The 72,089-nt window shown below is 44.4% G+C and overlaps 8 non-coding genes across 8 annotated transcripts; all 8 read right to left on the bottom strand.

Annotated features, from left to right (window-relative positions):
• Nucleotides 1–10,379: 10,379 nt before the first annotated feature.
• On the bottom strand, nucleotides 10,380–10,452 carry trnak-uuu (transfer RNA lysine (anticodon UUU)). Its single transcript has one exon. It is a non-coding gene; the product is annotated as a tRNA-Lys (tRNA).
• A 5,617-nt stretch (nucleotides 10,453–16,069) lies between these two features.
• On the bottom strand, nucleotides 16,070–16,142 carry trnak-uuu (transfer RNA lysine (anticodon UUU)). The gene has a single exon. It is a non-coding gene; the product is annotated as a tRNA-Lys (tRNA).
• Nucleotides 16,143–25,150: 9,008 nt separating this feature from the next.
• On the bottom strand, nucleotides 25,151–25,223 carry trnak-uuu (transfer RNA lysine (anticodon UUU)). Its single transcript has one exon. It is a non-coding gene; the product is annotated as a tRNA-Lys (tRNA).
• A 5,618-nt stretch (nucleotides 25,224–30,841) lies between these two features.
• On the bottom strand, nucleotides 30,842–30,914 carry trnak-uuu (transfer RNA lysine (anticodon UUU)). Its single transcript has one exon. It is a non-coding gene; the product is annotated as a tRNA-Lys (tRNA).
• A 9,014-nt stretch (nucleotides 30,915–39,928) lies between these two features.
• trnak-uuu (transfer RNA lysine (anticodon UUU)) lies at nucleotides 39,929–40,001 on the bottom strand. The gene has a single exon. It is a non-coding gene; the product is annotated as a tRNA-Lys (tRNA).
• A 3,876-nt stretch (nucleotides 40,002–43,877) lies between these two features.
• trnak-uuu (transfer RNA lysine (anticodon UUU)) lies at nucleotides 43,878–43,951 on the bottom strand. Its single transcript has one exon. It is a non-coding gene; the product is annotated as a tRNA-Lys (tRNA).
• Nucleotides 43,952–58,711: 14,760 nt separating this feature from the next.
• On the bottom strand, nucleotides 58,712–58,784 carry trnak-uuu (transfer RNA lysine (anticodon UUU)). The gene has a single exon. It is a non-coding gene; the product is annotated as a tRNA-Lys (tRNA).
• A 5,637-nt stretch (nucleotides 58,785–64,421) lies between these two features.
• Nucleotides 64,422–64,494, bottom strand: trnak-uuu (transfer RNA lysine (anticodon UUU)). Its single transcript has one exon. It is a non-coding gene; the product is annotated as a tRNA-Lys (tRNA).
• Nucleotides 64,495–72,089: the final 7,595 nt, after the last annotated feature.

Below are 72,089 nucleotides of genomic sequence, written 5' to 3'. Positions count from 1 at the left end.
CCCCCAGCTTTCATTAACTCTGACCTCTTGATTTTAATTTTTCCAACACTGATGGCCGTGCCGTCACACACCTGGGACCAAAGTCTCGAATTCCCTCCCAGAAACCCTTCGCATTTTTTCACTTATTCTGAACGCTCATTCAACCTATCCCTTTGTGCAAGAATTTCACCATTATCCTCAATGCTGTGTGAAAGACGAAAGAGAGGCTTGAACGTTCAAAAACCTTTCACCACATTAGGATATGACAAAGATCTATGCAGGAAACTAAATTATTTGAAGTGTTCTTACTGTAGTAATGTATTAATCACAGCAGCCAATTTACAAACAACAAGTTCACACAAGCAGCAATGTGATCATGATCTGGCGATCTACTTTTCTTCTGTTGATTAATCGATAAATCCAGGACGCCAGACAATCCACCCCTGCTCCCCTTCAACATGGTGCCGTGGCATCATTTGCAGAATTTTCATCAGAAAATGCAAAACCTACTCTTTAAGTGGTGTCAGCGGGTAGACAATCAGCTTGTTGATGGAATTAGGCTTTTCATCAAAAAAATGATTTCACAGGAAGCAGGCATCGGTTAGCTGATGCTGTATTTGATTCCCATCGCTCAATCCCCTTGTGAAGGTGGTGCTGAGTTGTCTTCTTGAACCGCTGAAGTCCCTGTGGTGCACGTGCACCCACAGTGCTGTTAGGGCGGGAGATCCAGCATTTTGACGCAGCGGCAGTGAAGGAAGCGTGTCATAGTAAAAAGTGAACATCCTCTGTGTGACTTGGAAGGGTCCTTGCAGGTGTTGATGGAGTTATCTCTTGCCACTGACAATTCAAAATTTGTCAATGAAAATAACTCACTTTTTACGCTTCAAAACAGAACCATTAGCGACCGTTTCAAACCGTCAAATTACCTGCAAAGTCTCTAAATATATTCGGCAAATATCATAAAATAGGTTATATTTGAAACCATTGAATGAGTTTGAACAGATTAATGAGCTCGACTTGGACGGCAGTTGGGGCTGTGTGTAAATAAAAATTGATAATTTCGAAAATCCCATTGAATTTCACTGAAAACACCGACATCAGAAAAAACCTTCCAATTCAAGTAGGATCAAATCATCGTAGATATATGACGGTTCTACAAGAGATAGGCATTAATTGCTCATGATTTCTGGATTTAGGTCAAAAAAAAAAGCACCCGAACAGGGACGTGAACCCTGGGCCCACAGATTAAAAGTCCGACACTCCAACCACTGAGCTATCCGGGCTTTGATTGCAAATCCCGCCCCACGATATTTACTGCATGACAGCGAACATTGCATCCTTCAGATTCTGTACTTTTTCTGTGGTCATCCAGTGTGTTCGGCGGATTCCCCCCACGTATCCAGTCTCAATAACATGGCTGATTTCAATCACAATGGCTCTTCACAAATCCTCACCGGTCCAGTTCACCCCAAAGTTTGCCCAGCACCCATTAAACGCCCTTCCATTCATTTTGGCATTTTGGCGTGCTACCTCATTCAGATAAGAAAACTAATAATATTCATTTAGGTAATTGCAAACATCTGCACAATATGCAAGGATCCGGCCGGACAGAAAACCCTCCTTAACGCATGGACAGGAAAGTGACTTTGCCGGACGAAACACAATCAAGAGTCCATTCAGCGCGGCTTGTCGATCAATTGGATGATTCACAGGAGAATTAAGAAGTGAACAATAAAAGCGACCGAACAGGGTCTAATTAAACCTGGACCCTCAGTTTACACAGCTGATGCTTTCCCGAGTGCGCGGTCCTGGGTAGCAACCGGAAAATTAAATACGCATTTTCGCTGCTGGCCGTCCAATCAGAACTTCCAAAAGGGTTGCAATAACAGTCGGATTGGAATTTTATCGCCCGACCTCGTGACGGGGGCAGGGTCAGAAAACCGCACCACAGAGCATTCCCCGGACATTCAGCAGCGGGCAAGTGAAGCCACGCCCCATTTTTGTACGGCACAAGGCTGCCGTAAAGAGGTCAGGCAAAGAGGAATTTGAGATCAAATTATCGCCCAATACCAACATCCTATGGGTTACCATTGACCAGAAACTGAACTGGACCAGCCATATAAATGCTGTGGCTACCAGGGCAGGTCAGAGGCTAAGATTCCTGCGAAGAGCAGCTCACCTCCTGACTCCCCAAAACCTGTCCACCATCTACGAATCACAGGCCAGGAGTGTGATGGAATGCTCTCCACTTGCCTGGAAGAGTTCAGCTCCAACAACACTCAAGATGCTTAACAACAACCAGGGCATAGAAGCCAGCTATTTTGGCACCACATCCACCAACATTTGCTCCCACAACCACCGCCGAAAAATGGCCGCAGTGTGTACGATCTACAAGATGCACTGCAGTAATTCAGCAAGGCCCCTTCGATAGCACCTTCCAAACCTGCGACCACTGCCCTCCAGAAGTACAAGGACAACAGACGAATTGGAACACCAACACGTATATGTTCCCCTCCAAGTTACTCTCCATAATGTCTTGGAAATATATCGCCCTTCCATCACTTCGCTGGGTCAAAACCCTGGAACCTTCTTCCAGACACCACATGGATCGCAGCGGTTCAAGAAGGCAGCTCACCACACCTTCTCAAACGCAACCTGGGACGGCCAATGAATGCAGGCCCAGCCAGCAAAGCCCACATCCCGTGAAAAAAAAACAAAATAATACATTAATATCCTTTACAGGCAAGTACTTAAAATGGAGGCAAAATTGGGAGTGGGATAGAAAGGATAATACCCCAAATAAGGAGAGACAGACAACAGGGATATTACGTATATAGTTCTGGATACCTATGTTATTAACCAGCGAGATAAAACAGGGATATGATCCGAGAGAATTAGCTGGGAGTCAGGGCGAGCCTGAGAGAGAACAGATGAATTGAAAGGGATTCTAGACAAGCACAGGAGGCAGAATGGGACAGGGCTATGGTGGGCACAATGTCCCCTTATGGAATGTTGCATTTTGAGAAAGTGATTTTTATTTAGAGCGTTGGATGTGAGGAACACATAAAAGACTGGTTCGTGATGGCCAGCTGCTTCATACAATCATCATCCTTCAATTTCACTAGCCAATTCTTTGGCCAGAAGACATCATTGGTCTTACTCGAATCCAGAAACTAAATTTCCACAAGTGAATAGGTTGGTCAGCGACCTTAAGCTGACACAATAAAAGGTAGAGTAGCAGTATGGACGCTAAGGTTTCTGAATGGCAGGAAACAAAGAGCAGTGGGGAGCTATTGTTTTACATACGAGAGGAATGTAAATAGAATGGGGGTGTGGTGGGCGGACTTGGTCTCATGGTAACATTATTAGAACCCTTGCTCTTCTTTACATGCAGTAACGACTGAGACGTGGATGTGCCAATCTCTAGTACAAAATTTGAGGACGGAAAAAATAGGGCAAATATTGTGAGGACTGCGAGCGGGATAGAGCAAGATTGCAGGAGCTCATAAGTAAATCAGACACAAGTACTTCCATAATACTATCAATGCATTACCCGGCAAGATATCTCCGCTCATCCAATTCTGGTGTTGTGAGGATCTCTGATGCTAATCATTCCAACACTGAACTTCGGCTATGAAGTGCCTAGTCCCATAGCTCTGGTATTCCCTCCCAAATACTCTCCATACCTCATCAGCCCTCTTCAACACCCATCAAAAGGTAACTCTTTGCACAATGTTTTCACAAGCAGCCCTAATTGTCCATTAAAGAAGGACACACGAGTTGGGAGCAGGAGTAGGCCATGCGGCCCCTCGAGCAGCATTTGTCCTTTGATTAAACTATGGCTGTTCTGAATGTGACCTCAAGTAGGAAAGTCGTCCATTCGTCTCACGACGTCAAGGACTCCCAGAGGGCTTTAGGGGCAATCAAGTTAATTCAGAGTTCACTTAACTATCGTAATATTGAAATCGCAGCAGCCAATTTTCACACAGCAAGCTCTCATAAAAAACGACGTGATCATGGCCTGAGGATCCGCTGCTGTTCAGTTGATAGAGGGAGAGACGCAGAGCATCAGGCACAAATCCTGAACTCATACTCAAAATTGTGCCTTGGGATATTTTATGGATATTTAATCAATGAAGACCACACCAAATATAGACATTAAGCTGATTTCATTACATAAAACATAAGCTCACCAGTGGCCATAACATGTAACTTACACTTTACGGAAACGGCCGCTTTAAATTGCCCTTTCAAAACAACGTGATTCCTAACAAAATTTTAATCTGCATTCAGAAAATTTTCGAACATGAATTATCTTTGAAGATATGGTGTCCTGGGTGGAATTGAAACATTTCTTTTATTCAGACGTCAGGAAATTCAGCTTCAAATTCTCGTGAAACACGGGACTGAATGAAAATATGGATTGAAAATCCCGGAACCTCTGCTCAATATATTTCAAAGCACCGACTTCAGAAAAAAAATCTGTTTAAAAAACACCAAAACGAGCCAAACCTTGCAACTTCCTACCATTAGAGCACTCCCTTGCTCAATTCCAAGCGTTAAGCAGTGACCGAACATGGACTTGTATCATAGGCTCCGAAATTAAGCATGTGATGCTCGAACGACTGAGCTTCCCGGGCTCGGGATTAGAACCTGACGCAGTCACCTTCACCGGCAAAAATGGGACATACAGGTTCTACATTCTCTTTGATTTTCAATCATCCACCCTCTTGAGTTTATTTCGCTCACACATCGATTCCCAGTGCCCCAACGGGCTTGCTGCACAAACCCTCTTTGAAAGCACTATCTGCTGCACCCTATTTCCTTGTTAAGGTCTTACTGGGGCTCCGTGAGTGGAAGTAAAAGAGGAAATGTTAATTTAGGGCTAACCGCTGCTTGAAGGTCAATGCAAACAATGCAAATCGAGCAGAAAGAGCTCAGTTTCGTTTAATGTAGTAGATTGAAATGAAAAGAGATGGCAGGAGGCTCGAGCGAAGCAAAAAAATAAAGTTGGTATGTACTGGCTGTGCCGTATGACCTCTTTCTGCGCCATATAGCCCATGGCATTATTTCTGAATCAGGAGAATTACAATTACGTGATTCTGGAGAACTGTATGAAAATGCGAGTCAGAATTGTAATTTAAAAGCAATTCGTAAGCAGGGACTTTAATTTCAAATGCTCAGGTGAAAAACATCTGATGCATTCCGCGCTCGGCTATATATGCTTCTCAATTCTGTTTCAGACCCACATTCACTGCCTGATGTCCTGCACATTCCCCAACTCATTTCCCAGTAGTGCAGCCTGTGCAGCGCATTTCTCTCACACAGCCGCACGTGCTGCCTACCTGAGGAGTCACTTCAGAGAAGGTCAACAGAAATCATTCCGCGACACCCCGGCCACACCCCGACCCCCATCACCCGCAGGGGCCAATGCCGACTGCCCCCATTCCGCCACTTGCAAGCTCTTTGATCATTTCAGTTACACTGGGTTCCGCTGAAAGAAAGTTAAAAAAAATGTTACTTGGGCCAAATTGGCGATTTCAGGTAAGTGAAAACATACGAACATACATGCGAACGAGGAGCAGGAGTAGGCCACTCGGCCCCTCAGGTCTGCTCCATCAATGAATAAGGTAATGGCTTATCTGATTGTAACCTCCCACCTACCCCCGAGACACATTCACACTCTTGTTAATCAAGAACCTATCTGCCTCCGCCTTAAAAATATTCAAGGACTCTGCTTCCACCGCCTTCTGAGGAAGAACGTTCCAAAGACTCACGACTCTTTCAGAGAGAAAAAACTCCTCTAATTTCTGTCTTAAATGAGCGGCCCCAATTACTACGGCCTCCCACAAGAGGAAACATCCTCTCCACGCCCACCCTGTCAAGACATCTCAGGGTTTTAAAAGTTTCAATCAAGTCACCAATGACACTTCGAAATTCCAGCGGATACAGGCCTATCCTGTCCAACCATTCCACATAAGGCATCCCGCCCATTCCATGTATTAGTCGAGCAAATCTTGTCTGAACTGAAACTAATGCATTTACATCTTTCCTTAAATAAGGAGATCATTAAAGTACTGTACACTCCAGAACTGGTCTTGCCAGTTTTGTATAACATGCTGCACAGATAGGCCATTCATTAATGGGACTTCCCCACTTATTCTTCATTCACGCCACGTGAATTTTATATTGTAGGCCAGCATTTATTGCCCATCACTAATTGCCCTTCAGGAGGCGGAGGTGAGCTGCCATCTTGAATCGCAGCAGTCCATGCGCTGTAGACACACCCACAGTGCTGTTAGTGAGGGAGTATCAGGATTGTGACCGACTGACGTCAAGGAACGGCGATATATTTCCAAGCCAGGATGGTGAGTGCCTTGTAGTGGAATTTCCAGGTGCTGGTGTTCCCATGTGTCCCATGTCCTTATCCTTGTAGATGGTAGCGGCCGTGGGTTTCAAATGTACTGTCTAAGGGGCCTTGGTGAATTGCTGCCATGCATCTTGTAGATGGTACAGTCTGCTCCTACTGTGCAGGGTCGTGGAAAGTATACCATCGCAATCAAGAATTGTGCATTGTAGATGGTGAGCAGATTTAGGGAAGTCAGGAGGTGACTTGCTCGTCGCAGGATTCCAAGCCTCTGATCTACTCTTGTAGCCACAGTAATTAAATCGCGAGTCCAGTTCCTTTTCTAGTCAATGGTAACCCACAGGATAATGGTAGCGGGGGATTCGGCAATGGTAAAGCCACTGGATCTCAAGTAAAGCTGCTTCAATTTTCTCCTGGTGAAGAAGATCATTGCCTGGCACTTGTGTGGTGTGAATGTTACTTGCCAGTTCTCAGCCCAACCCTGGACATTGCCCAGCTCTTGTTGCATTTGTGCATGGACTGCTTCAGTTTTCATAGACTCGGGGATAGTGTGAACATTGTGCAGTTGTCAGCGAACATTCTCACTTCTGACCCTTTGATGAAAGGAAGGTAACTGATGAAGCAGCTGAAGATTGTTGGGCCTAGGACACTACCTTGGGGAAGATCTGCAGTGATTCCCTGGAACTGAGATCAGTTCCCACCAACTACCACAACCATCTTCCTTTCTGCTGGGTATAGCTCCAACCGTTGTAGATGTTTCCCCCTGATTCCCATTGGCTCCAGTTTTGCTAAGGCTCATTGATGCTACCCTCGGTGAAAATGATGCCTTGATGTCAATGGCAGTCATTCGCACCTCACATGTGGAGTTTAGCTCATTATCCATGTTTGAGTTAAGGCTGTAATGAGGCCTGTAAAGAAAAGAGTGAGGCTGGGGTAACCCATACAGGGCGTCAGTAAGCAGGTTGTTAAGAAGCAAGTGTAGCTTGATAGCACTTTTGATCACACCTTGCATCATTCACCACCAACACCCCTAACACTCATTTAACTCTGATCTCTAGAGCACACCTGATTTTAATCTTCCCAACTCTGATGGCATTGCCATCACCCACCTCGGCCCAAAGCTCTGAAATTCCCTCCCAAAATCAACCCCCATCCCATCACTTCTTCTGAACGTACATTAAATCTATCATTTTGTGCAAGATTTTCAAAATCCTCTCTAATGCTGTGTGAAAGAAGCAGGAAAGTTTTAAATTTTATCGCACCTTTAACGACATTGGGATATTGCAAACATCTGTTCAGGTAATTAAATTATTTTGACGTGTTCTTACAATAGCAATATAGTAATCACAGCAGTCAATCTACAAACCACTAGCTCACATAAGCAGTCATGTGATCATGATCTGGGAACCTATCGTTCTTCTGTTGATTAATCGAGAACCCCAGGAAACCAGGCATTCCTCCCCTGCTCCTCTTTGACATGGTGCCTTGGGATCTTTTGAAGAATTTTCATCAAATAATGCAACACCCAGTTGCAAAAACTTCAAGTGGTGTAATTGGGTGGAAAATCAGCTTGTCGATGAAAATACGTCTTTTTTGAAATAAAGAGGGTTTCACAGGACTTTGGCATCCGCTAGATGGCCCCCATTTATTGCCAATCACTAATTGCCTTTGAGAAGATGGTGGGGAGTTGTCTTCCAGAACAGCTGCAGCACCTGTGGAGTTGGTGAACAAGTTAGTGTGTGTGGCTTCTGCGGGGAAGTGGTGATGGAGGCGTTGAGGGTTTTGCACATGTTGGTGGAGTTGTCTCTTACAACTGACAATACAAAATGTGTAAAAAATATAACAATCTATTTACAATTCAAAGCAAAATCATTAGCTACTGTTTCACAACATCAGGTTTCCTGAAAATTCTCAAGAGAAATTCAGAAAATATCATGAAATCGATTATATTTGAAATCTATCTGTCATGGAATAAATTGGAACAGATTAATGAGCGTTATTTGGGCGGCAAGGAAGAACACCTTTAATTCGTCGTGTGAGCTGGGGCTTGGTGATCATTTTGAAAAAAAGCCGTTCAATATAACTGAAAACACAGACATCAGAAAATACATTCCATTTCAAATTAGAATCAGCGAATCTGAAAGGGAAGTGTAGCAATTGCTCACAATTTCTCTTATTCAAATAAGAAACAATACTTACAGTTGAACACAGTTCCTGAACAGGGATTTGAACCCTGGACTTTCAGATGAATGCTATCATGCTATAACGACTGAGCTACCCGAGCGCCGTGGACGTTGAATCACAGCGACCTATACTGGCTCAAAGTGAGCATTGCATCCTTCAGGTTGAGTACAAATTTTACAAACCTCTTCAGAAACCAGTCCATTTCACCCCAAAGTCCGGAACGCGCCACAAAACGCTCTTCCACTACTTTTTGTAAATATTGGGGGCTGCCTGATCGAAAGAAAAAAAAATGATGTTCATTTAACAGCTATATTCAGGTAAATGCAAACATGTGCACAATATGCACGGAGCCGGCCGGATAGAAAACCCCCTGCCAGATGAAAAACAATCACAAAGTTCATTCAAACATATCTTGTTGATGTATCACTGAATTGGATGATTCACGTGAGAACTGAGAATTTAACCAAAAAAAACCGTCCGAAAAGGACATTAGGAACTGAACCCTCAGTTTAAACGGCTGATGCTCTGCCGAGTGCGCTCCCCGGGGTAGCAACCGGAATTTTATATTTTAATGTTCACTGGCTGCCATCCAGCCAGAACTCTGGAGGAACTGCAATCACAGTCGGATTAAACATTTTTCGCTCGATCACCGACGGGGGCAATGTGAGAAATCCGAACTGCATCGGGTTCCCCGTACCCTCTGCAGCGGGCAAGTGCATCCTCCGCCCCCGCTTCCACTTCCGCCTCCAACCCCACCCCCTCCTGCTTTTTTACAGCACGAGCTGTGGGAAGTGCAAAGGTGATCCCGTCTGGAGAGAAATTGTGAAGCAAGTCTGCGGGGTTGAGGAGTTGGGGGTGGGCGGAGTTTAGTGAGTTTGGACGTGAGGCCAAAATATTCTGAACAGACCTGGGAAACTGCAGAAGGAAATACACAATTTGGACGATGGGATGTTCGTTCTCAGTCAACAAAGGTGGCGGTGCCTAAGGTCAGTGGGGTCCTGTGTAGCTCAGTGGATAGACCATCGGAAGCTTTTAATATAAGAGAGTAGGGTTCAATTCTTTGCTCCTGCGATGCTTTCAAATCTGAATGATCGATTCTCTTGCAAATCATTCTATCCCCGTGTAATCACTCTCATCTCTTAAGATATTTTAAGGATTTGCGACATGCTGGTTCTATGTGAATGGGAGCGTATTTTCTAATGCGATATTTTGAGATATTTTGAATTGCGTTTTTTTCGAAATAATCAATCACTATTTTCATCCAGCCCAAAGTGACAAGGCTATGCGAAGCTGATCTTCCCTGCTCTCCAAATAAAACTCGTTAATCTCCTTTAATTCCGTCCCTGACATTTAATTTTCAAATGTGATTTACTTCATGAAATTTACTAACTTTATTTTGAAATTTTGCAGCCAACTTGATGTTTTGAAGCGGCCGTTTACAATGGATTTGCTTCAAAGTGAAAATTCAGTGTTATTTTCAGTGACAATATTTCAGTGACAACCAAGAGCTGGAGTAGGCCACTCGGCCCTTCAATTCTCGTCTGCCTTTCAAAAAGGTGATGGCCAATCTGAATACAACCTCCGGCCTACACACATACACTTTCACCCACCCCTTGTTAATCAAGAATATAGCAGCCTTAAAGATATTCAAAGTCTTTGCTTCCACTGCCTTCTGAGGAAGAGAGCGCCAAAGATAATTTCGAAATTACCATTCAATACAATTGAAAACACCGCCATCAGAAAATACTTTCCACGTCACATACAATCAGCATATCGCAAATCTTGGAATTATCTTAAAGGCATGTGCAGGAATTTACGTGAGAATCGATAACTCGCAGTAAAAAGTCAGCGCCCGAATAGGGACTTGAACCCTAGACCCTCAGATTAAAAGTCTGATGCTCTACCGACTGAGCTATCCGGGCCCGCGGCTATTGACCGCACTGCGACCTTTACTGGCTGATGGTGAGCATTGCATCCTGCAGATTCTGCACTTTTTCTGCCGTCACCCACTGTGTTCAGCCGATTTTTCTCACACCCGTTTCTCACTCACATCGCCAAATTCAAACACAATTGATTTTCACAAATACGAACCCGTCCACTTCACGCCAAAGCCGGGCCCGCACCCATTAAACACTCAACAATTTTTTTTTTTTGAAAGTTTGGGGTCTGCCTGATTGAAAGAAACAAAATTATAACATGCAGCCGTTGAATTGGCTTTGCCAATGAATGAACACTCTGTAAAATCAACACTTTACAGCAGCACCGGTGGGTAGAAAATACATTAAAACACAAGACATTTCCCATTAATGGCTTCAATAAATCAATGCCATTTTTGTTTCCTAAATAATGGACATTTGTTCAACTGGCTGTTCATTTTAGCCAAGGCCATCATCTCTTGTAAAGAACGTACACATTTATCTGTTGCTTTTATCCTTACACCCTTTCATGAAGTAGGTGCAACGCTTCAAATTCTCCATATCTCTGACATCATCCTTGAATCTCAGATCACCTGGGGGATTTTCACACACACCCTCACCCAAGTTCCTCCTGTATTTCCTGGGGCATCCTCGGATGCATTCCTCCCGGCTTATGAACTTGTATTACAGCCACTCTCTCAAACGTCCCTCTTTATCAAAATTTGATCCAGCCAGTGTCTGAAACACCTCCAGATTCACTGCTGATTTGCCAGTACCTTCCTCATTTCTAAACTCAGGTGGGAAATATTCATTAAATACCTCAACCATGACCTCGGCCTCCACCTTCAAAATAATGAAGACTCGGCTTCCACGGCTTTTCAGGAAGAGTTCCAAAGGCTCGTGACCCTGAGAGAAAAAAATTCTCCACATCTTTGTCTTATAAGAGCGACCCCTAGTTCAAGATTATCCCACAAGAGGAGACAGCTCCTTCACATCCACCAAGTCATGGACCCTCGGTTATATGTTTATATATATTATATGTTTCAATCAAGGTACCCATTACACTTCTAAACTGCGGTAGATGCAAGCCTAACTGTCCAAACATTCCTAATAAGAAAACACACCCATTCCAGGTACTAGTCCAGTAAACATTCTCTCAACTGCTTGCAGCGTATTTACACATTAAATAAGGAGATCAATGCTGTACACAGTGTTCCAGATGTGGTGTCCCAATTCCTGTACAACATGGTTTACAGGTAGGTCATACATTATTTGGGCTTCTCCACCTATCTTTTAATTTATTCACGGGATGTGGGATTCGCTGGCTAGGCTAGCATTTATGCCCATCACTAACTGCCCTTGAGAAGCTGGTGGCGAACTGCCTTCCTGAACCGCAGAATTCCATGCACTGTAGGCAAATCCACAATGCTGTTAGAGAGGGAGTTCCAGGGCTTTGACCCAGCGACAGTGAAGGAACGGCGATGTATTTCCAAGTCAGAATGGTGAGTGGCTTGGAGTGTAACTTGCAGTTGCTGGCGTTCCCATGTGTCTGCTGCACCTGTCCCTCTAAATGGTAGCGGTCGTGGAGTTGGAAGATACTGACAATGGAGCCTAGATGAGTTCCTGCCGCCATCATGTAGATGGTACATACTGCTGCTACTCTACGTCGGTCGTGGAGGGAGTGAATGTTTATGGATGGGGTGCCAATCAAGCGGGCTGATCTGGCTTGTGTGATGTCAACCTACTTGAGTGTTGTAGGAGCTGCACTCAGCCAGGGAAGTGGAGGACATTCCATCGAACTCATGACTTGTGCCTTGTTGATGTTGGGCAATATTTGGAAGTCAGGAGGTGATTTGCACGCCGCACGATTCCTAGCCTTTGACCTATTCTTCTAGCCACAGTGTTTATATGGTTAGTCCTGTTCAGTATCAATGATAACCGCCTGGTTTTTGATAATGGGGGATTCAGCGATGGCTTTGCCACTGAATGACGAGGAAAGTTGCTTAGATTCTCCCCTGTTCGTGATAGTCATTGCCTGGCACTTGTGTGGTGCGCATGTATTGCCACTTATCAGCCCAAGCCTGGATATTATCTGGGACTTGCTATATTTGTACGTGCATTGCTTCATTGCCTGAGGATGCGCGAATGGTGCTGAAAATTGTGCAATCATCAGCGAATATCCCCATTTTTGACACTATGATTGAATGAAGGTGATTGATAAAGCAACTGAAGATGTTTTAGCCGAGGACATTACCTAGACGACGTCCTGCAGTGATTCCCTGCAACTGAGTAGATTTCCAACCAGCTACCACAACCATCTTCCTTTGTGCTGGAAATGAATCCAAACAGTGGCGGGTTTCCCCCACATTCCCATTGACTCCAGTTTTGTTCGGAAACCATGATGCCACACAATCGGTCAAATGCTGACTTGATGTCAATTGCAGTCACTCTCACTTCACATTTGGAGTTTAGTTCTTTTTCCATGTTTGAATTAAGGCTGTAATGAGGTCTGAACCTGACTGACCCTGGCGGAACACAGACTGGGCGCTATTGAGCACGTTTTTGCGAAGCAAGTGTCGCTTGACAGCATTGTTGTTGGCCCCTACCATGACTTTACAAATGATCGAGAGGAGAAGAATGGGGCACTCATTGGTCGGTTTGGATTTGTACTGCTTTTTTTGGACGGGACACACATCGGCAAACATCCACATTTTCGTGTAGATTCCAGTATTGTAGCTGCAATGGAACAACGTGGATTGGGGTGTTGCAAGTTCTGGAGCCGAATTCTCTTGCCCCATGTTGTCAGCGCCATTAATTTTGCGCTATCCAGTGCCTTCAGCCTTATCATATGACGTGGATCCAATCGAATTGGCTGAAAACTGGCCTCTGCGAAGCGGAAGAGCTCTGGAGTTCATCATCCACTCGGCACTTCTGGCTCAAGGTGGTTGCTAATTCCGCAGCCTCGTCTTTTCAACTGATGCGCACGGCTCTTCCATCATTGGGGATGGGGATATTTGTGGAGCCTCGCCCTCCATTGAGTTGTTTAATTATCCACCACATTCACGGCTGAAAGTGACGGGGCTGCAGGCCTCAGATCTGATCTGCTGGTTGTGGGATCACTTAGCTTGTCCATCACTTGCTCCTTATTCTGGTTGACACGCAAGTAGACCTGAGTTGTAGCTTTACAAGGTTGACACCTCATCTTTAGGTATGCCTGCCTGATTCAGCACGAGGCATATTCTCCTGCACTCTTCGTTAAACTCTGGTTGATCCCCTGCCTTTGTGGAATTCGTAAACTGGGGAATGTGCCGGACCCTGAGGATACAGATTGTGGTTGCAAACATTTCAGCTGCAGATGATGGCCCACAGCGCCTAATGGTTCCCCACTCTTTGAGCTGCTAGGTATAAAAGCATTCCTCCGCGGAATTTGAAATATGCTGGGCATGAACCAGCACAGGGATTGCTATTCATATTTAATAATTTGCGAGAAAATACTACGTTAAAGAAGAGGTTTGGCGGATAAATAATGTAATTCCTATAATTGAAAAAGTGAACCAGGACATGCCCAGACAATTATAGACCAGTCAGGTTAAATTCACTGGTGCGAGAAATAATGGAATGCTTACTAAAGATAAAGATAGAAAAATATCTAAATATGAGGAATGAAATATTGGGTAGAGAGCATGCTTCCCCACTTACCAACCTAAACATATCCAGAGCATAACAAGCAATGATTTTTCATCCCATTCCCGCACAGTGCCTCAGGGTTCCCTGAGGGACGTCTCCATGACCCATTCCAATTTCTCATTCAGATGCTGACCCTCAGTGGCATCATACATTCTATCACATGTACGGTGGTCATCAGCTCCCCCTCAGCATCTCGCTCCGCCTCACAACCATTGACACTTAATCAAACTGCTTATCCATTACTGAATGAGATTAAATGTCCACCTTATTTTGGCCTCTGCTGCAAGCTCCCCGATCCCAGCTTCTAATATCACCCTTCTTGCTGGGAAAACTGTGTGAGCTTGAACCAGGCTGTTCACATACTTGATTTCGTATTTGGCCTTCAGGGAAGATTTGGTCTATGTATCTCTGTCACCACTAAAATCTCCTATTTCCACCACTACCAATTTCCAATGCCCAACACCCCACCTCCTGCAACTCAACTGCTCCTACAGCTCTGAACAATGATATTAATTCATCAAGAATTGACCATCCCAATTCACTACTCATTTACCATTCATTTTCTTGCCTCCGTAAATTTGAAATGATCCAAAGCTCTATTGCCCGTGTCCAACAAAATCACCACTGGTGTCATCAAAACTTGCATTCGCTCACCTTAAAGAAATGCCTTAAAGAAAATGTTTTTATTTTCAAAGAAAGGAAAGAACTTTCAATCCACTATAACTCCCCATGTCAGTAATTTCCAAAAATTAACAACACCCCCAACTTTCATTAACTCTGACCTCTTGATTTTAATTTTTCCAACACTGATAGCCGCGCCGTCACCCACCTGGGACCAAAGTCTGGAATTCCCTCCCAGAAATCCTCCGCATCACTTCACTTATTCTGAACGCTCATTCAACCTATCCCTATGTGCAAGAATTTCACCATTATCCTCAAAGCTGTGCCAAAGACGAAAGAGAGGCTTGAAAGTTCAAAACACCTTTCACCACATTAGATATGACAAAGCTCTATGCAGGAAACTAAATTATTTTGAAGTGTTCCTACTGTAGTAATGTAGTAATCACAGCAGCCAATTTACAAACAACAAGTTCACACAAGCGGCAATGTGATCATGATCTGGGGATCAACTTTTCTTAATCAATAAATCCAGGACGCCAGACAATCCGGCCCTGCTCCCCTTCAACATGGTGCCGTGGCATATCTTGCAGAATTTTCATCAAAAAATGCAACACCCACTCTTTAAGTGGTGTCAGTGGGTGGACAATCAGCTTGTCGATGAAAATAGGCTTTTCAGAAAAAAAATGATTTCACAGGAAGCAGGCATCGGTTAGTTGAACCTGCATTTGATTCCCATCCCTCATTCCCATTGTGAAGGTGGTGCTGAGTTGTCATCTTGAAACGCTGCAGTCCCTGTGGTGCACGTGTACCCACTGTGCTGATAGGGAGGGAGATACAGCATTGTGACGCAGCGTCAGTGAAGGAATGTGTCATAGTAAATAGTGAACATCCTCTGTGTGACTTGGAGGCGGCCTTGCAGGTGTTGATGGAGTTATCTCTTGCCACTGACAATTCAAAATTTGTCAATGAAAATAACTCACTTTTTACGCTTCAAAACAGAACCATTAGCGACCGTTTCAAACCGTCAAATTACCTGCAAAGTCTCTAAATATATTCGGAAAATATCATAAAATAGGTTATATTTGAAATCATTGAATGAGTTGGAACAGATTAATGAGCTCGACTTGGACGGCAGTTGGGGCGGTGTGCAAATAAAAATTGATAATTTCGAAAATGCCATTGAATTTCACTGAAAACACCGACATCAGAATAAAACTTCCAATTCAAACAGGATCAAATCATCGTAGATATATGACGTTTCTACAAGAGATAGGCATTAATTGCTCATGATTTCTGGATTTAGGTCAACAAAAAGCACCCGAACAGTGACTTGAACCCTGGACCCTCAGATTAAAAGTCTGATGCTCTACCGACTGAGCTATCCGGGATCTGACTCTAAACCCCGACCACGATGTTTACTGCATGACAGCGAACATTGCATCCTTCAGATTCTGTACTTTTTCTGTGGTCATCCAGTGTGTTCGGCGGATTCCCCCCACGTGCCCAGTCTCAATACCATGGCTGATTTCAATCACAATGGCTCTTCACAAATCCTCATCGGTCCAGTTCACCCCAAAGTTTGCCCAGCACCCATTAAACGCCCTTCCATTCATTTTGGCATTTTGGTGTGCTACCTCATTCAGATAAGAAAACTGATAATATTCATTGAGGTAATTGCAAACAGATGCACAATATGCAAGGATCCGGCCGGACAGAAAACCCTCCTTAATGCATGGACAGGAAAGTGACTTCGCCGGACGAAACACAATCAAGAGTCCATTCAGCGCGGCTTGTCGATCAATTGGATGATTCACATGAGAATTGAGAAGTGAACAATAAAAGCGACCTAACAGGGTCTAATTAAACGTGGACCCTCAGTTTAAACAGCTGATGCTTTCCCGAGTGCGCGGTCCTGGGTAGCAACCGGAAATTTAAAAACGCATTTTCGCTGCTGGCCGTCCAATCAGCAAGTCCAAGGGGTTGCAATAACAGTCGGATTGGACTTTTATCGCCCGACCTCGTGACGGGGGCAGGATTGGAAAACAGCACCACAGAGCGTTTCCCAGACATGCAGCAGCGGACAAGCGAAGCCACGCCCCACTTTTGTATGGCACAAGGCTGCCGTAAAGACGTCAGACAAAGAGGAATTCGAGATCAAATTATCGCCCACTATCAACATCCTATGGGTTACCATTGAACAGAAACTGAACTGGACCAGCCATATAAATACTGTGGCTACCAGGGCAGGTCAGAGGCTAAGAATCCTGCGAAGAGAAGCTCACCTCCTGACTCCCCAAAGCATGTCCACCATCTACGAATCACAGCTCAGGAGTGTGATCGAATGCTCTCCAATTGCCCGGTTGAGTTCAGCTCCAACAACACTCAAGATGCTTAATAACAACCAGGGCATAGAAGCCAGCTATTTTGGCACCACATCCACCAACATTTGCTCCCACCACCACCGACGAACAATGGCAGCAGTGTGTACGATCTAAAAGATGCACTGCAGTAATTCAGCAAGGCCTCTTCGATAGCACCTTCCAAACCAGCGACCACCGCCCACCAGAAGTACAAGGACAACAGTTGAATTGGAACACCAACAGGTAGAAGTTCCCCTCCAAGTTACTCTCCAAAATGTCTTGGAAATATATCGCCCTTCCATCACTTCGCTGGGTCAAAACCCTGGAACCTTCTTCCAGACAGCACATGGACCGCAGCGGTTCAAGAAGGCAGCTCACCACACCTTCTCAAACGCAACCTGGGATGGCCAATGAATGCAGGCCCAGCCAGCAAAGCCCACATCCCGTGAAAAAAGACAAAATAATACATTAATATCTTTTACAGGCAAGTACTTAAAATGGATGCAAAATTGGGAGTGGGATAGAAAGGATAATACCCCAAATAAAGAGAGATAGACAGCAGGGATGTTACGTATATAGTTCTGGATACCTATGTTATTAACCAGCGAGATAAAAAAGGGATATGATCCGAGAGAATTAGAGGGGAGTCAGGGCAAGCATCAGAGAGAAAACATGAATTGAAAGGGATTCTAGACAAGCACAGGAGGCAGAATGGGACAGGGCTATGGTGGGCATAATGTACCCTTATGGAATGTTGCATTTTGAGAAAGTGATTTTTATTTATAGCGTTGGATATGAGGAACACATAAAAGACTTGTTAGTGATGGCCAGCTGCTTCATACAATCATCATCCTTGAATTTCACTAGCCAATTCTTTGGCCAGAAGACAACATTGGTCTTACTCGAATCCAGAAACTAAATTTCCTCAAATGAATAGGTTGGTCAGCGACGTTAAACCGATACAATAGAACGGACACTTCCAGCATGGAAGCTAAGGTTTCTGAATGGCAGGAAACAAAGAGCACTGGTGAGCTTTTGTTTTACATACTGGAGGAATGTAAATAGAATGGGGGTGTGGTGGGCGGACTTGGTCTCATGGTAACATTATTAGAACCCTTGCTCTTCATTACGTGCAGTAGCGACTTAGACGTGGATGTGTCAATCTCTAATACAAAATTTGAGGACGGAAAAAATAGGGCAAATATTGTGAGGACTGCGAGGGGGATAGAGCAAGATTGCAGGAGCTCATAAGTAAATCAGACATAAGTACTTCCATAACACCATCAATGCATTACACGGCAAGTTATCTCTGCTCATCCGATTCTGGTGTTGTGAGGATCTCTGATGCTAATCATTCCAACACTGACCTTCGGCTATGACGCGCCAAGACCCATAGCTCTGGTGTTCCCTCCCAAAACATCTCCATACCTCATCAGCCCTCTTCAACACCCATCAAAAGGAAACTCTTTGCACAATGTTTTCACAAGCAGCCCTAATTGTCCATTAAAGAAGGACACACGAGTTGGAAGCAGGACTAGGCCATGCGGCCCCTCGAGCTGCATCTGTACCTTGATTAAACTATGGCTGTTCTGAATGTGACCTCAAGTAGGAAAGTCTTGCATTCACAAGAAACGACGTGATCATGGCCTGAGGATCCGCTGCTGTTCAGTTGATAGAGGGAGAGACCCAGAGCATCAGGCACAAATCCTGAACTCATACTCAAAATTGTGCCTTGGGATATTTTATGGATCTTTAATCAATGAAGACCACACCAAATATAGACATTAAGTTGGTTTCATTACATAAAACATAAGCTCACCAGTGGCCATAACACGTAACTTACACTTTACGTCAATGTCCGCTTTAAATTGCCCGTTCAAAACAACATGATTCCTAACAAAATTTTAATCTGCATTCAGAAAATTTTCGAACATGAATTATCTTTGAAGATATGGTGTCCTGGGTGGAATTGAAACATTTCTTTTATTCAGACGTCAGAAAATTTCAGCTTCAAATTCTCGTGAAACACGGGACTGAATGAAAATATGGATTGAAAATCCCGGAACCTCTGCTCAATATATTTCAAAGCACCGACTTCAGAAAAACAATCTGTTTAAAAAGCACCAACACGAGCCAAACCTTGCAACTTCCTACCATTAGAGTACTCCCTTGCTCAATTCCAAGCGTTAAGCAGTGACCGAACATGGACTTGAATCCTAGGCTCCGAAATTAAGCATGTGATACTCGAATGACTGAACTTTCCGGGCTCGGTAGAACCTGACACAGCGACCTTCACCGGCAAAAATGGGACATACAGGGTCCACATTCTCTTTGCCTGTCAATCATCCACTCTCCTGAGTTTATTTCGCACACTCATCGATTTTCAGTGCCCCAACGGGCTTGCTGCACAAACCCTCTTTGAAAGCACTATCTGCTGCACCCTATTTCCATGTTAAGGTCTTACTGGGGCTCCGTGAGTGGAAGTAAAAGAGGAAATGTTAATTTAGGGCTAACCGCTGCTTGAAGGTCAATGCAAACAATGCAAATCGAGCAGAAAGAGTTCAGTTTCGTTTAATGTAGTAGATTGAAATGAAAAGAGATGGCAGGAGGCTCGAGCGAAGCAAAAAAATAAAGTTGGTATGTACTGGCTGTGCCGTATGACCTCTTTCTGCGCCATATAGCCCATGGCATTATTTCTGAATCAGGAGAATTACAATTACGTGATTCTGGAGAACTGTATGAAAATGCGAGTGAGAATTGTAATTTAAAAGCAATTCGTAAGCAGGGACTTTAATTTCAAATGCTCAGGTGAAAAACATCTGATGCATTCCGCGCTCGGCTATATATGCTTCTCAATTCTGTTTCACACCCACATTCACTGCCTGATGTCCTGCACATTCCCCAACTCATTTCCCAGTAGTGCAGCCTGTGCAGCGCATTTCTCTCACACAGCCGCACGTGCTGCCTCCCTGAGGAGTCACTTCAGACAAGGTCAACAGAAATCATTCCACGACACCCCGGCCACACCCCGACCCCCATCACCCGCAGGGGCCAATGCCGACTGCCCCCATTCCGCCACTTGAAAGCTCTTTGATCATTTCAGTTACACTGGGTTCCGCTGAAAGAAAGTTAAAAAAAATGTTACTTGGGCCAAATTGGCGATTTCAGGTAAGTGAAAACATACGAACATACATGCGAACGAGGAGCAGGAGTAGGCCACTCGGCCCCTCAGGTCTGCTCCATCAATGAATAAGGTAATGGCTTATCTGATTGTAACCTCCCACCTACCCCCGAGACACATTCACACTCTTGTTAATCAAGAACCTATCTGCCTCCGCCTTAAAAATATTCAAGGACTCTGCTTCCACCGCCTTCTGAGGAAGAACGTTCCAAAGACTCACGACTCTTTCAGAGAGAAAAAACTCCTCTAATTTCTGTCTTAAATGAGCGGCCCCAATTACTACGGCCTCCCACAAGAGGAAACATCCTCTCCACGCCCACCCTGTCAAGACATCTCAGGGTTTTAAAAGTTTCAATCAAGTCACCAATGACACTTCGAAATTCCAGCGGATACAGGCCTATCCTGTCCAACCATTCCACATAAGGCATCCCGCCCATTCCATGTATTAGTCGAGCAAATCTTGTCTGAACTGAAACTAATGCATTTACATCTTTCCTTAAATAAGGAGATCATTAAAGTACTGTACACTCCAGAACTGGTCTTGCCAGTTTTGTATAACATGCTGCACAGATAGGCCATTCATTAATGGGACTTCCCCACTTATTCTTCATTCACGCCACGTGAATTTTATATTGTAGGCCAGCATTTATTGCCCATCACTAATTGCCCTTCAGGAAGCGGAGGTGAGCTGCCATCTTGAATCGCAGCAGTCCATGCGCTGTAGACACACCCACAGTGCTGTTAGTGAGGGAGTATCAGGATTGTGACCGACTGACGTCAAGGAACGGCGATATATTTCCAATCCAGGATGGTGAGTGCCTTGTAGTGGAATTTCCAGGTGCTGGTGTTCCCATGTGTCCCATGTCCTTATCCTTGTAGATGATAGCGGCCGTGGGTTTCAAATGTACTGTCTAAGGGGCCTTGGTGAATTGCTGCCATGCATCTTGTAGATGGTACAGTCTGCTCCTACTGTGCAGGGTCGTGGAAAGTATACCATCGCAATCAAGAATTGTGCATTGTAGATGGTGAGCAGATTTAGGGAAGTCAGGAGGTGACTTGCTCGTCGCAGGATTCCAAGCCTCTGATCTACTCTTGTAGCCACAGTAATTAAATCGCGAGTCCAGTTCCTTTTCTAGTCAATGGTAACCCACAGGATAATGGTAGCGGGGGATTCGGCAATGGTAAAGCCACTGGATCTCAAGTAAAGCTGCTTCAATTTTCTCCTGGTGAAGAAGATCATTGCCTGGCACTTGTGTGGTGTGAATGTTACTTGCCAGTTCTCAGCCCAACCCTGGACATTGCCCAGCTCTTGTTGCATTTGTGCATGGACTGCTTCAGTTTTCGTAGACTCGGGGATAGTGTGAACATTGTGCAGTTGTCAGCGAACATTCTCACTTCTGACCCTTTGATGAAAGGAAGGTAACTGATGAAGCAGCTGAAGATTGTTGGGCCTAGGACACTACCTTGGGGAAGATCTGCAGTGATTCCCTGGAACTGAGATCAGTTCCCACCAACTACCACAACCATCTTCCTTTCTGCTGGGTATAGCTCCAACCGTTGTAGATGTTTCCCCCTGATTCCCATTGGCTCCAGTTTTGCTAAGGCTCATTGATGCTACCCTCGGTGAAAATGATGCCTTGATGTCAATGGCAGTCATTCGCACCTCACATGTGGAGTTTAGCTCATTATCCATGTTTGAGTTAAGGCTGTAATGAGGCCTGTAAAGAAAAGAGTGAGGCTGGGGTAACCCATACAGGGCGTCAGTAAGCAGGTTGTTAAGAAGCAAGTGTAGCTTGATAGCACTTTTGATCACACCTTGCATCATTCACCACCAACACCCCTAACACTCATTTAACTCTGATCTCTAGAGCACACCTGATTTTAATCTTCCCAACTCTGATGGCATTGCCATCACCCACCTCGGCCCAAAGCTCTGAAATTCCCTCCCAAAATCAACCCCCATCCCATCACTTCTTCTGAACGTACATTAAATCTATCATTTTGTGCAAGATTTTCAAAATCCTCTCTAATGCTGTGTGAAAGAAGCAGGAAAGTTTTAAATTTTATCGCACCTTTAACGACATTGGGATATTGCAAACATCTGTTCAGGTAATTAAATTATTTTGACGTGTTCTTACAATAGCAATATAGTAATCACAGCAGTCAATCTACAAACCACTAGCTCACATAAGCAGTCATGTGATCATGATCTGGGAACCTATCGTTCTTCTGTTGATTAATCGAGAACCCCAGGAAACCAGGCATTCCTCCCCTGCTCCTCTTTGACATGGTGCCTTGGGATCTTTTGAAGAATTTTCATCAAATAATGCAACACCCAGTTGCAAAAACTTCAAGTGGTGTAATTGGGTGGAAAATCAGCTTGTCGATGAAAATACGTCTTTTTTGAAATAAAGAGGGTTTCACAGGACTTTGGCATCCGCTAGATGGCCCCCATTTATTGCCAATCACTAATTGCCCTTGAGAAGATGGTGGGGAGTTGTCTTCCAGAACAGCTGCAGCACCTGTGGAGTTGGTGAACAAGTTAGTGTGTGTGGCTTCTGCGGGGAAGTGGTGATGGAGGCGTTGAGGGTTTTGCACATGTTGGTGGAGTTGTCTCTTACAACTGACAATACAAAATGTGTAAAAAATATAACAATCTATTTACAATTCAAAGCAAAATCATTAGCTACTGTTTCACAACATCAGGTTTCCTGAAAATTCTCAAGAGAAATTCAGAAAATATCATGAAATCGATTATATTTGAAATCTATCTGTCATGGAATAAATTGGAACAGATTAATGAGCGTTATTTGGGCGGCAAGGAAGAACACCTTTAATTCGTCGTGTGAGCTGGGGCTTGGTGAAAATAGAAATTGATCATTTTGAAAAAAAGCCGTTCAATATAACTGAAAACACAGACATCAGAAAATACATTCCATTTCAAATTAGAATCAGCGAATCTGAAAGGGAAGTGTAGCAATTGCTCACAATTTCTCTTATTCAAATAAGAAACAATACTTACAGTTGAACACAGTTCCTGAACAGGGATTTGAACCCTGGACTTTCAGATGAATGCTATCATGCTATAACGACTGAGCTACCCGAGCGCCGTGGACGTTGAATCACAGCGACCTATACTGGCTCAAAGTGAGCATTGCATCCTTCAGGTTGAGTACAAATTTTACAAACCTCTTCAGAAACCAGTCCATTTCACCCCAAAGTCCGGAACGCGCCACAAAACGCTCTTCCACTACTTTTTGTAAATATTGGGGGCTGCCTGATCGAAAGAAAAAAAATGATGTTCATTTAACAGCTATATTCAGGTAAATGCAAACATGTGCACAATATGCAAGGAGCCGGCCGGATAGAAAACCCCCTGCCAGATGAAAAACAATCACAAAGTTCATTCAAACATGCCTTGTTGATGTATCACTGAATTGGATGATTCACGTGACAACTGAGAATTTAACCAAAAAAAACCGTCCGAAAAGGACATTAGGAACTGAACCCTCAGTTTAAACGGCTGATGCTCTGCCGAGTGCGCTCCCCGGGGTAGCAACCGGAATTTTATATTTTAATGTTCACTGGCTGCCATCCAGCCAGAACTCTGGAGGAACTGCAATCACAGTCGGATTAAACATTTTTCGCTCGATCACCGACGGGGGCAATGTGAGAAATCCGAACTGCATCGGGTTCCCCGTACCCTCTGCAGCGGGCAAGTGAATCCTCCGCCCCCGCTTCCACTTCCGCCTCCAACCCCACCCCCTCCTGCTTTTTTACAGCACGAGCTGTGGGAAGTGCAAAGGTGATCCCGTCTGGAGAGAAATTGTGAAGCAAGTCTGCGGGGTTGAGGAGTTGGGGGTGGGCGGAGTTTAGTGAGTTTGGACGTGAGGCCAAAATATTCTGAACAGACCTGGGAAACTGCAGAAGGAAATACACAATTTGGACGATGGGATGTTCGTTCTCAGTCAACAAAGGTGGCGGTGCCTAAGGTCAGTGGGGTCCTGTGTAGCTCAGTGGATAGACCATCGGAAGCTTTTAATATAAGAGAGTAGGGTTCAATTCTTTGCTCCTGCGATGCTTTCAAATCTGAATGATCGATTCTCTTGCAAATCATTCTATCCCCGTGTAATCACTCTCATCTCTTAAGATATTTTAAGGATTTGCGACATGCTGGTTCTATGTGAAAGGGAGCGTATTTTCTAATGCGATATTTTGAGATATTTTGAATTGCGTTTTTTTCGAAATAATCAATCACTATTTTCATCCAGCCCAAAGTGACAAGGCTATGCGAAGCTGATCTTCCCTGCTCTCCAAATAAAACTCGTTAATCTCCTTTAATTCCGTCCCTGACATTTAATTTTCAAATGTGATTTACTTCATGAAATTTACTAAATTTATTTTGAAATTTTGCAGCCAACTTGATGTTTTGAAGCGGCCGTTTACAATGGATTTGCTTCAAAGTGAAAATTCAGTGTTATTTTCAGTGACAATATTTCAGTGACAACCAAGAGCTGGAGTAGGCCACTCGGCCCTTCAATTCTCGTCTGCCTTTCAAAAAGGTGATGGCCAATCTGAATACAACCTCCGGCCTACACACATACACTTTCACCCACCCCTTGTTAATCAAGAATCTATCAGCCTTAAAGATATTCAAAGTCTTTGCTTCCACTGCCTTCTGAGGAAGAGAGCGCCAAAGATAATTTCGAAATCACCATTCAATACAATTGAAAACACCGCCATCAGAAAATACTTTGCACGTCACATACAATCAGCATATCGCAAATCTTGGAATTATCTTAAAGGCATGTGCAGGAATTTACGTGAGAATCGATAACTCGCAGTAAAAAGTCAGCGCCCGAATAGGGACTTGAACCCTTGACCCTCAGATTAAAAGTCTGATGCTCTACCGACTGAGCTATCCGGGCCCGCGGCTATTGACCGCACTGCGACCTTTACTGGCTGATGGTGAGCATTGCATCCTGCAGATTCTGCACTTTTTCTGCCGTCACCCACTGTGTTCAGCCGATTTTTCTCACACCCGTTTCTCACTCACATCGCCAAATTCAAACACAATTGATTTTCACAAATACGAACCCGTCCACTTCACGCCAAAGCCGGGCCCGCACCCATTAAACACTCAACAATTTTTTTTTTTTTGAAAGTTTGGGGTCTGCCTGATTGAAAGAAACAAAATTATAACATGCAGCCGTTGAATTGGCTTTGCCAATGAATGAACACTCTGTAAAATCAACACTTTACAGCAGCACCGGTGGGTAGAAAATACATTAAAACACAAGACATTTCCCATTAATGGCTTCAATAAATCAATGCCATTTTTGTTTCCTAAATAATGGACATTTGTTCAACTGGCTGTTCATTTTAGCCCAGGCCATCATCTCTTGTAAAGAACGTACACATTTATCTGTTGCTTTTATCCTTACACCCTTTCATGAAGTAGGTGCAACGCTTCAAATTCTCCATATCTCTGACATCATCCTTGAATCTCAGATCACCTGGGGGATTTTCACACACACGCTCACCCAAGTTCCTCCTGTATTTCCTGGGGCATCCTCGGATGCATTCCTCCCGGCTTATGAACTTGTATCACAGCCACTCTCTCAAACGTCCCTCTTTATCAAAATTTGATCCAGCCAGTGTCTGAAACACCTCCAGATTCACTGCTGATTTGCCAGTACCTTCCTCATTTCTAAACTCAGGTGGGAAATATTCATTAAATACCTCAACCATGACCTCGGCCTCCACCTTCAAAATAATGAAGACTCGGCTTCCACGGCTTTTCAGGAAGAGTTCCAAAGGCTCGTGACCCTGAGAGAAAAAAATTCTCCACATCTTTGTCTTATAAGAGCGACCCCTAGTTCAAGATTATCCCACAAGAGGAGACAGCTCCTTCACATCCACCAAGTCATGGACCCTCGGTTATATGTTTATATATATTATATGTTTCAATCAAGGTACCCATTACACTTCTAAACTGCGGTAGATGCAAGCCTAACTGTCCAAACATTCCTAATAAGAAAACACACCCATTCCAGGTACTAGTCCAGTAAACATTCTCTCAACTGCTTGCAGCGTATTTACACATTAAATAAGGAGATCAATGCTGTACACAGTTTTCCAGATGTGGTGTCCCCATTCCTGTACAACATGGTTTACAGGTAGGTCATACATTATTTGGGCTTCTCCACCTATCTTTTAATTTATTCACGGGATGTGGGATTCGCTGGCTAGGCTAGCATTTATGCCCATCACTAACTGCCCTTGAGAAGCTGGTGGCGAACTGCCTTCCTGAACCGCAGAATTCCATGCACTGTAGGCAAATCCACAATGCTGTTAGAGAGGGAGTTCCAGGGCTTTGACCCAGCGACAGTGAAGGAACGGCGATGTATTTCCAAGTCAGAATGGTGAGTGGCTTGGAGTGTAACTTGCAGTTGCTGGCGTTCCCATGTGTCTGCTGCACCTGTCCCTCTAAATGGTAGCGGTCGTGGAGTTGGAAGGTACTGACAATGGAGCCTAGATGAGTTCCTGCCGCCATCATGTAGATGGTACATACTGCTGCTACTCTACGTCGGTCGTGGAGGGAGTGAATGTTTATGGATGGGGTGCCAATCAAGCGGGCTGATCTGGCTTGTGTGATGTCAACCTACTTGAGTGTTGTAGGAGCTGCACTCAGCCAGGGAAGTGGAGGACATTCCATCGAACTCATGACTTGTGCCTTGTTGATGTTGGGCAATATTTGGAAGTCAGGAGGTGATTTGCACGCCGCACGATTCCTAGCCTTTGACCTATTCTTCTAGCCACAGTGTTTATATGGTTAGTCCTGTTCAGTATCAATGATAACCGCCTGGTTTTTGATAATGGGGGATTCAGCGATGGCTTTGCCACTGAATGACGAGGAAAGTTGCTTAGATTCTCCCCTGTTCGTGATAGTCATTGCCTGGCACTTGTGTGGTGCGCATGTATTGCCACTTATCAGCCCAAGCCTGGATATTATCTGGGACTTGCTATATTTGTACGTGCATTGCTTCATTGCCTGAGGATGCGCGAATGGTGCTGAAAATTGTGCAATCATCAGCGAATATCCCCATTTTTGACACTATGATTGAATGAAGGTGATTGATAAAGCAACTGAAGATGTTTTAGCCGAGGACATTACCCAGACGACGTCCTGCAGTGATTCCCTGCAACTGAGTAGATTTCCAACCAGCTACCACAACCATCTTCCTTTGTGCTGGAAATGAATCCAAACAGTGGCGGGTTTCCCCCACATTCCCATTGACTCCAGTTTTGTTCGGAAACCATGATGCCACACAATCGGTCAAATGCTGACTTGATGTCAATTGCAGTCACTCTCACTTCACATTTGGAGTTTAGTTCTTTTTCCATGTTTGAATTAAGGCTGTAATGAGGTCTGAACCTGACTGACCCTGGCGGAACACAGACTGGGCGCTATTGAGCACGTTTTTGCGAAGCAAGTGTCGCTTGACAGCATTGTTGTTGGCCCCTACCATGACTTTACAAATGATCGAGAGGAGAAGAATGGGGCACTCATTGGTCGGTTTGGATTTGTACTGCTTTTTTTGGACGGGACACACATCGGCAAACATCCACATTTTCGTGTAGATTCCAGTATTGTAGCTGCAATGGAACAACGTGGATTGGGGTGTTGCAAGTTCTGGAGCCGAATTCTCTTGCCCCATGTTGTCAGCGCCATTAATTTTGCGCTATCCAGTGCCTTCAGCCTTATCATATGACGTGGATCCAATCGAATTGGCTGAAAACTGGCCTCTGCGAAGCGGAAGAGCTCTGGAGTTCATCATCCACTCGGCACTTCTGGCTCAAGGTGGTTGCTAATTCCGCAGCCTCGTCTTTTCAACTGATGCGCACGGCTCTTCCATCATTGGGGATGGGGATATTTGTGGAGCCTCGCCCTCCATTGAGTTGTTTAATTATCCACCACATTCACGGCTGAAAGTGACGGGGCTGCAGGCCTCAGATCTGATCTGCTGGTTGTGGGATCACTTAGCTTGTCCATCACTTGCTCCTTATTCTGGTTGACACGCAAGTAGACCTGAGTTGTAGCTTTACAAGGTTGACACCTCATCTTTAGGTATGCCTGCATGATTCAGCACGAGGCATATTCTCCTGCACTCTTCGTTAAACTCTGGTTGATCCCCTGCCTTTGTGGAATTCGTAAACTGGGGAATGTGCCGGACCCTGAGGATACAGATTGTGGTTGCAAACATTTCAGCTGCAGATGATGGCCCACAGCGCCTAATGGTTCCCCACTCTTTGAGCTGCTAGGTATAAAAGCATTCCTCCGCGGAATTTGAAATATGCTGGGCATGAACCAGCACAGGGATTGCTATTCATATTTAATAATTTGCGAGAAAATACTACGTTAAAGAAGAGGTTTGGCGGATAAATAATGTAATTCCTATAATTGAAAAAGTGAACCAGGACATGCCCAGACAATTATAGACCAGTCAGGTTAAATTCACTGGTGCGAGAAATAATGGAATGCTTACTAAAGATAAAGATAGAAAAATATCTAAATATGAGGAATGAAATATTGGGTAGAGAGCATGCTTCCCCACTTACCAACCTAAACATATCCAGAGCATAACAAGCAATGATTTTTCATCCCATTCCCGCACAGTGCCTCAGGGTTCCCTGAGGGACGTCTCCATGACCCATTCCAATTTCTCATTCAGATGCTGACCCTCAGTGGCATCATACATTCTATCACATGTACGGTGGTCATCAGCTCCCCCTCAGCATCTCGCTCCGCCTCACAACCATTGACACTTAATCAAACTGCTTATCCATTACTGAATGAGATTAAATGTCCACCTTATTTTGGCCTCTGCTGCAAGCTCCCCGATCCCAGCTTCTAATATCACCCTTCTTGCTGGGAAAACTGTGTGAGCTTGAACCAGGCTGTTCACATACTTGATTTCGTATTTGGCCTTCAGGGAAGATTTGGTCTATGTATCTCTGTCACCACTAAAATCTCCTATTTCCACCACTACCAATTTCCAATGCCCAACACCCCACCTCCTGCAACTCAACTGCTCCTGCAGCTCTGAACAATGATATTAATTCATCAAGAATTGACCATCCCAATTCACTACTCATCTACCATTCATTTTCTTGCCTCCGTAAATTTGAAATGATCCAAAGCTCTATTGCCCGTGTCCAACAAAATCACCACTGGTGTCATCAAAACTTGCATTCGCTCACCTTAAAGAAATGCCTTAAAGAAAATGTTTTTATTTTCAAAGAAAGGAAAGAACTTTCAATCCACTATAACTCCGCATGTCAGTAATTTCCAAAAATTAACAACACCCCCAACTTTCATTAACTCTGACCTCTTGATTTTAATTTTTCCAACACTGATAGCCGCGCCGTCACCCACCTGGGACCAAAGTCTGGAATTCCCTCCCAGAAATCCTCCGCATCACTTCACTTATTCTGAACGCTCATTCAACCTATCCCTATGTGCAAGAATTTCACCATTATCCTCAAAGCTGTGCCAAAGACGAAAGAGAGGCTTGAAAGTTCAAAACACCTTTCACCACATTAGATATGACAAAGCTCTATGCAGGAAACTAAATTATTTTGAAGTGTTCCTACTGTAGTAATGTAGTAATCACAGCAGCCAATTTACAAACAACAAGTTCACACAAGCGGCAATGTGATCATGATCTGGGGATCAACTTTTCTTAATCAATAAATCCAGGACGCCAGACAATCCGGCCCTGCTCCCCTTCAACATGGTGCCGTGGCATATCTTGCAGAATTTTCATCAAAAAATGCAACACCCACTCTTTAAGTGGTGTCAGTGGGTGGACAATCAGCTTGTCGATGAAATTAGGCTTTTCAGAAAAAAAATGATTTCACAGGAAGCAGGCATCGGTTAGTTGAACCTGCATTTGATTCCCATCCCTCATTCCCATTGTGAAGGTGGTGCTGAGTTGTCATCTTGAAACGCTGCAGTCCCTGTGGTGCACGTGTACCCACTGTGCTGATAGGGAGGGAGATACAGCATTGTGACGCAGCGTCAGTGAAGGAATGTGTCATAGTAAATAGTGAACATCCTCTGTGTGACTTGGAGGCGGCCTTGCAGGTGTTGATGGAGTTATCTCTTGCCACTGACAATTCAAAATTTGTCAATGAAAATAACTCACTTTTTACGCTTCAAAACAGAACCATTAGCGACCGTTTCAAACCGTCAAATTACCTGCAAAGTCTCTAAATATATTCGGAAAATATCATAAAATAGGTTATATTTGAAATCATTGAATGAGTTGGAACAGATTAATGAGCTCGACTTGGACGGCAGTTGGGGCGGTGTGCAAATAAAAATTGATAATTTCGAAAATGCCATTGAATTTCACTGAAAACACCGACATCAGAATAAAACTTCCAATTCAAACAGGATCAAATCATCGTAGATATATGACGTTTCTACAAGAGATAGGCATTAATTGCTCATGATTTCTGGATTTAGGTCAACAAAAAGCACCCGAACAGTGACTTGAACCCTGGACCCTCAGATTAAAAGTCTGATGCTCTACCGACTGAGCTATCCGGGATCTGACTCTAAACCCCGACCACGATGTTTACTGCATGACAGCGAACATTGCATCCTTCAGATTCTGTACTTTTTCTGTGGTCATCCAGTGTGTTCGGCGGATTCCCCCCACGTACCCAGTCTCAATACCATGGCTGATTTCAATCACAATGGCTCTTCACAAATCCTCATCGGTCCAGTTCACCCCAAAGTTTGCCCAGCACCCATTAAACGCCCTTCCATTCATTTTGGCATTTTGGTGTGCTACCTCATTCAGATAAGAAAACTGATAATATTCATTGAGGTAATTGCAAACAGATGCACAATATGCAAGGATCCGGCCGGACAGAAAACCCTCCTTAATGCATGGACAGGAAAGTGACTTCGCCGGACGAAACACAATCAAGAGTCCATTCAGCGCGGCTTGTCGATCAATTGGATGATTCACATGAGAATTGAGAAGTGAACAATAAAAGCGACCTAACAGGGTCTAATTAAACGTGGACCCTCAGTTTAAACAGCTGATGCTTTCCCGAGTGCGCGGTCCTGGGTAGCAACCGGAAATTTAAAAACGCATTTTCGCTGCTGGCCGTCCAATCAGCAAGTCCAAGGGGTTGCAATAACAGTCGGATTGGACTTTTATCGCCCGACCTCGTGACGGGGGCAGGATTGGAAAACAGCACCACAGAGCGTTTCCCAGACATGCAGCAGCGGACAAGCGAAGCCACGCCCCACTTTTGTATGGCACAAGGCTGCCGTAAAGACGTCAGACAAAGAGGAATTCGAGATCAAATTATCGCCCACTATCAACATCCTATGGGTTACCATTGAACAGAAACTGAACTGGACCAGCCATATAAATACTGTGGCTACCAGGGCAGGTCAGAGGCTAAGAATCCTGCGAAGAGAAGCTCACCTCCTGACTCCCCAAAGCATGTCCACCATCTACGAATCACAGCTCAGGAGTGTGATCGAATGCTCTCCAATTGCCCGGTTGAGTTCAGCTCCAACAACACTCAAGATGCTTAATAACAACCAGGGCATAGAAGCCAGCTATTTTGGCACCACATCCACCAACATTTGCTCCCACCACCACCGACGAACAATGGCAGCAGTGTGTACGATCTAAAAGATGCACTGCAGTAATTCAGCAAGGCCTCTTCGATAGCACCTTCCAAACCAGCGACCACCGCCCACCAGAAGTACAAGGACAACAGATGAATTGGAACACCAACAGGTAGAAGTTCCCCTCCAAGTTACTCTCCAAAATGTCTTGGAAATATATCGCCCTTCCATCACTTCGCTGGGTCAAAACCCTGGAACCTTCTTCCAGACAGCACATGGACCGCAGCGGTTCAAGAAGGCAGCTCACCACACCTTCTCAAACGCAACCTGGGATGGCCAATGAATGCAGGCCCAGCCAGCAAAGCCCACATCCCGTGAAAAAAGACAAAATAATACATTAATATCTTTTACAGGCAAGTACTTAAAATGGATGCAAAATTGGGAGTGGGATAGAAAGGATAATACCCCAAATAAAGAGAGATAGACAGCAGGGATGTTACGCATATAGTTCTGGATACCTATGTTATTAACCAGCGAGATAAAAAAGGGATATGATCCGAGAGAATTAGAGGGGAGTCAGGGCAAGCATCAGAGAGAAAACATGAATTGAAAGGGATTCTAGACAAGCACAGGAGGCAGAATGGGACAGGGCTATGGTGGGCATAATGTACCCTTATGGAATGTTGCATTTTGAGAAAGTGATTTTTATTTATAGCGTTGGATATGAGGAACACATAAAAGACTTGTTAGTGATGGCCAGCTGCTTCATACAATCATCATCCTTGAATTTCACTAGCCAATTCTTTGGCCAGAAGACAACATTGGTCTTACTCGAATCCAGAAACTAAATTTCCTCAAATGAATAGGTTGGTCAGCGACGTTAAACCGATACAATAGAACGGACACTTCCAGCATGGAAGCTAAGGTTTCTGAATGGCAGGAAACAAAGAGCACTGGTGAGCTTTTGTTTTACATACTGGAGGAATGTAAATAGAATGGGGGTGTGGTGGGCGGACTTGGTCTCATGGTAACATTATTAGAACCCTTGCTCTTCATTACGTGCAGTAGCGACTTAGACGTGGATGTGTCAATCTCTAATACAAAATTTGAGGACGGAAAAAATAGGGCAAATATTGTGAGGACTGCGAGGAGGATAGAGCAAGATTGCAGGAGCTCATAAGTAAATCAGACATAAGTACTTCCATAACACCATCAATGCATTACACGGCAAGATATCTCTGCTCATCCGATTCTGGTGTTGTGAGGATCTCTGATGCTAATCATTCCAACACTGACCTTCGGCTATGACGCGCCAAGACCCATAGCTCTGGTGTTCCCTCCCAAAACATCTCCATACCTCATCAGCCCTCTTCAACACCCATCAAAAGGAAACTCTTTGCACAATGTTTTCACAAGCAGCCCTAATTGTCCATTAAAGAAGGACACACGAGTTGGAAGCAGGACTAGGCCATGCGGCCCCTCGAGCTGCATCTGTACCTTGATTAAACTATGGCTGTTCTGAATGTGACCTCAAGTAGGAAAGTCTTGCATTCACAAGAAACGACGTGATCATGGCCTGAGGATCCGCTGCTGTTCAGTTGATAGAGGGAGAGACCCAGAGCATCAGGCACAAATCCTGAACTCATACTCAAAATTGTGCCTTGGGATATTTTATGGATCTTTAATCAATGAAGACCACACCAAATATAGACATTAAGTTGGTTTCATTACATAAAACATAAGCTCACCAGTGGCCATAACACGTAACTTACACTTTACGTCAATGTCCGCTTTAAATTGCCCGTTCAAAACAACATGATTCCTAACAAAATTTTAATCTGCATTCAGAAAATTTTCGAACATGAATTATCTTTGAAGATATGGTGTCCTGGGTGGAATTGAAACATTTCTTTTATTCAGACGTCAGAAAATTTCAGCTTCAAATTCTCGTGAAACACGGGACTGAATGAAAATATGGATTGAAAATCCCGGAACCTCTGCTCAATATATTTCAAAGCACCGACTTCAGAAAAACAATCTGTTTAAAAAGCACCAACACGAGCCAAACCTTGCAACTTCCTACCATTAGAGTACTCCCTTGCTCAATTCCAAGCGTTAAGCAGTGACCGAACATGGACTTGAATCCTAGGCTCCGAAATTAAGCATGTGATACTCGAATGACTGAACTTTCCGGGCTCGGTAGAACCTGACACAGCGACCTTCACCGGCAAAAATGGGACATACAGGGTCCACATTCTCTTTGCCTGTCAATCATCCACCCTCCTGAGTTTATTTCGCACACTCATCGATTTTCAGTGCCCCAACGGGCTTGCTGCACAAACCCTCTTTGAAAGCACTATCTGCTGCACCCTATTTCCATGTTAAGGTCTTACTGGGGCTCCGTGAGTGGAAGTAAAAGAGGAAATGTTAATTTAGGGCTAACCGCTGCTTGAAGGTCAATGCAAACAATGCAAATCGAGCAGAAAGAGTTCAGTTTCGTTTAATGTAGTAGATTGAAATGAAAAGAGATGGCAGGAGGCTCGAGCGAAGCAAAAAAATAAAGTTGGTATGTACTGGCTGTGCCGTATGACCTCTTTCTGCGCCATATAGCCCATGGCATTATTTCTGAATCAGGAGAATTACAATTACGTGATTCTGGAGAACTGTATGAAAATGCGAGTCAGAATTGTAATTTAAAAGCAATTCGTAAGCAGGGACTTTAATTTTAAACGCTCAGGTGAAAAACATCTGATGCGTTCCCCGCTCGGCTATATATGCTTCTCAATTCTGTTTTACACACACATTCGCTGCCTGATATCCTGCACATTCCCCAACTCACATCCCAACAGTGCAGCCTGTGCAGCGCATTTCTCTTACACAGGCCACACGTGCTGCTTCCCTGAGGCGTCACTTCAGAGAAATCAACAGAAATCATTCCGCGACACCCCGGTCACACCCCCACCCCCATCACCCACAGCGGCAAATGCCGACTGCCCCCACCCCGCCACTTGCAAGCTCTTTGAACATTTCTGTTACACTGGGTTCCGCTGAAAGAAAGTCAAAAAAAAATGTTACTTGGGCCTAATTGTCGATTTCAGGTAAGTGAAAACATACGAACATACATGCAAACGAGGAGCAGCAGTAGGCCACTCGGCCCCTCAGGTCTGCTCCACCAATGATTAAGGTAATGGCTTATCTGATTGTAACCTCCCGCCTACCCCCGAGACACATTCACACTCTTGTTAATCAAGAACCTATCTGCCACCACCTTAAAAATATGCAAGGACCCTGCTTCCACCTCCTTCTGAGGAAGAACGTTCCAAAGACTCATGACTCTTTCAGAGAAAAACTCCTCTAATTTCTATCTTAAATGAGCAGCCCCAATTTCTACATCCTCCCACAGGAGGAAACACGCACTCCACGCCCACCCTGTCAAGACATCTCAGGATTTTAAAAGTTTCAATCAAGTCACCTCTCACTCTCCGAAATTCCAGCGGATACATGCATAACCTATCCAACCATTCCACATAAGGCATCCCATCCCATTCCATGTATTAGTCGAACAAATCTTGTCTGAACTGAAACTAATGCATTTACATCTTTCCTTAAATAAGGAGACCATTAAAGTACTGTACACTCCAGATCTGGTCTTGCTAGTTTTGTATAACATGCTGCACAGATAGGTCATTCATTAATTGGACTTCCCCACTTATTCTTCATTCATGCGATGTGAATTTTATGCTGTAGGCCAGCATTTATTTCCCAGCACTAATTGCCCTTCAGGAGGCGATGGTGAGCTGCCATCTTGAGTCGCAGCAGTCCATGCGCTGTAGACACACTCACAGTGCTGTTAGTGAGGGAGTACCAGGATTGTGACCGACTGAAGTCAAGGACCGGCGATATATTTCCAAGCCAGGATGGTGAGTGCCTTGTAGTGGAATTTCCAGGTGCTAGTGTTCCCATGTGTCCCATGTCCTTATCCTTGTAGATGGTAGCGGCCGTGGGTTTCAAATGTACTGTCTAAGGAGCCTTGGTGAATTGCTGACGTGCATCTTGTAGATGGTACAGTCTGCTCCTACTGTGCAGGGTCATGCAGAGTATACCATCGCACTCAGGAATTGTGCATTGTAGATGGTGAGCAGTTTAGGGAAGTCAGGAGGTGACTTGCTCACCACAGGATTCCAAGCCTCTGATCTACTCTTGTAGCCACAGTAATTATATCGCGAGCCCAGTTCAGTTTCTAGTCAATGGTAACACCCAGGATGTTGGTAGCGGGGGAATAGGCAATGGTAAAGCCACTGGATCTCAAGTAAAGTTGCTTCAATTCTCTCCTGGTGAAGAAGATCATTGCCTGGCACTTGTGTGGCGCAAATGTTTCTTGCCACTTCTCAGCCCAACCCTGGGCATTGCCCAGGTCGTGCTGCATTTGTGCACGGACTGCTTCAGTATTCGTAGAATCGGGGATAGTGTGAACATTGTGCAGTTGTCAGCGAACATCTGCACTTCTGTCCCTTTGATGAAAGGAAGGTAGCTGATGAAGCAGCTGAAGATTGTTGGGCCGAGGACGCTACCCTGAGGAAGACCTGCAGTGATTCCCTGCAACTGAGATCAGTTCCCGCCAACTACCACAACCATCTTCCTTTGTGCTGGGTATAGCTCCAACCAGTGTAGAGTTCCCCCTGATTCCCATTGACTCCAGTTTTGCTAGGGCTCATTGATGTTACCCTCAGTGAAAATAATGCCTTGATGTCAATGGCATTCATTTGCACCTCAAATGTGGTGTTTAGCTCTTTGTCCATGTTTCAGTTAAGGCTGTAATGAGGCCTGTAAGGAGATGAGTGAACCTGGGGTAACCCATACAGGGCGTCAGTGAGCAGGTTAGTGATAAGCAAGTGTAGCTTGATAGCACTTTTTATCACCCCTTGCATCATTCTCCACCAACACCCCTAACACTCATTTAACTCTGATCTCTTGAGCACCCCTGATTTAAATCTTCCCAACTCTGATGGCATTCCCATCACCCACCTCGGCCCAAAGCTATGGAATTCCCTCCCAATACCAACCCCCATCCCTTCACTTCTTCCGAACGTTTATTAAATCTATCATTTTGTGCAAGATTTTCAACATGCTCTCTAATGCTCTGTGAATGAAGCAGGAAAGTTTTGAATTTTATCGCACCTTTAACGACATTGGGATATTCCAAGGATCTATTCAGTGTAATTAAATGATTTTGACGTGTTCTTACCGTAGCAATATAGTATTCACAACAGTCAATTTACAAAGCACTAGCTCACAAAAGCAGTCATGTGATCATGATCTGGGAACCTACCGTTGTTCTGTTGATTAATCGAGAAACCCAGGAAACCAGGCATTCCTCCCCTGCTCCTCTTTGACATGGTGCCTTGGGATCTTTTGAAGAATTTTCATCAAATAATGCAACACCCAGTTGCATAAAATTCAAGTAGTGTAATTGGGTGGAAAATCAGCTTGTCGATGAAAATACGTCTTTTTTGAAATATAGAGGGTTTCACAGGAATTTGGCATCAGCTAGATGGCCCCCATTTATTGCCCATCACTAATTGCCCTTGAGAAGATGGTAGAGAGTTGTCTTCCAGAACAGCTGCAGCACCTGTGGAGTTGGTGAACACGTTAGTGTGTGTGGCTTCTGCGGGGAAGTGGCGATGGAGGCTTTGAGAGTTTTGCACCTGTTGGTGGAGTTGTTTCTTACCCCTGACCATCCAAATGTGTCAATAAATATAACAATCCAATTTCAATTCAAAGCAAAATCATTAGCTACTGTTTCACAACATCAGATTGCCTGCAAATTCTCAAGATAAATTCAGAAAATATCATTAAATCGATTATATTTGAAATCTATCTGTCATGGAATAAATTGGAACAGATTAATGACCGTTATTTGGGCGGCAAGGAATTCGTCGTGTGAGCTGGGGCTGGGTGTAAATAGAAATTGATCATTTTGAAAAAAACCAGTTCAATACAACTGAAAACACAGACATCAGAAAAAACATTCCATTTCAAATTAGAATCAGCGAACCTGAAAGGGAAGTATAGCAATTGCTCACAATTTCTCTGATTCAAATAAGGAACAATACTTACCGTTGAAACCAGTTCCCGAACAGGGATTTGAACCCTGGACCTTCAGATTAATGCTATAATGCTGTACCGACTGAGCTACCCGAGCGCTGTGGACATTGAATCACAGCGACCTATACTGGCTCAAAGCGAGCATTGCATCCTTCAGATTGTGTACAAATTTTACAAACCTCTTCAGAAACCTGTCCACTTCACCCCAAAGTCCGGAACGCGCCACAAAACGCTCTTCCACTACTTTTTGTAAATATTGGGGGCTGCCTGAACGAAAGAAAAAAAAATGATGATGTTCATTTAACAGCTTTATTCAGGTAAATGCAAACAAGTGCACAATATGCACGGAGCCCGCCGGATAGAAAACCCCCTGCCAGATGAAAAACAATCACAAAGTTCATTCAAACATGTCTTGTCGATGTATCACTGAACTGGATGATTCACGTGAGAACTGAGAATTTAACCAAAAAAAAGCGTCCGAAAAGGAAATTAGACACTGGACCCTCAGCTTAAACGGTTGATGCTCTGCCGAGTGCGCTCCCCGGGGTAGCAACCGGAATTTTATATTTTAATGTTCACTGGTTGCCATCCAGCAAGAACTCCGGAGGAACTGCAATCACAGTCGGATTGAACCTTTCTCGCTCGACCACCGACGGGGGCAGGGTGAGAAATCCGCGCTGCATCGGGTTCCCCGTGCCCTCAGCAGCGGGCAAGTGAATCCTCTGCCCCGCTTCCACTTCCGCCCCCACCCCCACACCCTTCTGTTTTTTTTACGGCACGAGCTGTGGGAAGTGCAAAGGTGAGGCCGTCTGGAGAGAAATTGTGAAGCAAGTCTGCGGAGTTGAGGAGTTGGGGGTGGGCGGAGTTTAGTGAGTTTGGACGTGAGGCCAAAATATTCTGAACAGACCTGGGAAACTGCAGAAGGAAATACACAATTTGGACGACGGAATGTTAGTTCTCAGTCAACAAAGGTGGCGGTGCCTAAGGTCAGTGGGGTCCTGTGTAGCTCAGTGGATAGACCGTCGGAAGCTTTTAATATAGAGCGTAGGGTTCAAGTCTTTGTTCCTGCGATGCTTTTAAATCTGAATGATCGTTTCTCTTGCAAATCATTATATCCCCGCGTATTCAATCTCATCTCTTAAGATATTTTAAAGATTTGCGACATGCTGGCTCTATGTGAAAGGAAGCGTATTTTCTAATGCGATATTTTGAGATATTTTGAATTGCGTTTTTTTGAAATAATCAATCACTATTTTCATCCAGCCCAAAATGACAAGGCAATGCGAAGCTGATCTTCCCTGCTCTCCAAATAAAACTCGTTAATCTCCTTTAATTCCATCCATGACATTTAATTTACAAATGTGATTTACTTTATGAAATTTACTAAATTTATTTTGAAACTTTGCAGGCAACCTGATGTTTTGACGCGGCCGTTTACAATGGATTTGCTTTAAAGTGTAAATTCAGTGTTATTTTCAGTGACAATATTTCAGTGACAACCAAAAGCTGTAGTAGGCCACTCGGCCCTTCAATTCTCGTCTGTCTTTCAAAAAGGTGATAGCCTATCTGAATACAACCTCCGGCCTACACACATACACTTTCACCCACCCCTTGTTAATCAAGAATCTATCAGCCTTAAAAATATTCAAAGTCTTTGCTTCCACTGCCTTCTGAGGAAGAGAGCGCCAAAGATAATTTCGAAATTACCATTCAATACAATTGAAAACACCGCCATCAGTAAATACTTTGCACGTCACATAGAATCTGCATATCGCAAATCTTGGAATTATCTTAAAGGCATGTGCAGGAAATGCTCATGGTTTCTGGAATTTACGTGAGAATCGATAATTCGCAGTAAAAAGTCAGCGCCCGAATAGGGACTTGAACCCTAGACCCTCAGATTAAAAGTCTGATGCTCTACCGACTGAGCTATCCGGGCTCTAGTCACCTGACCGCACTGCGACCTTTACTGGCTGATGGTGAACATTGCATCCTGCAGATTCTGCACTTTTTCTGCCGTCACCCACTGTGTTCAGTGGATTCTTCTCACACACCCGTATCTCACTCCCATCGCCAAATTCAAACACAATTGATCTTCACAAATACTAACCCGTCCGCTTCACGCCAAAGCAGGGCCCGCACCCATTAAATACTCACCCTTTTTTCATGTAAATTTGTGGTCTGCCTGATTGAAAGAAACAAAATGATAAAATGCAGCCGTTGAATTTGCTTTGTCAATGAATGAACACCCCGTAAAATCAACACTTTACAGCAGCACCGGTGGGTAGAAAATTAATTTATTAATGAAAACACGAGAATTTCCCCATTAACGGCTTCAATAAATCTTATGAGAAACTTTTGTTACCTAACTAATCTACATTTGTTCAACTGGCTGTTTATTTTAGCCCAGGTCATCATATCTTGTAAAGAACGTACCCATTACCAAGATTCAGCACAGTGACACATTTACCTGTTGCTTTTATCCTTACACCATTTCATGAACTAGGTGCAACCCTTCAAATTCTCCATATCTCTGACACCATCCTTGTACCTCAGGTTACCTGGGGGATTTTCACACACACCCTCACCCCAAGTTCCTCCTGTATTTCCTGAGGCATTTTCAGACGCATGCCTCCCGGCTTAAGAATTTGAATCACAGTCACTCTCTCAAACATCCCTCCTTTATAAAAATTTGATCCAGCCAGTGTCTCAAACACCTCCAGATTCACTGCTGATTTGCCAGTACCTTACTCCTTTCTAAACTCAGGTGGGAAAGATTCATTAAATGCCTCAGCAATGACCTCTGCCTTCACCTTAAAAATAATGAAGGCTCGGCTTCCACCGGCTTTTCAGGAATAGTTCCAAAGGCTCATGACCCTCTGAGAGAAAAAACTTCTCCACATCTGTGTCTTAAAAGAGCGACCCCTAGTTCAAGATTCTCCCACAAGAGGAGACAGTTCATCCATATCCACCAAGTCAAGGCCCCTCGGGATCTTATATGTTTCAATAAAGGCACCCATTACCCTTCTAAACTCCAGTTGATGCAAGCCTAACCTGTCCAAACATTTCTCATAAGACAACACGCCCATTCCAGGTACTAGTCGAGTAAACATTCACTGAACTGCTTGCAGCGTATTTACAAGTTAAATAAGGGGATCAATGCTTTACACATTGTTCCAGATGACGTGTCCCCAGTCCTGTGCAAAATGCTTTACAGGTAGGTCATACGTTATTTGGGCTTCTCCACCTATCTTTTAATTTATTCATGGGATGTGGGATTCGCTGGCTAGACCAGCATTTATGCCCATAACTCACTGCCCTTGAGAAGATGGGGCGAGCTGCCTTCCTGAATCGCAGAATTCGATGCACTGTAGGCACATCCACATTGCTGTTAAAGAGGGAGTTCCAGGGCTTTGACCCAGCGACAGTGAATGAACGGCGATGTATTTCCAAGTCAAAATGGTGAGTGGCTTGGAGGGTAACTTGCAGTTTGCTGACGTTCGCATGTGTCTGCTGCACGTGTCCCTCTAAGCGGTTGTGGTCGTGCAGGTGCTGACAATGGAGCTTTGATGAGTTCCTTGCCGCCATCATGTAGACGGTGCACATTGCTGCTACTATACTTCGGTGGTGGAGGGAGTGAATGTTTACGGATGGGGTGCCAATCAAGCGGGCTGATCTGGCCTGAGTGATGTCTAGCTACATGAGTGTTGTGGGAGCTACACTCAGCCAGGGAACTGGAGGATATTCCATCGCACTCATAACTTGTGCGTTGTTGATGGTGGGCAATATTTGTAAGTTAGGAGGTGAATTGCACGCCGCAGGATTCCTAGCCTTTGACCTACTCTTCTAGTCACTGTGTTTATATGGTTAGTCCAGTTCAGTATCTGATCAATGGTAACCGCCTGGATGTTGATAATGGGGAATTCAGCGATGGCTTTGCCACTGAATGGCAAGAAAAGTTGCTTAGATTCTCCCCTATTGGAGATGGTCATTGCCTGGCATTTGTGTGGTGCGTATGTATTGCCACTTATCAGCCCAAGCCTGGATATTATCTGGGTCTTGTTATATTTGTAGTTAGACTGCTTCAGTGCCTAAGGATGCCCGAATGGTGCTGAAAATTATGCAATCATCAGCGAACATCCCCACTTCTGACATTATGTTTGAATGCAGGTGATTGATGAAGCAACTGAAGATGTTTTAGCCGAGGATACTATCCAGACGAAGTCCTGCAGCGATGCCCTGCACCTGAGTCTATTTCCTGCCAACTACAACAACCATCTTCCTTTGGGCTGGAAATTACTCTACACAGTGCACGGATTCCCCCTTATTCCCATTGACTCCAGTTTTGTTCGGACTCCATGATGCCACACAATCGGTCAAATGCTGACTTGATTTCAATTGCAGTCACTCTCACTTCACATTTGGAGTTTAGTTCTTTTTCCATGTTTGAATTAAGGCTGTAATGAGGTCTGAATCTGAGTGACGATGGCGGAACACAGACTGGACGCTAGTGAGTACATTATTGCTAAGCAAGTGTCGCTTGATAGCACTGTTGATGGCCCCTTCCATCACTTTACAAATGATCGAGAGGAGAAGAATGGGCACTCATTGGTCGGTTTGGATTTGTCCTGCTTTTTGTGGACGGAACACACTGCGGCAAACATCCACAGTTTCGTGTAGATGCCAGTATTGTAGCTCCAATGGAACAACGTGGATTGGGGTGTTGCAAGTTCTGGAGCCGAATTCTCTTGCCCCATGTTGTCAGCGCCATTAATTTGGCACTATCCATTGCCTTCAGCCGTATCACATCACGTGGATTGAATCGAATTGGCTGAAAACTGGCCTCTGCGAAGCGGAAGAGCTCTGGAGTTCATCATTCACTCGGCTCAAGGTAGTTGCTAATCCCGCAGCCTTATCTTTTCCACTGATGCGCACAGCTCTTCCATCATTGGGGATAGGGATATTTGTGGAGCCTCGCCCTCCATTGAGCTGTTTAATTGCGCACTAAATTCACGGCTGAATGTGACGGGGCTGCTGGTCTGTCAATCCACCCCTGCTCCCTTCCAACATGACACCGTGGGATCTTTTGCAGATTTTTCATCAGAAAATGCAACACCCACTCTTTAAGTGGTGTCAGTGGGTAGACAATCAGCTTGTCGATGAAAATAGGTTTTTCAGCAAAATTGATTTCACAGGAAGCAGGCATCGGTTAGCTGATCCTGCATTTGATTCCCATCGCTCATTCCCCTTGTGAAGGTGGCGCTGAGTTGTCTTCTTGAACCGCTGCAGTCCCTGTGGTGCACGTGTACGCACAGTGCTGTTAGGGCGGGAGATCCAGCATTGTGACGCAGCGGCAGTGAAAGAAGTGTGTCATAATAAAAAGTGAACATCCTCTGTGTGACTTGGAGGCGGCCTTGCAGGTGTTGATGGAGTTATCTCTGCCACTTACAATTCAAAATTTGTCAGTGAAAATAACTCTCTTTTTACGCTTCAAAACAGAAACATTAGCGACCGTTTCAAACCGTCAAATTACCTGAAAAGTCTCTAAATATATTCGGAAAATATCATAAAATAGGTTATATTTGAAATCATTGAATGAGTTGGAACAGATTAATGAGCTCGACTTGGACGGCAGTTGGGGCTGTGTGTAAATAAAAATTGATAATTTCGAAAATGCCATTGAATTTCACTGAAAACACCGACATCAGAAAAAACCTTCCAATTCAAATAGGATCAAATCATTGTAGATATATGACGTTTCTACAAGAGATAGGCATTAATTGCTCATGATTTCTGGATTTAGGTGAACAAAAAGCACCCGAACAGTGACTTGAACCCTGGACCCTCAGATTAAAAGTCTGATGCTCTACCGACTGAGTTATCCGGGGTCCGGCTCAAAAACCCCACCACGATATTTACTGCATGACAGCGAACATTGCATCCTTCAGATTCTGTACTTTTTCTGTGGTCATCCGCTGTGTTCGGCGGATACCGCTCACGTATCCATTCTCAATACCATGGCTGATTTCAATCACAATTGCTATTCACACAGGTCCAGTTCACCACAAAGTTTGCCCAGCATCCACTAAATGCCCTTCCATTCATTTTGGCATTTTGGCGTGCTACCTCATTCAGATAAGAAAACTGATGATATTCATTTAGGTAATTGCAAACATCTGCACAATATGCAAGGATCCGGCCGTATAGAAAACCCTCCTTAACACATGTACAGGAAACTGACTGTGCCGGACAAAACACAATCAAGAGTCCATTGAGCGCGGCTTGTCGATCAATTGGATGATTCACGTGGAAATTGAGAAGTTAGCAAAAAAAGCGGCCGAACAGGTTCTAATTGACGCTGGATCCTCAGTTTAAATGGCTGATGCTTTCCCGAGTGCGCGCTCCGGGGTAGCAACCGGAATTTTACATAAGCTTTTTCGCTGGTTGCCATCGAACCAGAACTTCAAAGGGGTTGCAATCACTTTCGGATTGCACTTTTATCGCCAGACCTCCTGACGGGGGCAGGGTGAGAAATCCGCACCGCAGAGCGTTCCCCAGACATTCAGCAGTGGGCAAGCGAAGCCACGCCCCACTGTTGTACGGCACGAGGCTGCTGTAAAACGCTCAGGCAAAGAGGAATTTGAGTTCAAATTATCGCCCACTATCAACATCCAATGGGTTACCATTGACCAGAAACTGAACTGGACCAGCCATATAAATACTGTGGCTACCAGGGCTGGTCAGAGGCTAAGAATCCTGCGAAGAGTAGCTCACCTCCTGACTCCCCAAAGCCTGTCCACCATCTACAAATCACAGGTCAGGAGTTTGATGGAATGCACTCCACTTGCCTGGATGGGTTCAGCTCCAACAACACTCAAGAAGCTTAATAACACCCAGGGCATAGAATCCAGATATTTTTGCACCACATCCACCAACATTTGTTACCGCCACTGACGCACAATAGCAGCAGTATGTAAGATCTACAACTTGCCCTGCAGTAATTCAGCAAGGCCCCTTCGGTAGCACCTTCCAAGCCCGCGACCACCGCCCTCCAGAAGTACAAGGACAACAGATGAATGGCAACACCACCACCTAGAGGTTCCCCTCGAAATAACTCTCCATACTGTCTTGGAAATATATCGCCCTTCCATCACTGTCGCAGGGTCAAAAACCTGGATCCGTATTCCAAACACCACATGGACCACAGTGGCTCAAGAAAGCAGCTCACCTCCCCTACTCAACAGCAACCTGGGATGGGCAATGAATGCTGACCCAGCCAGCGAAGCCCACATCCCATGAAAAAATTCAAAATAATACATTAAAACCTTTTACAGGGAAGTACTTAAAATGGAGGCAGCATTGGGTTTGGGATGGAGAGGATATTACCCCAAATAAAGAGAGACAGACGGCAGGGATATTACGTATAGAGTTCTGGAATAGCACTGTTATTAACCAGCGAGATAAAACAGGGATATGATCCAAGAGAATTAGCCTTGTTGAACCCTTATTGAATGTTGCATTTTGGGAAAGTGATTTTTATTTAGCACGTTGGATGTGAGGATCACATACAACACTGGTTAGTGATGGCCAGCTGCTTCTCACAATCATCATCCTTGAATTTCACTAGCCAATTCTTTGGCCAGAAGACAACATTGGTTTTACTCGAATCCAGAAACTGCATTTCCTAACGTGAATAGGCTGGTCAGCGACGTTAAGCTGATGCAATAAAAGGGACAGTTGCAGCATCGAAGAGAAGGTGTCTGAACGACAGGAAACAAAGAGCAGTGGTGAGCTATTGTTTTACATACTGGAGGAATGTGAATATATTGGGGGGGTGGGGCGGGCTTGGTCTAATCGGAACAGTATTAGAACCATTGCTCTTCATTACATACATTAACGAGTTAAACTTGGGTGTGCCCGTCTCAATTACAAAACTTGAGGACAGAAAAAAACGGGCGAATATTGCGAGGACTGCGAGGGTGATAAGGCCAGACTGCAGGAGCTCATAAGTAAATCAGACACAAGTAATACCCTAATACCATCATTGCATTAGATGGCAAGATAGCTCCGCTCATCCAATTCTGGTGTTGTGAGAAACTCTGATGCTAATCATTCCAACACTGAACTCTGGGCTATGACGCGCCAAGACCCATAGCTCGGGTATTCCCTCCCAAAATCTTTCCATACCTCATCAGTCCACTTCAACAGCCAACAAACGGTAACTCTTTGCACATGTTTTCACCAGCTGCCCTAATTGTCCATTAAAGAAGGACACACGGGTTGGGAGCAAGTGTAGGGCATGCGGCCCCTCGAGCTGTCTCCATCCATTGATTAAACCATGGCTCTTCTGAATTTGAAATCAAGTCGGAAAGTCATGCATTGTTCTCACGACGTCAAGGAGTCCCAGAGAGCTTTATGGGCAATCGCTTACTTCAGAGTTCACTTAACTATCGTAATATTGAAATCGCAGTAGCCAATCTGCACACAGCAAGCTCTCACAAGAAGCGACGTGATCATGGCCTGAGGATCCACTGCAGTTCAGTTGATATAGGGAGAAATCCAGAGCATCAGGCACAAATACTTAACTCATAATCAAAGTTGTGCCTTGGGATATTTTACGGATCTTTAATCAACGAAGACCACACCAAATATAGATATTAATGTTGTTTCATTACATACAAAATAACTCACCAGTGACCATAACACGTAACTTACACTTTATAGCAATGTCCGCTTTAAATTGCCCTTTCAAAACATCATGATTCCTAGCAGAATTTTAAACTGCATTCAGAAAATGTTCGAACATGAATTATCTTTGAAGATTTGGTACCCTGGATGGAATTGAAACATTTTTTTTATTCCGCCGTCAAAAATTTCAGCTTAAAACTCTCGTGAAACACGGGACAGAATGAAAATAGGAATCGAAAATCCCGGAACCTCTGCTCAATATATTTCAAAGCACCGACTTCAGAAAAAAAAATCTGTTTATAAAACCACAACATGTGCCATACCTTGCAACTTCCTACGATGAGACCACTAGCTTGGTGAATTCCAAGCGTGAAGCAGTGACCGAACATGGACGTGAAATCTAGGTTCCGAAATTAAACGTGTGATGCTCCAACAACTGAGCTTCCCGGGCTCGGGAGTAGAAGCTGACACAGCGACCTTCACCGGCAAAAATGGGACATTACAGCGTCCACATTCTCTGTCCTTTTCAATCAACCACCCTCTTGAGCTTATTTCTCTCACACATCCATTCCAAGTGCCCCTACGGGCTTGGTGCACAAACCCTCTTTTAAAACGCTATCGGCTGCACCCTGTTTCCTTGCTAAGGTCTTACTGGGGCTCCGTGAGTGGAAGTAAAGGAGCAAATATTTATAATGGGCTAACCGCTGCTTGAAGGTCAATGCAAACAGTGCAAATCGAGCAGAAAGAGCTCAGTTTCGCTTAATGTAGTAGATTGAAATGAAAAGAGATGGCAAGAGGCTCGAGCGAAACAAAAAAGAAAGCTGGTGTGTACTGGCTGTGCAGTGTGACCTCTTTCTGTGCCATATAGCCCATGGAATTATTTCTGAATCAGGAGAATTAAAATTACGTGATTCTGGGGAACTGTATGAAAATGCGAGTGAGAATTGTAATTTAAAAGCAATTCGGAAGCAGGGACTTTAATTTTAAATGCTCAGGTGAAAAACATCTGATGCATTCCGCGCTCGGCTATATATGCTTCTCAATTCTGTTTCACACCCACATTCACTGCCTGATATCCTGCACATTCCGCAACTCATTTCCCAACAGTGCAGCCTGTGCAGCGCATTTCTCTCACACAGCCGCACGTGCTGCCTCCCTGAGGCGTCACTTCAGAGAAGGTCAACAGAAATCATTCCGCGACACCCCGGTCACACTCCGACCCCCATCACCCACAGCGGCAAATGCCGACTGCCCCCACCCCGCCACTTGCAAGCTCTTGGATCATTTCTGTTACACTGGGTTCCGCTGAAAGAAAGTTTAAAAAAAAATGATACTTGGGCCTAATTGTCGATTTCAGGTAAGTGAAAACATATGAACATACATGCGAACGAGGAGCAGGAGTAGGCCACTCGGCCCCTCAGGTCTGCTCCACCAATGAATAAGGTAATGGCTTATCTGATTGTAACCTCCCGCCTACCCCCGAGACACATTCACACTCTTGTTAATCAAGAACCTATCTGCCTCCGCCTTAAAAATATGCAAGGACTCTGCTTCCACCGCCTTCTGAGGAAGAACGTTCCGAAGACTCACGACTCTTTCAGAGAGAAAAAAACTCCTCTAATTTCTGTCTTATATGAGCGGCCCCAATTTCTACATCCTCCCACAGGAGGAAACACCCACTCCACGCCCACCCTGTCAAGACATCTCAGGATTTTAAAAGTTTCAATCAAGTCTCCTCTGACTCTTCGAAATTCCAGCGGATACGGGCCTAACCTGTCCAATATTTCCACATAAGGCATCCCGCCCATTCCATGTATTAGTCGAGCAAATCTTGTCTGAACTGAAACTAATGCATTTACATCCTTCCTTAAACAAGGAGATCATTAAAGTACTGTACACTCCAGATCGGGTCTTGCCAGTTTTGTATAACATGGTGCACAGATAGGCCATTCATTAATTGGACTTCCCCACTTATTCTTCATTCGTGGGATGTGAATTTTATACTGTAGTCCAGCATTTATTACCCATCACTAATTGCCCTTGAGGAGGCGGTGGTGAGCTGCCATCTTGAATCGCAGCAGTCCATGCGCTGTAGACACACCCACAATGCTGTTAGTGAGGGAGTACCAGGATTGTGACCGACTGACGTCAAGGAACGGCGATATATTTCCAAGCCAGGATGGTGAGTGCCTTGTAGTGGAATTTCCAGGTGCTGGTGTTCCCATGTGTCCCATGTCCTTATCCTTCTAGATGGTAGCGACCGTGGAATTCGAATGTACTGTCTAAGGAGCCTTGGTGAATTGCTGCCGTGCATCTTGTAGATGGTACAGTCTGCTCCGACTGTCCAGGGTTGTGGAGAGAAGACCATCGCACTCAAGAATTGTGCATTGTAGATGATGAGCAGATTTAGGGAAGTCAGGAGGTGACGTGCTCGCCACAGGATTCCAAGCCTCTGATCGTTTCAAACCGTCAGATTACCTGCAAAGTCTCTAAATAAATTCTGGAAATATCATAAAAAAGCTGATACTTGAATCCTAACTGTCACTGGATGAGTTGGAACAGATTAATGAGCTCTACTTGGACGGCAGTTGGGTTTGTGTGTAAATAAAAATTGATATTTCGAAAATGCCATTCAATTGGACTGAAAACACGGACATCAGAAAAAACCTTCCAATTCAAATAGGATCAGATCATCATAAATATTTGAAGTGTGTTCACGAAATTCGAATTAATTGCTCATGATTTCTGGATTTAGGTGAAAACAAGAACGCAAACCGGGACTTGAACCCTGGACCCTCAGACTAAAAGTCTGATGTTTTACCGACTGAGCTATCTGGGCTCACGTACTGGGCTCACACCACAACGTTTACTGGATGACAGCAAACATTGCATCCGTCAGATTCTGTACTTTTTCTGTGGTCATCCAGTGTGTTTGGCGAATTCCTCTCACGCATCCATTCTCAATACCATGGCTGAATTAAATCACAATTGCGCTTCACAAATCCTCACCGGTCCACTTCACCTCAAGGTCTGCCCAGCACCCATTAAACGCCCTTCCATTCATTCTGGCAATTTGGTGTGCTCCCTCATTCAGATAAGAAAACTGATGATATTCATTTAGGTAAATGTAAACATCTGTACAATATGCAAGGATCTGGCCTGATAGAATAGCCTCCATAACGCATGGACAGGAAAGTGAATGTGCCGGACGAAAAACAATCAAGAGTCCATTCATTGCGGCTTGTCGATCAATTGGATCATTCACATGAGAATTGAGAAGTTAACAAAACAAGCGGCCTAACAGGGTCTAATTGACACTGGACCCTCAGTTTAAATAGCTGATGTATTCCCGAGTGCGTGTTCCGGGGTAGCAACCGGAATTTTACATAAGCATTTTGCTTGTTGCCATCCAGCCGGAACTTCCAACGGGTTGCAATCACAGTCGGATTGTACTTTTATCGCCCGACCTACTGACGGGGGCAGGGTGAGAATTCCAAACCGCAGAGCATTCCCGGACATTCAGCAGCTGGCAAGTGAAGCCAGGCCACAATTTTGTACGGCACGAGGCTGCTGTAAAGCGCTCAGGCAAAGAGGAATTAGAGATCAAATTATCGCCCACTATCAACTTCCTGTGGGTTACCATTGACCAGAAACTGAACTGGACCAGCCACATAAATACTGTGGCTACTAGGGTCGGTCAGAGGCTAAGAATCCTGCGAGGGGTAGCTACACTCCTGACTCCCCAAAGCCTGTCCACCATCTACAAATCACAGGTCAGGAGTGTGACGGAATGCCTTGATGAGTTCAGCTCCAACAACACTCAAGAAGCTTAATAACACCCAGGGCATAGAAGCTAGGTTTGTTGGTACCACATCCACCAACATTTGCTCCCACCACCACCGACGCACAATGGCAGCAGTGTGTACGATCTACAAGATGCACTGCAGTAATTCAGCAAGGCCCTTTCGATAGCATCTCCCAAACCAGGGACCAGAGCCTTCCAGAAGTACAAGGAAAGCAGATGAAAGGGAACACCGCCACATAGAAGTTCCCCTCCAAGTTACTCTCCATACTGTCTTGGAAATATATCGCCCTTCCATCACTTTCGCTGGGTCAGAGCCCTGGAACCTTCTTCTTAACACCACATGGACCGCAGCGTTTCAAGAAGGCAGCTCACCACACCTTCTCAAAGGCAGCCTGGGATGGGCAATGAATGCAGGCCCAGCCATCGAAGCCCACAAGCCATGAATAAAAATAAAAGAATACGTTAAAATATTTTACACGCAAGTAATTAAAATGGAGGCAGCATTGGGAATGGGATAGAAAGGATAATACCCCAAATAACGAGAGACAGGCGGCAGGGATATTACCCATATAGTTCTGGAATACCTCTGATATTAACCAGCGAGATAAAACAGGGATATGATCCTAGAGATTTATCGGGGAGTCAGGGCGAGCCTAAGGTACAACAGATGAATTTAAAGGGATTCCGGACAAGCACACGAGGCAGAATGGGACAGGACTATGGTGGGCATAATTAACCATTATTGAATGTTGCATTTTGGGAGAGCGATTTTTATTTAACACGTTGGATGTGAGGAACATATACAAGACTGCCTAGTGATGGCCAGCTGCTCCTCACAATCATCATCCTGGAATTTCACTAGCCAATTCTTTGGCCAGAAGACAACATTGGTTTTACTCGAATCCAGAAACTGCATTTCCTAACGCGAATAGGTTGGTCAGCGATGTTAAGCTGATAGAATAGAAGGGACAGTTGCTATATGGAAGCGAATGTGTCTGAATGGCAGGAAACAAAGAGCAGCGGTGAGCTATTGTTTTACATAGTGATGGAATGTATACAGAATGGGAGTGGGGGGGGAGGTGGTGTGAGGGCTTGTTCTAATGGAAACATTATTAGAACCATTGCTCTTCTTTACGTACATTAACGACTTAGACTTGGATGTGCCAGTCTCAAATACAAAATTTGAGGACGGAAAAATCGGGCAAATATTGTGAGCACTGCGAGGTGGATAGAGCCAGACTGCAGGAGCTCATAAGAAATCAGACATAAGTAATTCCCTAATACCATCAATTCATTACACGGCAAGATATCTCCGCTTATCCAATTCTGGCGTTGTGAGAAACTCTGATGCTAATCATGCCAACACTGTAGTCCGGGCCATGACGTGCCTAGAACCATAGCTCTGGTATCCCCTCCCAAAACATCTCCATTCCTCATCAGCCCTCTTCAACAACCATCAAAAGGTAACTGTTTACCTAATGTTTTCACCAGCTGCCCTAATTGTCCATTAAAGAAGGACACACGAGCTGGGAGCAGGAGTAGGCCATGCGGCCCCTCGAGTTGTCTCCATCCCATGATTAAACCTTGGCTGTTCTGAATGTGACCTCAAGTAGGAAAGTCTTGCATTCGTCTCCCGACGTCAAGGCATCCCAGAGGGCTTTACGGATATTCGAGTTACTCCAGAGTTCACTTAACTATCGTAATATTGAAATCACAGCAGCCAATTTGCACACAGCAAGCTCTCACAAGAAACGACGTGATCATCGCCTGAGGATCCGCTGCTGTTCAGTTGATATAGGGAGAAATCCAGAGCATCAGGCACAAATTCTTAACTCATGCTCAAAATTGTGCTTGGGATATTTTACGCATCTTTATTCAAAGAAGACCACACCAAATACAGATTTTAATGTGGTTTCATTACAAACAATATAACCTCACCAGTGACCTTAAAATGTAATTTACAGTTTACGGCAATGTCCGTTTTAAATTGCTCTTATAAAACATCATGATTCCTAGCAAAATTTTAAACTGCATAAAGAAAATGTTCGAACATGAATTATCTTTGAAGATTTGGTGCCGTGGATGCAATTGAAACATTTCTTTCATTCAGACGTCAGAAAATTCAGGTTAAGATTCTGATGAAACACGGGACTGAATGAAAATAGAAATTGAAAATCCCGGAACCTCTGCTCAATATATTTCAAAGCACCGACTTCAGAAAAAAAACCTGTTTAAAAAACACCAACACGTGCCAAACCTTGCAACTTCCTACCATTAGAGCACTAGCTTGCTGAATACCAAGCGTGAAACAGTGACTGAACATGGACTTGTATCCTAGGCTCCGAAATTAAACGTGTGATGCTCTAGCAACTGAGCTTCCCGGGCTCGGGAGTAGAACTTGACACAGCAACCTTCACAGGCAAAAACGGGACATTACAGCGTCCACATTCTCTTTGCTTTTCAATCCTCCACCTTCTTCAGCTTATTTCTCTCACACATCCATTCCCAGTGCGCCTACGGGCTTGGTGCACAATCCCTATTTTAAAACACTATCAGCTGCACCGTATTTCCTTGTTACGGTCTTACTGGGGCTCCGAGAGTGGAAGTAAAAGAGGAAATGTTAATTTTGGGCTAACCGCTGCTTGAATGTCAATGCAAACAATGCAGGGCGAACAGAAAGAGCTCAGTTTCGTTTAATACAGGAGATTGAAATAAAAAGAGATGGCAGGAGGCTCGAGTGAAGCAAAAAAAAAGCTGGCATAGACTGGCTGTGCAGTATGACCTCTTTCTGTGCCTTATAGCCCATGGAATTATTTCTGAATCAGGAGAATTACAGTTACGTTATTCTGGAGAACTGTATGAAAATGCGAGTGAGAATTTTGATTTAAAAGCAATTCCGAAGCAGGGACTTTAATTTTAAATGCTCAGGTGAAAAACATCTGATGCGTTCCACGCTCAGGTACATATGCTTCTGAATTCTGTTTTACACCCACATTCACTGCCTGATATCCTGCACTTTCTGCAACTCATTTCCCAGTAGTAAAGAATGTGCAGCGCATTTCTCTCACACAGCCGCACGTGTTCCCTCCCTGAGGCGTCACTTCAGACAAGGTCAACATAAACCATTCCGCGAACCCCCCAGCCACACCCCGATCCCCATCACCCCACAGTGGCCAATGCCGACCGCCCCCACCCTGCCACTTGCAAGCTCATTGATCATTTCTGTTACACTGGGTTCCGCTGAAAGAAAGTTTTTTTAAAAATGTCACTCGGGCCTAATTGCCGATTTCAGGTAAGTGAAAACATACGAACATACATGCGAACTAGGAGCAGGAGTATGCCACTCGACCGCTCAATACTGCTCCTCCAATGAATAAGGTAATGGCTTATCAGATTGTAACCTCCCCCTACCCCCGAGACATATTCACCCTCTTGTTATTCAAGAGGCTATCTGCCTCCGCCTTAAAAATATTCAAGGACTCTGCTTCCACCGCCTTCTGAGGAAGAACGTTCCAAAGACTCACGGCTCTCTGAGAGAGAAAAAACTCCTCTACTTTTTGTCTTAAATGAACGGCCCCAATTTCTACTTCCTCCCACAAGAGGAAACATCCTCTCCACGCCCACCCTGTCAAGACATCTCAGGATTTTAAAAGTTTCAATCAAGTCACCTCTGGCTCTTCGAAATTCCAGCGGATAAAGGCCTAACCTGTCCAACCATTCCACATAAGGCATCCCGCCCATTCCATGTATTAGTCGAGCAAATCTTGTCTGAACTGAAACTAATGCATTTACATCTTTCCTTAAAGAAGGAGATCATTAAAGTACTGTACACTCCAGCTCTGGTATTGCCAGTTTTGTATAACATGGTGCACAGAGAGGCCATTCATTAATTGGACTTCTCCACTTATTCTTCATTCGTGGGATGTGAATTTTATCCTGTAGGCCGGTATTTATTGCCCTTCACTAATTGCCCTTGAGGAGGCGGTGGTGAGCTGCCATCTTGAATCGCAGCAGTCCATGCGCTGTAGACACACCCACAGTGCTGTTAGTGAGGGAGTAACAAGATTGTGACCGACTGACGTCAAGGAACAGCGATATATTTCCACGTCAGGATGGTGAGTGCCTTGTAGTGGAATTTCCAGGTGCTGCTGTTCCCATGTGTCTCATGTACTTATCCTTCTAGATGGTAGCGTCCGCGGGTTTCGAATGTCCTGTCTAAGGAGCATAGGTGACTTGCTGCCATGCATCTTGTAGATGGTACAGTCTGCTCCTACTGTCCAGGGTTGTGGAGAGTATACCATCGCACTCATGAATTGTGCATTGTAGATGATGAGCAGATTTAGGGAAGTCAGGAGGTGACTTGCTGGCCTCATGATTCCAAGCCTCTCACCTACTCTTGTAGCCAAAGTAATTATATGGCGAGTCCAGTTCAGTTTCTGGTCAATGGTAACACACAGGATGTTGGTAGCGGAGAATTAGGCGATGGTAAAGCCAGTGAATCTCAAGGAAAGTTTCTTTGATTCGCTCCTGTTGAAGAGGATCATTGCCTGGCACTTGTGTGGCGCAAATGTTACTTTCCACTTCTCAGCCCAACCCTGGACATTGCCCAGGTCTTGCATTTGTGCATGGGCTGCTTCAGTATCCGTGGAACCGGGGATAATGTGAACAATGTGCAGTTGTCAATGAACATGGTCACTTCTGACCCTTTGATGGAAGGAAGGTTACTGATGAAGCAGCTGAAGATTTTTGGCCCTAGGACACTACGCTGAGGAAGACCTGCAATGATTCCCTGGAACTGAGATCAGTTCCTGCCAACTACCACAACCATCTTCCTTTGTGCTGGGTATAGCTCCAACCAGTGTAGAGTTGCCCCCTGATTCCCATTGACTCCAGTTTTGCTAGGGCTCCTTGATGCTTCCCTCGGTCAAAATGATGCCTTGATGTCAATAGCAGTCATTCGCACCTCACATGTGCAGTTTAGCTCTTTGTCCATGTTTGAGTTAAGGCTGTAATGAGGCCTGTAAAGAGATGGGTGAACCTGGGGTAACCCATACAGGGCGTCAGTGAGCAGGTTATTGCTAAGCAAGTGTCACTTGATCGCACTTTTGATCACCCCTTGCATCATTCGCGACCAACACCCCTAACACTCATTTAACTCTGATCTCTTGAGCACCCCTGATTTTAATCTTCCCAACTCTGATGGCATTGCTGTCACCCATCTCGGCCCAAAACTCTGGAAATCCCTCCCAAAATCAACCCCCATCCCTTCACTTGTTCTGAAAGTACATTAAATCTATCATTTTGTGCAAGATTTTCACCATCCTCTCTAATGCTGTGTGCAAGAAGCAGGAAGGTTTTGAATCTTTATCGCACCTTTAACGACCTTGGGATATTCCAAAGATCTATTCAGGTAATTAAATGATTTTGACGTGTTCTTACCGTAGTAATATAGTAATCACAGAAGTCAATCTAGAAACCACTAGCTCACATAAGCAGTAATGTAATCATGATCTGGGACCCTTCCGTTGTTCTGTTGATTAATCGAGAAACCCAGAAAACCAGGCATTCCTGCCCTGCTCCTCTTTGACATGGTGCCTTGGGATCTTTGCAGAATTTTCATCAAAAAATGCAACACCCAATTGCATAAAATTCAAGTGGTGTAATTGGGTGGAAAATCAGCTTGTCGATGAAAATACGTCTTTCTTGAAATAAAGATGGTTTCACAGGAATTTGGCATCCGCTAGATGGCACCCATTTATTGCCCATCACTAATTGCCCTTGAGAAGATGGTGGGGAGTTGTCTTCCAGAACAGCGGCAGCAACTGTGGAGTTGGTGAACAAGTTAGTGTGTGTGGCTTCTGCGGGGGTGTGGTGATGAGCCGTTGAGGGTTTTGCACCTGTTGGTGGAGTTGTCTCTTACAACTGACAGAACCAAATGTGTCAATAAATATAACAATCTATTTACAATTCAAAGCAAAATCATTAGCTACTGTTTCACCACATCAGATTGCCTGCAAATTCTCAAGAGAAATTCGGAAAATATCATTAAATCGATTAAATTTGAAATCTAACTGTCATGGAATAAATTGGAAATGATTAATGAGCATTATTTGGGCGGCAAGGGAGAAAACCTTTAATTCGTCGTGTGAGCTGGGGCTGGGTGAAAATAGAAATTGATCATTTTGAAAAAAAAGCCGTTCAATACAACTGAAAACACAGACATCAGAATATACATTCCATTTCAAATAAGAATCAGTGAACCCGAAAGCGATGCGTAGCAATTGCTCACAATTTCTGGGATTCAAATAAGAAACAATACTTACAGTTAAACCCAGATCCCGAACAGGGATTTGAATCCTGGACCCTCAGATTAAAAGTCTAATGCTATACTGACTGAGCTACCCGAGCGGCGTTAAGATCGACTCACAGCGACCTATGCTGGCTCAACGCGAGCATTGCATCCTTCAGATTGTGTACAAATTTTACAAACATCTTCAAAAACCCGTCCACTTGAACCGAAAGTCCGGCAGGCGCCACAAAACGCTCTTCCACTACTGTTTGTAAATATTGGGGGCTGCCTGATCGAAAGAAAAAAAATGATGTTCATCTAACAGCTATATTTAGGTAAATGCAAACATGTGCACAATATGCACGGAGCCGGCCGGATAGAAAACCCCCTGCCAGATGAAACACAATCACAAAGTCCATTCAAACATGTCTTGTTAATGTGTCACTGAATTGGATGATTCACGTGAGAACTGAGAATTTAACCAAAAAAAAGCGTCCAAAAAGGAAATTAGACACTGGACCTTCAGCTTAAACGGTTGATGCTCTGCCGAGTGCGCTCCCCTGGGTAGCAACCGGAATGTTATATTTCAATGTTCACTGGTTGCCACCCAGCCAGAACTCCGGAGGAACTGCAATCACAGTCGGATTGAACATTTCTCGCTCGATCACCGACGGGGGCAATGTGAGAAATCCGCACTGCATCGGGTTCCACGTGCCCTCAGCAGCGGGCAAGTGAATCCCAGCCCCCGCTTCCACTTCCGGCTCCACCCCCACCCCCTCCTGTTTTTTTTACGGCACGAGCAGTGGGACGTGCAAAGGTGAGGCCGTCTGGAGAGAAATTGTGAAGCAAGTCTGCGGGGTTGAGGAGTTGGGGGAGGGCGGAATTTAGTGAGTTTGGACGTGAGGCAAAAATATTCTGAACAGATCTAGGAAACTGCAGAAGGAAATACACAATTTGGACGATGGAATGTTCGTTCTCAGTGAACAAAGGTGGCGGTGCCTAAGGTCAGTGGGGTCCTGTGTAGCTCAGTGGATAGACCATAGGAAGTTTTTAATATAAGAGCATAGGGTTCAAGTCTTTGCTCCTGCCATGCTTTTAAATCTGAATGATCGATTCTCTTGCAAATCATTCTATCCCCGTGTAATCACTCTCAACTCTTAAGATATTTTAAAGATTTGCGACATGCTGGCTCTATGTGAAAGGAAGCGTATTTTCTGATGCGATATTTTGAGATATGTTGAATTGCGTTTTCTTCGAAATAATCAATCATTATTTTCATCCAGCCCAAAGTGACAAGGCAATGCGAAGCTGATCTTCCCTGCTCTCCAAATAAAACTCGTTAATCTCCTTTAATTCCGTCCATGACATTTAATTTACAAATGTGATTTACTTTATGAAATTTATTAAATTTATTTTGAAACTTTGCAGGCAACTTGATTTTTTGACGCGGCCGTTTATCATGGCTTTGCTTTCAAGTGTAAATTCAGTGTTATTTTCAGTGACAATATTTCAGTGACAACCAAGAGCTGGAGTAGGCCACTCGGCCCTTCAATTCTCGTCTGCCTTTCAACAAGGTGATAGCCTATCTGAATACAACCTCCGGCCTACACACATACACTTTCACCCACCCCTTGTTAATCAAGAATCTATCAGCCTTAAAGATATTCAAAGTCTTTGCTTCCACTGCCTTCTGAGGAAGAGAGCGCCAAAGATAATTTCGAAATTACCATTCAATACAATTGAAAACACAGCCATCAGAAAATACTTTGCACCTCACATAGAATCTGCATATCGCAAATCTTGGAATTATCTTAAAGGCATGTGCAGGAATTTACGTGAGAATCGATAATTCGCAGTAAAAAGTCAACGCCCGAATAGGGACTTGAACCCTAGACCCTCAGATTAAAAGTCTGATGCTCTACCGACTGAGCTATCCGGGCTCCAGTCATGGGAGCGCGCTGCGACCTTTACTGGCTGATGGTGAGCATGGCATCCTGCAGATTCTGCACTTTTTCTGCCGTCACCCACTGTGTCCAGCCGATTTTTCTCACACCCGTTTCTCACTCCCATCGCCAAATTCAAACACAATTGATCTTCACACATACGAAGCCGTCCGCTTCACGCCAAAGCCGGGCCCGCACCCATTAAACACTCATCCATTTTTTTTGAAAGTTTGGGGTCTGCCTGATTGAAAGAAACAAAATGATAACATGCAGCCGTTGAAATGGCTTTGTCAATGAATGAACGCTCTGTAAAATCCATACTTTACATCAGCACCGGTGGGTAGAAAATAAATTTATTAATGAAAACACAAGACATTTCCTATTAATGGCTTCAATAACTCAACGCGATTTTTGTTACCTAAATAATGGACATTTGTTCAACTGGCTGTTCATTTGAGCCCAGGCCATCATCTCTTGTAAAGAACGGACAGATTACCAAGATTCAGCAGAGTCACACATTTGCCTGTTGGTTTTATCCTTACACCCTATCGTGAAGTAGGTGCAACGTTTCAAATTCTCCATCTCTCTGACATCATCCTTGTATCTCAGATCACCTGGGTGATTTTCATACACACCCTCACCCAAGTTCCTCCTGTATTTCCTGGGGCATCCTCGGATGCATCCCTCCCGGCTTATGAACTTGTATCACAGCCACTCTCTCAAACATCCCCCTTTATCAAAATTTGATCCGGCCAGTGTCTGAAACACCTCCAGATTCACTGCTGATTTGCCAGTACCTTCCTCCTTTCTAATCTCAGGTGGGAAAGATTCATTAAATATCTCAGCCATGACCTCTGCCTCCACCTTAAAAATAATGAAGGCTCGGCTTCCACCGGCTTTTCAGGAAGAGTTCCAAAGGCTCGTGACCCTCTGAGAGAAAAAAATTCTCCACATCTGTGTCTTAAAAGAGCGACCCCTTGTTCAAGATTCTCCCACAAGAGGAGACAGCTCCTCCACATCCACCAAGTCATGGACCCTCGGGATCTTATACGTTTCAATCAAGGCACCCATTACGCTTCTAAAGTGCAGTAGATGCAAGCCTAACTGTCCAAACATTCGTCATAAGAAATCACACCCATTCCAGGTACTAGTCCAGTAAACATTCTCTCAACTGCTTGCAGCGTATTTACACATTAAATAAGGAGATCAATGCTGTACACAGTGCTCCAGATGTGGTGTCCCCAGTCCCGTACAACATGGTTTACAAGTAGGTCATACATTATTTGGGCTTCTGCACCTATCTTTTAATTTATTCATGGGATGTGGGATTCGCTGGCTAGGCTAGCATTTATGCCCATCACTAACTGCCCTTGAGAAATTGGTGGCGAACTGCCTCCCTGAACCGCAGAATTCCATGCACTGTAGGCACATCCACAGTGCTGTTAGAGAGGGAGTTCCAGGGCTTTGACCCAGCGACAGTGCAGGAACGGCGATGTATTTCCAAGTCAGAATGGAGAATGGCTTGGAGTGTAACTTGCAGTTGCTGGCGTTCGCATGTGTCTGCTGCACCTGTCCCTCTAAGTGGTAGCAGTCGTGGAGTTGGAAGGGACTGATAATGGAGCCTTGATGAGTTCCTGCCGCCATCATGTAGATGGTACATACTGCTGCTAATCTACGTCAGTCGTGGAGGGAGTGAATGTTTATGGATGGGGTGCCAAGAAAGCGGGCTGATGTGGCTTGTGTGATGTCAAGCTACTTGAGTGTTGTGGGAGCTGCACTCAGCCAGGGAAGTGGAGGACATTCCATTGAACTCATGACTTGTGCCTTGTTGATGTTGGGCAATATTTGGAAGTCAGGAGGTGATTTGCGCGCCGCACGATTCCTAGCCTTTGACCTACTCTTCTAGCCACAGTGTTTATATGGTTAGTCCTGTTCAGTATCTGATCAATGATAACAGCCTGGTTTTTGATAATGTGGGATTCAGCGACTGCTTTGCCACTGAATGTCGAGGAAAGTTGCTTAGATTCTCCCCTGTTCGAGATGGTCATTGCCTGGCACTTGTGTGGTGCGCATGTATTGCCATTTATCATCCCAAGCCTGGATATTATCTGGGACTTGCTATATTTGTACTTGCACTGCTTCATTGCCTGAGGCATCCTTTCAGCAAATGGTGCTGAAAATTGTGCAATCATCAGCGAATATCCCCACTTCTGACATTATGATTGAATGAAGGTGATTGATAAAGCAACTGAAGATGTTTTAGCCGAGGACATTACCCAGACGACGTCCTGCAGTGATTCCCTACAACTGAGTAGATTTCCAACCAGCTACCACAACCATCTTCCTTTGTGCTGGAAATGAATCCAAACAGTGGCGGGTTTCCCCCACATTCCCATTGACTCCAGTTTTGTTCGGAAACCATGATGCCACACAATCGGTCAAATGCTGACTTGATGTCAATTGCAGTCACTCTCACTTCACATTTGGAGTTTAGTTCTTTTTCCATGTTTGAATTAAGGCTGTAATGAGGCCTGAACCTGATTGACCCTGGCGGAACACAGACTGGGCGCTAGTGAGCACGTTATTACTAAGCAAGTGTCGCTTGACAGCACAGTTGATGGCCCCTTCCATCAATTTACAAATGATCGAGAGGAGAAGAATGGGGCACTCATTGGTCGGTTTGGATTTGTCCTGCTTTTTGTGGACTGAGCACACTTCGGCATCCACATTTTTGTTTAGATGCTAGTATTGTAGCTGCAATTGAAACGCGTGGATTAGGCCGTTGCAAGTTCTGGAGCCGAATTCTCTTGCCCCATGTTGTCAGCGCCATTAATTTAGCACTATCCAGTGCCTTCAGCCGTATCATATCACGTGGATTGAATCGCACTGGCTGAAAACTGGCCTCTGCGAAGCGGAAGAGCTCTGGAGTTTATCATCCACTCGGCACTTCTGGCTCAAGGTAGTTGCTAATCCCGCAGCCTTATCTTTTCCACTGATGCGCACGGCTCTTCCATCATTGGGGATGGGGATATTTGTGGAGCCTCTACCTCCATTGAGTTGTTTAATTGTCCACCACATTCACGGCTGAATGTGACGGGGCTGCAGGTCTCAGATCTGATCTGCTGGTTGTGGGATCACTTAGCTTGTCCATCACTTGCTCCTTATTCTGGTTGCCACGCAAGTAGGCCTGAGTTGTAGCTTTACAAGGTTGACACCTCATCTTTAGGTATGCCTGCCTGATTCAGCACGAGGCATATTCTCCTGCACTCTTCGTTATACTATGGTTGATCCCCTGCCTTGGTGGTATTGGTACACTGCAGAATATGCCGGGCCCTGATGATACAGATTGTGGGTGAAAACATTTCTGCTACTGATGATGGCCCACAGTGCCTAATGCTTCCCCACTCTTTGAGCTGCTAGGTATGGAAGCATTTCTCCAGGAAATTTGAAATATGCTGGGCATGATCCAGCACAGGGATTGCTATTCATATTTAATAATTCACGAGAAAATATTTTGTTATGAAAGAGGTTTGGCGGATAAATAATGTAATTCCTATAATTCAAAAAGTGAACCAGGTAATGCCCAGACAATTATAGACCAGTCAGGTTAAATTCACTGGTGCGAGAAATAATGGAATGCTTACTTAAGACGGAGATAGAAAAACATCTCAATATGAGGAATGAAATATTGAGTAATGAGCATGGTTCCCTACTTACCAACCTAAACATATCCAGAGCATCACAAGCAATGATTTTTCTTCCCATTCCCACACCAGTACATCAGAGTTCCCTCAGGGACATCTCCATGACCCGTTCCAATTTCTCATTCAGATGCCGACCCTCAGGGGCATCATAGCTTTTTTCACATATACGGTGCTCATCAGCTCCCCCTCAGCAACTCTCTCCACCCCACAACCATTGCCCCTTTATCAAACTGCCTATCCATTACTGAATGAGATGAAATGTCCTTGTTTTGGCCTCTGCTGCAAGCTCCCCGATCCCAGATTCTGATACCACCCTTCTCGCTGGGAAAACTGTGTGAGCTTGAACCAGGCTGTCCACGTACTTGATTTCGTATTTGGCCTTCAGGGAAGATTTGGTCTATCTATCTGTGTCACCACTAAAATCGGCTATTTCAACCTCTACCAAATTCCAATGCCCAACACCCCACCTGCTGCAACTCAATTGCTCCTGGAGCTCTGAGCAATGATATTATTTCATCACGGCATGACTATCCCAAATCACTGCTCATCTACCGTCCATTTTCTCGCCTCCGTAAATTTGAAATGATCCAAAGCTCTATTGCGAATGTCCTACAAAATCACACCCGGAGCCATCAAAACTTGCATTTGCTCACCCTAAGGAAATGCCTTAAAGAAAATGTTTTTATTTTCAAAGAAAGGAAAGCACTTTACATCCATTATATCTCCCCATGTCTGTAATTTCCAAAAATTAACAACACCCTCAACGTTCATTAACTCTGACCTCTTGATTTTAATTTTTCCAACACTGCTGGCCGTGCCGTCACCCACCTGGGACGAAAGTCTGGAATTCCCTCCCAGAAACCCTCCGCATCTCTTCACTTATTCTAAACGCTCATTCAACCTATCCCTTTGTGCAAGAATTTCACCATTATCCTCAATGCTGTGTGAAAGACGAAAGAGAGGCTTGAAAGTTCAAAACACCTTTCACCACATTAGGATATGACAAAGTTCTATGCAGGAAACTAAATTAATTTGGAGCGTTCTGATTGTGGTAATGTAGTAATCACAGCAGCCAATTTACAAACAACAAGTTCACACAAGCAGCAATGTGATCATGATCTGGTGATCTACTATTCTTATGTTGATTAATCGATAAATCCAGGACGCCAGTCAATCCACACCTGCTCTCTTTCAACATGGTGCCGTGGGATCTTTTGCAGAATTTTCATCAGAAAATGCAACACCCACTCTTTAAGTGGTGTCAGTGGGTGAACAATCAGCTTGTCGATGAAAGTAGGCTTTTCAGCAAAAAAAATGATATCACAGGAAGCAGGCATCGGTTAGCTGATTCTGCATTTGATTCCCATCGCTCATTCCCCTTGTGAAGGTGGTGCTGAGTTGTCTTCTTGAACCGCTGCAGTCCCTGTGGTGCACGTGTACACAGAGTGCTGTTAGGGCGGGAGATCCAGCATTGTGACGCAGCGGCAGTGAAGGAAGTGTGTCATAGTAAAAAGTGAACATCCTCTGTGTGACTTGGAGGCGGCCTTGCAGGTGTTGATGGAGTTATCTCTTGCCACTTACAATTCAAAATTTATCAATGAAAATAACTCTCTTTTTACGCTTCAAAACAGAACCATTAGCGACCGTTTCAAACCGTCAAATTACCTGAAAAGTCTCTAAATATGTTCGGAAAATATCATAAAATAGGTTATATTTGAAATCATTGAATGAGTTGGAACAGATTAATGAGCTCGTCTTGGACGGCAGTTAGGGCTGTGTGTAAATAAAAATTGATAATTTCGAAAATGCCATTGAATTTCACTGAAAACACCGACATCAGAAAAAACCATCCAATTCAAATAGGATCAAATCATCGTACAAAAGATAGGCATTAATTGCTCATGATTTCAGGATTTAGGTCAGCAAAAAGCACTCGAACAGTGACTTGAACCCTGGACCCTCAGATTAAAAGTCTGATGCCCTACCGACTGAGCTATCCGGGCTCGGATTCTAAATCCCCACCACGATGTTTACTGCATGACAGCGAACATTGCATCCTTCAGATTCTGTACTTTTTCGGTGGTCATCCGCTGTGTTCGGCGGATACCGCTCACGTATCCATTCTCAATACCATGGCTGATTTCAATCACAATTGCTATTCACACAGATCCAGTTCACCACAAAGTTTGCCCAGCATCCACTAAATGCCCTTCCATTCATTCTGGCAATTTGGTGTGCTACCTCATTCAGATAAGAAAACTGATTATATTCATTTAGGTAATTGTAAATATCTGCACAATATGCAAGGATCCGGCCGGATAAAAAACCCTCCTTAATGCATGGACAGGAAACTGATTGTGCCGGACGAAACACAATCAAGAGTCCATTGAGCGCGGCTTGTCGATCAATTGGATGATTCACGTGGAAATTGAGAAGTTAACAAAAAAAGCGGCCGAACAGGTTCTAATTGATCCTGGATCCTGAGTTTAAATAGCTGATACTTTCCCGAGTGCGCGCTCCGGGGTAGCAACCGGAATTTTACATAAGCATTTTCGCTGGTTGCCATCGAACCAGAACTTCCAAGGGGTTGTAATCACTTTCGGATTGCACTTTTATCGCCAGACCTCCTGACGGGGGCAGGGTGAGAAATCCGCACCGCAGAGCCTTCCCCGGACATTCAGCAGCGGGCAAGTGAAGCCACGACCCACTGTTGTACGGCACGAGGCTGCTGTAAAACGCTCAGGCAAAGAGGAATTTGAGTTCAAATTATCGCCCACTATCAACATCCTATGGGTTAACATTGACCAGAAACTGAACTGTACCAGCCATATAAATACTGTGGCTACAAGGGCTGGTCAGAGGCTAAGAATCCTGCGAAGAGTAGCTCACCTCCTGACTCCCCAAAGCCTGTCCACCATCTACAGATCACAGGTCAGGAGTTTGATGGAATGCTCTCCACTTACCTGGATGAGTTCAGCTCCAACAACACTCAAGAAGCTTAATAACACCCAGGGCATAGAAGCCAGATATTTTGGCACCACATCCAGCAACATTTGTTCCCACCACCACCGACGCACAATAGCAGCAGTGTGTACGATCTACAAGGTGCACTGCAGTAATTCAGCAAGACCCCTTCGGTAGCACCTTCCAAGCCCACGAACACCGCCCTCCAGAAGTAGAAGGACTGTTGATGAATGGCAACACCACCACCTAGAAGTTCCCCTCGAAGTCACTCTCCATACTGTCTTGGAAATATATCGCCCTTCCATCACTGTCGCAGGGTCAAAAACCTGGAACCTTCTTCCAATCACCACATGGACCGCAGCGGTTCAAGTAGGCAGCTCACCTCACCTTCTCAAAGGCAACCTGGGATGGGCAATGAATGCTGGCCCAGCCAACGAAGCCCACATCCCATGAAAAAATTCAAAATAATACATTAAAATCTTTCACAGGCAAGTACTTAAAATGGAGGCTGCATTGGGAATGGGAGAGAGGGGATAATACCCCAAATAAAGAGAGACAGACGGCAGGGATATTACTTATATAGTTCTGGAATAGCTCTGTTATTAACCAGCGAGATAAAACAGGGATATGATCCAAGAGAATTAGCCATGTTGAACCCTTATTGAATGTTGCATTTTGGGAAAGTGATTTTTATTTAGCACGTTGGATGTGAGGATCACATACAACACTGGTTAATGATGGCCAGCTGCTTCTCACAATCATCATCCTTGAATATCACTAGCCAATTCTTTGGCCAGAAGACAACATTGGTTTTACTCGAATCCAGAAACTGCATTTCCTAACGTGAATAGGCTGGTCAGCGACGTCAAGCTGATGCAATAAAAGGGACAGTTGCAGCACGGAAGCGAAGGTGTCTGAACGACAGGAAACAAAGAGCAGTGGTGAGCTATTGTTTTACATACTGGAGTAATGTGAATATATTGGGGGGGTGGGGGGGGTGGGCGGGCTTGGTCTAATCGGAACAGTATTAGAACCATTGCTCTTCTTTACGTACATTAACGAGTTAGACTTGGATGTGCCAGTCTCAAATACAAAACATGAGGACGGTAAAAAACGGGCGAATATTGCGAGGACTGCGAGGGTGATAAGGCCAGACTGCAGGAGCTCATAATTAAATCAGACACAAGTAATACCCTAATACCATCATTGCATTTGATGGCAAGATAGATCCGCTCATCCAATTCTGGTGTTGTGAGAAACTCTGATGCTAATCATTCCAACACTGAACTCTGGGTTAGTACGCGCCAAGACCCATAGCTCTGGTATTCCCTCCCAAAATCTTTCCATACCTCATCAGTCCACTTCAACAGCCAACAAACGGTAACTCTTTGCACATGTTTTCACCAGCTGCCCTAATTGTCCATTAAAGAAGGACACACGGGTTGGGAGCAAGTGTAGGCCATGCGGCCCATCGAGCTGTCTCCATCCCTTGATTAAACCATGGCTCTTCTGAATTTGAAATCAAGTCAAAAAGTCATGCATTGATCTCACGACGTCAAGGAGTCCCAGAGAGCTTTATGGGCAATCGCTTACTTCAGAGTTCACTTAACTATCGTAATATTGAAATCGCAGTAGCCAATTTGCACACAGCAAGCTCTCACAAGAAGCGACGTGATCATGGCCTGAGGATCCACTGCTGTTCAGTTGATATAGGGAGAAATCCAGAGCATCAGGCACAAATACTTAACTCATAATCAAAGTTGTGCCTTGGGATATTTTACGGATCTTTAATCAATGAAGACCACAACAAATATAGATATTAATGTGGTTTCATTACATACAAAATAAGCTCACCAGTCATCATAACACAAAACTTACACTTTACGGCAATGTCCGCTTTAAATTGCCCTTTCAAAACATCATGATTCCTAGCAAAATTTTAAACTACATTCAGAAAATGTTCCAACATGAATTATCTTTGAAGATTTGGTGACCTGGATGGAATTGAAACATTTCTTTCATTAATCCGTCAGAAAATTCAGCTTAAAATTCTCGTGAAACACGGGACAGAATGAAAATAGGAATTGAAAATCCCGGAACCTCTGCCCAATATATTTCAAAGCACCGAATTCAGAAAGAATCCGTTTATAAAACTACAACACGTGCCAAACCTTGCACCTTCCTACGGTTGGAGCACTGGCTTGCTGAATTCTAAGCGTGAAGCAGTGACCGAACAAGTACTTGAATCCGAGGCTGCAAAATTAAACGTGTGATGCTCTAACAACTAAGCTGCCCGGGCTCGGGAGTAGAGCCTGACACAGCGACCTTCACCGGCAAAAATGGGACGTTACAGCGTCCACATTCTCTATGCTTTTCAATCATCCACCCTCTTGAGCTTATTTCTCTCACACATCCATTCCCAATGCCCCTACGAGCTTGGTGTACAAACCCTAAATTAAAACACCATCAGCTGCACCCTATTTCCTTGTTAAAGTCTTGCTAGGGCTCCGTGAGTGGAAGTAAAGGAGGAAATGTTAATTATGGGCTAACCGCAGCTTGAAGGTCAATGTAAACAGTGCAAATCGAGCAGAAAGAGCTCAGTTTCGTTTAATGTAGTAGATTGAAATGAAAAGAGATGGCAAGAGTCTCGAGTGAATCAAAAAAGAAAGCTGGTGTGTACTGGCTGTGCAGTGTGACCTCTTTCTGTGCCATATAGCCCATGGAATTATTTCTGAATCAGGAGAATTAAAATTACGTGATTCTGAGAACTGTATGGAAATACGAGTGAGAATTGTGATTTAAAAGCAATTCGTAAGCAAGGGCTTTAATTTTAAACGCTCAGGTGAAAACCTTCTGATGCATTCCCCGCTCAGCTACATATGCTTCTCAATTCTGTTTTACACCCACATTCACTGCCTGATATCCTGCACTTTCCACAACTCATTTCCCAAAGTGCAGCCTGTGCAGCACATTTCTCTCAAACAGGCCGCACGTGCTGCCTCCCTGAGGAGTCACTTCAGAGGAGGTCAACAGAAATCATTCCGCGACACCCCAGCCACACCCCGACCCCCATCACCCGCAGTGGCCAATGCCGACTGCCCCCACCCTGCCACTTGCAAGCTCTTTGATCATTTCTGTTATACTGGGTTCCGCTGAAAGAAAGTTTAAAAAAAAATGTTACTTGGGCTTAATTGTCGATTTCAGGTAAGTGAAAACATACGAACATTCATGCAAACGAGGAGCAGGAGTAGGCCACTCGGCCCCTCAGGTCTGCTCCACCAATGAATAAGGTAATGGCTTATCTGATTGTAACCTCCCGCCTACACCCGAGAAACATTCACACACTTGTTAATCAAGAGCCTATCTGCCTTCGCCTTAAAAATATTCAAGGACTTTGCTTCCACCGCCTTCTGAGGAAGAGCATTCCAAAGACTCACGACTCTTTCAGAGAGAAAAAACTCCTCTACTTTCTGTCTTAAATGAGCGGCCCCAATTTCTACATCCTCCCACAGGACGAAACACCCACTCCACGCCCACCCTGTCAAGACATCTCAGGATTTTTAAAGTTTCAATCAAGTCACCTCTGACTCTTCGAAATTCCAGCGGATACATGCATAACCTGTCCAACCTTTCCACATAAGGCATCCCGCCCACTCCATGTATTAGTCGAGCAAATCTTGTCTGAACTGAAACTAATGCATTTACATCTTTCCTTAAATAAGGAGATCATTAAAGTACTGTACACTCCAGATCTGGTCTTGCCAGTTTTGTATAACATGCTGCACAGATAGGTCATTCATTAATTGGACTTCCTCACTTATTCTTCATTCATCCGATGTGAATTTTATACTGTAGTCCAGCATTTATTGCCCATCACTAATTGCCCTTCAGGAGGCGATGGTGAGCTGCCATCTTGAATCGCAGCAGTCCATGCGCTGTAGACACACCCACAGTGCTGTTACTGAGGGAGTACCAGGATTGTGACCGACTGAAGTCAAGCACCGGCGATATATTTCCAAGCCAGGATGGTGAGTGCCTTGTAGTGGAATTTCCAGCTGCTAGTGTTCCCATGTGTCCCATCTCCTTATCTATCTAGGTGGTAGCGGCCGTGGGTTCGAATGTACTGCCTAAGGAGCCTTGTTGAATTTCTGACGTGCATCTTGTAGATGGTACAGTCTGCTCCTACTATGCAGGGTCATGCAGAGTATACCATCGCACTCAAGAATTGTGCATTGTAGATGGTGAGCAGATTTAGGGAAGTCAGGAGGTGACTTGCTCACTACAGGATTCCAAGCCTCTGATCTACTCTTGTAGCCACAGTAATTATATCGCGAGTCCAGTTCAGTTTCTAGTCAATGGTAACCCCCAGGATGTTGGTAGCGGGAGAATAGGCAATGGTAAAGCCACTAGATCTCAAGTAAAGTTGCTTCAATTCTCTCCTGGTGAAGAAGATCATTGCCTGGCACTTGTGTGGCGCAAATGTTTCTTGCCACTTCTCAGCCCAACCCTGGGCATTGCCCAGGTCGTGCTGCATTTGTGCACAGACTGCATCAGTATTCGTAGAATCGGGGATAGTGTGAAAATTGTGCAGTTGTCAGCGAACATCCGCACTTCTGTCCCTTTGATGAAAGGAAGGTAGCTGATGAAGCAGCTGAAGATTGTTGGGCCGAGGACGCTACCCTGAGGAAGACCTGCAGTGATTCCCTGCAACTGAGATCAGTTCCCGCCAACTACCACAACCATCTTCCTTTGTGCTGGGTATAGCTCCAACCAGTGTAGAGTTTCCCCCTGATTCCCATTGACTCCAGTTTTGCTAGGGCTCATTGATGCTACCCTCGATGAAAATAATGCCTTGATGTCAATGGCAGTCATTTGCACATCAAATGTGGTGTTTAGCTCTTTGTCCATGTTTCAGTTAAGGCTGTAATGAGGCCTGTAAGGAGATGAGTGAACCTGGGGTAACCCATACAGGGCGTCAGTGAGCAGGTTATTGATAAGGAAGTGTAGCTTGATAGCACTTTTTATCACCCCTTGCATCATTCTCCACCAACACCCCTAACACTCATTTAACTCTGATCTCTTGAGCACCCCTGATTTTAATCTTCCCAACTCTGATGGCATTGCCATCACCCACCTCGGCCCAAAGCTATGGAATTCCCTCCCAATACCAACCCCGATCCCTTCACTCCTTCTGAACGTACATTAAATCTTTCATTTTGTGCAAGATTTTCAACATCCTCTCTAATGCTCTGTGAAAGAAGCAGGAAAGTTTTGAATTTTATCGCACCTTTAATGACATTGGGATATTCCAAAGATCTATTCAGTGTAATTAAATGATTTTGACGTGTTCTTACCGTAGCAATATAGTAATCACAGCAGTCAATTTACAAACCACTAGCTCACAAAAGCAGTCATGTGATCATGATCTGGGAACCTACCGTTGTTCTGTTGATTAATCGAGAAACCCAGGAAACCAGGCATTCCTCCCCTGCTCCTCTTTGACATGGTGCCTTGGGATCTTTTGCAGAATTTTCATCAAAAATTGCAACACCCAGTTGCATAAAATTCAAGTGTTGTAATTGGGTGGAAAATCAGCTTGTCGATGAAAATAAGTCTTTTTTGAAATAAAGAGGGTTTCACAGGACTTTGGAATCCGCTAGATGGCACCCATTTATTGCCCATCACTAATTGCCCTTGAGAAGATGGTGGGGAGTTGTCTTCCAGAACAGCTGCAGCACCTGTGGAGTTGGTGAACACGTTAGTGTGTGTGGCTTCTGCGGGGAAGTGGTGATGGAGGCTTTGAGGGTTTTGCACCTGTTGGTGGAGTTGATTCTTACCATTGACAATACAAATGTGTCAATAAATATAACAATCTATTTACAATTCATAGCAAATTCATTAGCTACTGTTTCACCACATCAGATTGCCTGCAAATTCTCAAGAGAAATTCGGTTAATACCATTAAATCGATTATATTTGTAAGCTAACTGTCATGGAATAAATTGGAACTGATTAATGAGCATTATTTGGGCGGCAAGGGAGAACACCTTTAATTCGTCGTGTGAGCTGGGGCTGGGTGAAAATAGAAATTGATCATTTTGAAAAAAAAGCCGTTCAATACAACTGAAAACACAAACATCAGAATATACATTCCATTTCAAATAAGAATCAGCGAACCTGAAAGCGATGCGTAGCAATTGCTCACAATTTCTGGGATTCAAATAAGAAACAATACTTACAGTTAAACCCAGTTCCCGAACAAGGATTTGAATCCTGGACCCTCAGATTAAAAGTCTAATGCGATACTGACTGAGAAACCCGAGCGCCGTGAAGATCGAATGACAGCGACCTATACTGGCTCAACGCGAGCATTGCATCCTTCAGATTGTGTACAAATTTTACAAGCATCTTCAAAAACGGGTCCACTTCAATCCAAATTCCGGCACGCGCCACAAAACGCTCTTCCGCTACTTTTTGTAAATATTGGGGGCTGCCTGATCGAAAGAAAAAAAATGATGTTCATCTAACAGCTATATTTAGGTAAATGCAAACACGTGCACAATATGCACGGAGCCGGCCGGATAGAAAACCCCCTGCCAGATGAAACACAATCACAAAGTCCATTCAAACATTT

This window comes from Cetorhinus maximus, chromosome 35 (genome assembly GCF_964194155.1).
Source record: "Cetorhinus maximus chromosome 35, sCetMax3.hap1.1, whole genome shotgun sequence".
NCBI lineage: Eukaryota > Metazoa > Chordata > Chondrichthyes > Lamniformes > Cetorhinidae > Cetorhinus > Cetorhinus maximus.
This window is presented reverse-complemented; position numbering and strand designations above follow the sequence as displayed.